The 72,089-nt window shown below is 43.3% G+C and overlaps 1 protein-coding gene across 1 annotated transcript; it reads right to left on the bottom strand.

The window, feature by feature from the left end:
- Positions 1-15,706: 15,706 nt before the first annotated feature.
- LOC306915146 (kelch domain-containing protein 3-like) lies at positions 15,707-22,390 on the bottom strand (the record flags this gene model as incomplete). Its single annotated transcript, XM_079492395.1, has 2 exons — positions 15,707-15,711; positions 21,574-22,390. 2 exons carry the CDS (start codon positions 22,388-22,390, stop codon positions 15,707-15,709), a joined length of 822 nt encoding a protein of 273 aa, XP_079348521.1.
- Between the last annotated feature and the right edge of the window lie 49,699 nt (positions 22,391-72,089).

Below are 72,089 nucleotides of genomic sequence, written 5' to 3'. Positions count from 1 at the left end.
CTCCGTTCTGGGAAGTGACTCATAAAAGTGAGGGTCCGAGACCCCCCCCCCCCCCCCCCCCACACACAGACTTGTCCTCTGTGCACCCCCCCCCCCCCCTCTTCCCATAAAAGGGGGAGGTGCAGTATGTTTTACTTAACCCGTTTAGGCCTGACGTCGAAATTAAAAAAAAAAGTCTTCTGAAAGAATATATATTCAAAGATTTGTGCCGCTTTTTCACGATTTTTCAAAAATAGCAGACCTACAAGCTCTACAAGCTCTAACCTACGAGCTTGTAGATCTGCTATTTTTCAATAGCTAAAGTATAACATAATGCTTAGTTAACTTAAAACACCAAAAGGGGTTCCCGCCCTTAACCTATTTAGGACTTGAGACCAGATTCTAAAAAAATGTCTTCAAAATCATGACGGTTTTCTGAAAAACCTATGTTTATATGTGTCAGTGGTTCTCAACGTTTTTCATGTCAAGGACGCCAAAAATTATATGCATTTGGCCGCCGACCAGCATCTGAAAATATGCCCCCCTGGGACCCCCCCAGAAGCAAGGATTTGAGTACGTTCGCTCTGAAAGAGTATATATTCAAAGATCTGCGGCACATTTTCGGGATTTTTCAAAAATAGCTGACCTACAAGCTCGTAGCGCGGCACACTGTTTTTCAATAGCTAAAGTATGACATAATGCTTAAAAAAAACAAATGTGGTTCCCGTTCTGAATGGGTTAAGTAAAAGTGTCAATACCATTTTGTTGAAATACTCTGTTACAAGTAAATATCACGTGTTCTTCAAAGTACATCAAAATATAATTAAAGTACCAAAACTAAAGGTACTTTAATATTATGCAGAATCTCCCAGTTCACAATTGAATGTAAATGTATGGAAATCATGAGGAAAATAGCCAAAGTTTAAATTGGGCATAGGTGGTTAAAATGTGTGTTTTGTAATACTAATTCAAATCTAATTAAATAACTATAGCAACTAAAGTTTTCAAATAATTGTAGTGGAGTAAAAGGTACGATTTGCCTCTGACATGCAGGAGTAGAAAGAATGCATTGAAAATTGGAAATACTCCAGTGAAGTAAAACTAGACCTGAGGACGATACAATTAAAATAAAACAGTTTCCTGAAAAACCTATATGTTTCTGTCAGTGGTTCTCAAACTATTTCATGTCAAGGACCCCAGGAATCGTATAGTAATTGGTCGCCGACCCCCATCTGAAAATATGTTGAGATTTGAGTTAAAATGTTCGCTCGACAAGCTCGTAGCGCTATGAGCTTGTATAGATCTGCTATTTTTCAATAGCTAAAAGCATAAGATAATGCTTAAAACACCAAAAGGGGCTCCCGTTCAGTGCTTGAGTAAATGTACTTAGTTACTTTCTGCCATTGCCCGTAAAGCGGGGTGAGGACTGGAGGGCCCGGGACCCCCCCCCCCCCCCCCCCCCGTGAATGATCCCAGCGCTGGACAAGACAGGGTGCTAGAAACTCACCACAAATTGGTCAGGCTAAAAAACTGACCTACTTTTGTTTCCTTTCCTTGAATGCCTGCGTGCCTTAATTCAGTCAGTGCTTTGTGTCCAAAGAAAAGTGTCACACATTTCAGAAAGAGTACTTTAAAAAGTGCCCTGAGTAGCATTTTGACGCTTGTCACTTGTAAAAAAATAAAAACATAAAACAACTTACAAAGAGTTTTAGAAGAGTCATCGTTCCCCTGACCCGGGGTGAACTGCATGCATGACTGCGTCTTTCAAAGGGACGCCGTGTTCCCACAACTTGGACGGACATCTTTGTGTTCCGACACCCATTTCCAGAAATTGGAGGGACCACATCATCGTGGAAACCTTACGTCTCTGCTGTCCGCAGGAAACCTCCTAACTCCAAAATGTTTATTTTTCAGGAAATGAAAAATATATTTTTTTAAACGATGCAATACTGCCTCTATTCTCAATTACTTGCATGAGAAGGAGAGAGGTGGTGGAGTTAGCTGTTTTGAGGGTCCAATGGAGTTAAGAGGTTTTCTCCAAAGTTCAATATGTTCGAAACAACACACAGACGTAAAGGGTGTTCAATATCACTGATTTCTGGAGTAAAATCAAAAACCTCAAAAATGGAGTTATGAGGTTTCCTCCGATATGTCCAAAACTGCTACTATAGCAAAATGAACCTGCACGCCGGGTTAATTTGGTTTTATTTTACATTATTGTTAAACATCTGGCATTACTACATTTACAAGAAGTCTACACAATTAGAGAATGTAGAATAATTGTTATTTTGATCAACATTTGCCAACAGTATGGAATTGTGTGTCAACAAACACAAAATTGTCTTTAGTTTTGGGGGCACTGAGAGGCTAACATCTCATCAGATGGTGGTTCCGTGGCTCAAATGCAGAATAAATAATGGGCCTGGGTAATGAATAAGGTGTGATCAAGTATGTTAAAAAACACTAAAAGTTAAAATATGCAGATGAGAGGTTTCTGCCACATAGTACAACTAGAACTGAACTCTGTCGAGTGCCTACTTGCTTGTTGCACACTAGTAGGCCATAAATGGCCTACTAGTGCGCAAGCAGAGCGTGCAAGTACTGTAGACCACTACAAACTTTCAAATCTCAGCCTCTCTGTGAAGGAACGTTTGCAATATTGAATTACTAGGTTTAGCTATTTGCTACGTACCTTGCTTTTGGTGGAGAAAAAGTAGTATTTTGAAGTATGGTAATGATTACTTATGCCTGTTATGGCAGTGGTGTCAGATTACATATACATAGGGGCATTACCTTTAGTCCACCCGACACTGAAACATGTCATCGTTACGTCACCATCGATAACCTATACCCTGGCATTGGTACATATCTTCATCACGTCATGGGACATACGTGGAAAACATACCTGCACGGTCTGCTTCCGTATGTCCCGTGCCAGCATATGACGTCATATATTTTGCTGCTAAGGGACATTGGTACATATCTTCATCACGTCATGGGACATACGCTTCGTAGCATGACGGAAAACATACCTGCACGGTCTGCTTCGTGCCAGCATATGACGTCATATCATATTTTGCTAAGGGACATACGCATCGTAGCACCTGACTGATAACATTACTTGCACGCTCTGCTTGCGCAAGTAATTATATAGAATAAGGTGATGCCTGTCAGAAACGCATGGATGCCTCTCAGGTTATGAAATACCCGGCCCGCTGCACATGTTGTCACAGTACTGTTGTCATAGTAGCCGGGGAGTCAGTCACCTACAATTGGACAGGACCTGCTGTGATGGCATGCCGTACTTTTTATTTGTCATTTGTATTTAGTCATTAAAGGTCAACAGAATGAGAAGCCTGCTCTGCCGGAAACATCGCGAAAAAACAAGTTAAGGACATTTTTGTATACCACACCATAGACAACCAATATAAGGCAACATTTCCCAAATTTCATCATGCTTTAAAGGTATATTCAGTGATTTGACTTAATTCAAATATCACTTGTTTTTTCTTTTTTTCTGGATAATCCTCCCTACTATAGAGTGTGCTGACCATATAAGGAGTTCCTCCCTGTCCCCAGTGAGCCCCTGGGGTCAAAAAACCCTAGTTTCAGTTTTGGTGGCGGGTGGCAAAACCTTCATCCAATCAGGATGAGAGGGGCCTTCCTCCAATCATGATCGAGTGGGGGCGGGCCTTGGTGCACATGCTGTTGGCCTGTTGCACTTCCCCCCACTGTAGAGCGTGCATGTGCACATTTTGTTATACCCGGTGCGGACTGGGTGGTTTTCCAAATCACCCAAATCACTGAATGCTCCTTTAAGTAGCATGTGAGAATTGTGACGTGTCAAACTAGAGGGTTTTCATGATTCTGAATCCATTCCAATCATTAGTTTGGCACGAAAAACACTCCTTGGCCTAAAAACAGCCATAGCCGTCATCACAAATGTGATGAGGTTAGGTCATTTGGGCACATTTTGGCAAGTGGCTATGGCCGAATTTAGGCCAAGGAGTGTTTTTCGTGCAAAACTAATGCTTGGTGTGGTATACAAAAATGACCATAACTTTTTTTCCGCAATGTTTCCGCCAGAGCAGACATCTCATTCTGTGGACCTTAATGACTAAGTGAATAGATAAAACCCAAATAAAAGGTAGGGCATGACATCACAGGTTAAACCCTATATTCCTTGAGCTTTTGGGGCCTGTGGCTCCCCGGCTATAGCAGTGCCCAGTACCCATTATCATAGTCGGAGCAGAGGACAGTCTAGCCTGGCTAATAAGCCAGACCGAGTCAGCCGTTGGCAAAAAAAGAAATTGCCTGCCTGGAGAGGCTCAATTGTACGCCCATTTCCTACACCAGAGAACTGGTGTGGCCAATCGGGACACTGTATGCAATATGGGCGGGCTTTGGTACATTGACGTTCAATGCTTGAGACCTTTGACTGACAGTAGCTCTGACCAATTGCGTCAAAGAGAAAATGTTTGAACCCGCCCCCCGGGAAACAAGATCCATACACAGCATCTCCAGACTCAAATACCACACGACAGTGTGATTTGAGTCTGGCTTATTAGCCAGGCTAAGGACAGTCTACTATTATAATGGCATCATACTGATGACGTCAGGGATCTCCATAAATGGGAATAAAATGCGGACACAGACACGCACACACGCACGCACACACACACACACTCAATCGTGGTCATTAAAACTCTCTAATATTTTATGTGTCAGGTTAGCTAATGTTATTAGAAGGGCTGAGAACCAGGTGCCACGGCCGGGCCCAATATTTCTAACCGCACCCCATGTGTGTGTGTGCGCATCAGCACGTGTATACATGTGTGTGTGTGTGCGTGCGTGCGTGCGTGCGTGCAATTACCCCGGTACAAATTGGCCATCTGGAAACTCTGGGAAATGTTGGCAAGCAAACGCTGCCTGGTCTACGTTCTGTTCCGTTCCTCACTGACAAAATATCGTGTGTTGACAAATCATTTAAAAGCACTTTGGTCCAGCTAGCCATGCAGCGCGGCGTGCTGCTGCAGGTAGCATTAACCAGTGGCTGTTAAGACATTTAGACCTGGGAACGATTCTACAAATTATGTCTTCTAAATCCTGACAGTTTTTCTGAAAAACATCGAGTTTCTATGCCAGTCGTTCTCAAACATTTTCATGTCAAGGAGCCCAAAAATGATATGTAATTGGCCACCGACCCCATCTGAAAATATGTTGTTCCAGGAACCCCTCAGAAGCAAAGATTTGAGTTAAAAATGTTGGCTCTGAAAGAATATATATATTCAATATATATATTTGCACTACATGTTCACGATCTTTCAAAAATAGCAGACCTACAAGCTCGCGAGTGCCACGCTATGAGTTTGTAGATCTGCTATTTTACAGTAGCTAAAGTATAACATAATGCTTGAAACACCAAAAGGGGTTCCCGTACAGAATGGGTTAAGACATGAGAGCCGGGATATCTTCTGTGTCATTCTTACATTTTAGCTGTATATTTAGACCTATATACTGTATATATAGCACACATTGGCTCTCAAAGTTGATTGCGGGGAATACCAGAGAAATAGCAGATCTACAAGCTAATTTGGATGGTCCTTAACATCACATGAAATGTACAGTATACGTTTTTCAGATAACTCTAAGACATTTTGTAGAAGCGGGCGTCATGCAGGTCTTAATGAGTTAATGATGCGTCTGGTTCTGAAGTGATGTATGGGACCCGGCGCTACGCTGCGCCGCATGACGTGCCGTCTCCCCTGCTCGGGGTCAAGTCAACAGACGAGGAGCCATCGAAAACCCTGGACGAGTTCCTTCAGAAATACTCCAGGACTGAAAGGCAGCCTTGAGTTTTTTTAAAAAGTGACTCATTTCTGCCCCCGTTTAAATCTTTTAAAGATGCCTGCAGTAGCCGTATACGTAATATGCACCTGGAACATGTGTGTGTGTGTCACGACTCACGAGGTTATACTTGGAAGGTCAGGAGGATGTGAGCTGAGGTCACTGTCAAATATATTCCTCATGGGAGTCCTGGGAGGAACAAAGACGAAGAAGCAGACAACCAAATTAGAAGAGTATATATTCTTGTAGGTGCAAGGCTAAAAGACGTCCTTTTCACATCTCTAACGAGACAACGGACGCGATTGGCCAGGTGGGCCTTCCTCAGCGTCGTGATTGGTCCTCACTAATGCTAATCGTTTCGGAGTAGACCCGCTGCTTCTTCGCCTGGAATAGAAAGCAGACAGCTTAGGTGGTTCGAGCATCTGGTTAGGATGCCTCCCGAGCGTCTCCCTATAGGGAGGTCCTCGATGCACGTCCCACTGGGAGGAGCCCCCCGGGGCAGACCAAAGGATCAGATGGAGGGATTATATCTACAGAATGGCCTTGGATAGCCTCGGGATCCCCCGGAGTGAAGTCACTAACGTTGCTCTGGAGAGGGGAAGTCTGGAGCTCTCTGGCGGAGCTGTTACCCCCGCGACCCGACTACGGATAAGCGGTCGAAGACGGATGGATGGGTAATGCTCATTATAATAATGGCACCATTTGTATCATGAACGTTAGTGAGAACCAATTATATGAAGACAAGTCGAAAATGGGTGAAGTTGTCTTTTAACATTCTGTATAGCATTGCATGGATTGACTCCTAAATTAATATACTGTAGGCCTATGATACATCATTTTCATCTTCACATAATGTGCACTTTTGTGCACGATGGCCAAGCTGCTATCCAATTATAATATCTGCACTGTTTCTCTCTTCAGGTTAAAGGAGAATTCCATGCTAGAAGGCTTTCTTACCTTTCTTACCTTTCTTTGTAGTCGTTACGTCCCCACCAAAGAGGTCCAGGTGTTTTTTTGTGCAAAAACTCCTTATTGGCTATATCCCCTACCATAAGCCCTCAATGAATTGCATTGAATTGAATGGGAATTGAATGGGGCTATGGGGTGTTGTGCTAATTCGCTTATTTGCATCACAATAAGTAGTAAAGTGTGCCGCTTCGGATATTATTTACATTATGAAGACAGGATATATACAATTTTTTTTTAATTTTAACACCCCATAGCCCCATTCAATTCCCATTCAATTCAATGCAATTCATTTAGGGCTTATGGTAGGGGAAATAGCCAATACGGAGCTTTTGCACAAAATAACACCTGGACCTCTTTGGTGGGGTTGTAACAACTACAAATAAAGGTAAGAAAGCCTTCTAGCATGGAATTCTCCTTTAAGGACAGAGTAGCCTATACTTATTTAATAACATTTAATGTGTACCCACGTATAGTGAAGCACAGAATACAAATATCGTAAGCAAAGCGCACAATACAATCCTCACTGTTAACAGTGACACATGTGCAACTCTGAGATAGCACACGAGCATAAACAAATGGACCCTGCATGTGTAGTCGTGGCCGGTCCATTTGGTCACATTTTGTACAATTAACACCGGGTGATTCACTGCGGTCAGTGTACTGTACGTACGTATAACACTCGACTCGAGGATCGGAAGCACTTCAAAACCGTATAAGCCTCTGTTCATAGGTGGTCTCTCTGTTTAGCTCCCACTGTGGTCGCACAGAACGATATCCCACTTGATGTGGGCTGATCTCCAAGGCCGTCGAGCGAGCAAGCTACAGTCTCTCTCTCTCTCTGCGGTCGTGGAACTGGTGGGGGGGGGAGGGGTCGTTCGTTTTGTGGTCGTAGGTGACCCACAGCTGTGTGGGAGGTTTGGTTATAGCTGGCTTTACTGGTGGTGGGTCTGACTGACTTGATCGGAAATGCAGCACCCCCTCCCCTCCTTCCTTCCTTCCACCCATCCGTCCCACCCCCCTCCTCCCCCTGTAAAAAAAAGCGCCCCAGTTGTTTTGCCTATAATATTTCCTCTAATGAGATACACCTCCGCGGTGGGTTTAAAACTTTAAATACAGGGGGGGCTCTGTGAAACACCTCGGTTGTATTGTATTAACAGGGCCTCCCATTCACGTCACATCCGCGGGGCGACGTGATTACCAATCTGTCCGCTGCAGCTGCACGGTTGAGTTATATGACGTTTTCAGTGGCGATAAAAAGTGCTTTTAAGTAAAATATATCAAAACTGCAATGTAGAAGTATAGGCTATACTCTCTGTTACAAGTACAAGTTCAACATTTTGCTTGAGTAAAAGTACGATGGTATTGGCATCAAAATGTATACTTAAAGTATGGCCTACAAAATGTTTAAAGTAAGTAGATCTGCTATTTTCAAATGGCCGAAATGTATATAGAGCTTACGTGGTTACTATGTTTTGTAATAATAATATTAATCAAAAGTATAATATTTGCCTCTGAGAAAAATGGAGTAGAAGTAAAGTATTGGAAATCTCACCATATGATTTTGGGGAGTCCCCTGATGACATTGAATTAAGTGACAATTTGAGGACTTTAAAGACCTTGAAGGAAAGAAAATACATTAAATTAAATGGAATAAAAGACCATTACTGTTTCAAAATTGTAATCAACAAACTATACGATAAAAAGACTGGTCAAACAATTGTCCAAATTGTCAAATAAATAATATAAGATATGAAAAAAAGCTCACAGCTCACAGCGCCTTGTGTTGCAAGGCGTTGTGAGCTTGTAGATCTGCTATTTTCACGATATTTATCTGTGGAACTGGTGGAACTGAGTCAAACGAGAGTGTGGATGGGAGGAGTCCCGAGTTGTGTTGTAGGCTACATTGTGCAACTCGTATGGAACACAACTGTCAGGATCTGTATTAATTCCTGCATCTTGTTTTGTATAGTGTGTTCTTGTGTTGTTGTTGTTTTTTTGGTATATCTTATTTTGTAGTGGTGTTTTCCTGTTGTCCTTGTTGTTGTGGCCTGTCTTGTCTCATGATCCACCCTGTGATTATTATGGTTCATCTTGTTAACACTTAGGCCGCTATCATTTATTGAAAAATTAGGATCTAATTCACGCCAGCATTTTTTTAATTTTAGCTCTTATTTTGAAAAGCCGCCATTTCCGGTCCATGAGCAGTATGTCTTAAACCTAGGAAACTACATGTAGCGGACAGGCCTTGTTTACCATCTGAAGCCAGACCGGAGCTCTGCAGAGCTACAGATCATCATATCTGTGCCATCAAAGAAACGCTGTTTTGACCAAAATGCCATCTGGGACAAGGAATAGGAGATACAGGCGATTGAAAGAAATGGATAGAATGGATTATTATGGCGACGACGATTTAAGATGGGCGATCCAGTGCTGTGCTAACAACACAGCTAGCTAACCGGCTAACGTGAGTAGCATTATGGCTCGAGCAATCGAACGCGCCATAAAAGCGCAATTGCCGTAGGCCGTCGCCAATGGCGTTAAGCGTCAGTATCAAAATTAGGCTTCAATTGACTTTAATCGTTGGCAATGGCGCGGAAACAGTTAAGTTGTTCACTGTGTCCTGTAACTCCTGTTGATTGTCCTTTGAGTTCTGCTGTGTCCAGGTAATTTGCATTCTATATTATACCAGTTGGTGGGTTTGTGTAGCCTGGTTAATAAACCAGACCGAATCAGCCGTTGGCAAAAAAAAATTGCCTACCAGCGGATTACGGTCTGGCGAGGCTCAGTAGCACGCCTCTTTCCTACAACCGAGAACAGGTCGGGCCAATCGGGACACGGTATGCAATATGGGCGGGCTTTGGTACAGTGACGTTCAATGCTTGAGACCTTTTGACTGACAGTAGCTCTGACCAATTGCGTCAAAGAGACATTGTATGAACCCGCCCCCCGGGAAATGAAATCCAAGTGGAGCCAGCCCAGACTAATATACCGCGACAGTGTTGTGTGATATTAGTCTGGCTTATTAGCCAGGCTAGGGTTTGTGTTGGTGTTTGACATGATCATTTGTTGTTGTTCGTAGTAGTTGTAGGCTAGGCTAACGTGTTGCCTGTTGTTGTTGAGTAGGCCTTCTGAGGTTTAATTGGCCTTGCTCTTCTTGCATGTGGGTCAGACTTACAACACTACTGACAAGAACAGTGGTTTCTCAACTGGTCCATTTGGTTCCATTTGTACACTCTGTCTGTTAAGACACCGGTAAGTGAAGGTCCATTTGGAACATATAGCTCATATGTTGTCTCCCTGCTCTTCTACTGAGACATTTAGATGGTGTCAAAGGTCACGTAGACACATCAGGATCTGACATGAATTATGAACTGATGGTCAAGATTTATCCCCTGAGCAAACAGGGCAGGCTCTATTAGTTCAATGGTAGGCCTAATCTTTTTTTTTTTCCTAATCTTTTTTTTAAAGCACTTGCGCAGGAAACCGGGTTTCAACTCCAGGGTAAAAGACACTCTGGATTGAACAGAGTGTAATTTTACAGTGTAATTTGAAGGCGCACACACACACACACACACACACACACACACACACACACACACACACACACACACACACACACACACACACACACACGGCTTGAAATAGAAGTACAGGTACAGTGTGCAGTACACTGACTTTGTAGTGTGTGTTTCTGTGTGTTCTTCCTTTGTTACAGTGATCTAGATTCCCAAAGTTAAAATTAACCCTGTTTTTCTCCCTTTTTTTCTTTAAGTCCTCTGGGGTATAGATGCATCAGATCTGACACCAACCCAACTCCTGTTGGCTGCAGTCGCGTGTGTTCTGGTGAGGAAATTAAACATTATATATATATATATATATATATATATATATATATATATATATATATATATATATATATATAAATCACACCTGTGTGAAGTGAAGTTATCATCATACATCATCTCATTCCGGCCAATCACAATTTGCGTCCTCATCTTTCCGTCCTTACTTTTCCGTCTTCACTTTTTATCCTCGATATGTACTTTGCTCAGCCAAAGAGCCAATCAAATCATCGCAATGGGGTACGGACAAAGATGGGCATATATAGGCCCCTCAGTAAGATGCCTGCTTTATGTGTGGTACATAATATCCTCCACGACCAGAATATTTGTGGCATGTTCAGTCAGCAGGTTTAAGGGCCTTGCAAACGGGAAGCAAGGAACGCACACGTTGTTGCCTGGATCAACGACAGGTCTGCTACAGGTCTGCTCAAGAGGTGGGCGCGACAATGCAAGTGTAAATAAAAAGCCAAACCGAATCCAGGTCTGTTGAGTCGCGGGTGTGTGCACGAAAAAAAAAGAAGCTATAAAACGTCAAAAAATCCATATTAAATTGCTCCATGTTCGAATGCCCCCGCCCCCTGTGAAAAGTAGCTAAAAATCGCTACAACGAAAGAATGCAGCAAATGAAAAAAACAAAAAAACAAAAAACAAAAAAACTAATAAAACTTGTCCTTTAAAGATGTCATCAAATCAATGTCTATAGGCCTGTACTTATGCGTTTTAATGGCTGAAAATGTACCCAACAAATTCACGGGACCGCGCTCACGTAAATACGCTGAAGAGCAAAACAAAGTTCATTGAAAATGAACTATAGGCGTGTTTTATTGCTCCCCCGTTTGCAAGGCCCCATAATGCACATTTTTCTGTTGACGTTCACCTTAATGTGCCGACGGACTGAGATAATTAGTTCAGGTGATGTTTTTTTTCCAAGCGGTACGAGGCCCCCAGAGGGGATATGGTATAGTAAAATGAGTGGGGGAAAAAAAACGAGGCCAGACATCTCCCAGGAGGAGACTTTATGTATGCCACAACATGCTGGCTGACTTACTTTCCACAGGGAATATGGTGAGTCACATCACACGTCACGCCAGAAACATAACATACAACAATGTCTGTCGAGTCGAGTGCTCGGAGTTTCATACTTTGTTTCATCAGGCTATAGCTTGCTTTATTAGCATTGGAAAATGATGGTTATACATTTTCAGCCATTAAAACGCAAAAGTACAGGCCTATAGAAATTGATTTGATGGCAATTGATTTGATGACCCCCAATATAAATTGACTGCTACAATAACCTTAATAATAGAGACAATACACCATAAATAAATACTGAAACCAGATATAATCATTAGGGAGGTGTTTGCATGTACTATGTGTACTATATGTAAACTCTTCATTTCCATTTTCCAGCCATTAGGTTGCAAAAACAAAAGAAGAAAAAAAACGTTTTTTCTTTTTTTTTCTTTTATTTGGGGACCCCACAAAATAATTTGGCGACCCCCCGAGGGGTCGCGACCCACAGGTTGAGAACCCCTGTACTATACTATGCTATACATATGTACTATGAAGTGCTATGACTACATACAATGCAATTATTGTGCTGTCTACATGACATGCTATAAGTCTGTTTCAAATGCTATCTAAGTCTAAAAAGTGCTATCTAAGGGGGTAGGGTAAGTGCTATGGGACATGATGGAGTCTGAAAAGGTGGGTTTTCAGACTACGGCGGAAGATTGGGAGTGATGCTGCTGAGATAGATGGATGTATACCTTCCCGCGGGGGGGGGGGGGGGGAATAAAAAGTACTGTTGCGTACAGCAAAAAACAAATGCAAAACAAAACAAGAAACACGAGCAATTCAATACAGAGCAACGCTAAACGAAGGTAAAAACAAACACAGTGTCCATTACATTACAGTGCGTCATTAGAGAGCGCACGACCTGTCATGCCCTTCAGCGTCTTTGGAAAATGTCTTTAACCATTATAGCGCTATAACAAACAAAGGAAAATGTCTTTAGCAACTAGCGGTTAGCGCTATAGCAAACAAAGCAGGTTCATTCATCGCAGGGCGGCATGACGTCGGCACAGACGCACGTCGGGTTATCGACATGCACCGAGGCGGAGAGCCGTATCTTTACTCCCGTGAGGCGAATAGTGGTGGAAATGGAAAGTAACTAAATACATAAACTTTTATGTATAAAAGTATACTCTACAATTTTGAGGTATTTATGCTTTACTTGAGTATTTCCCATTTCCAATACTTTTACTTCTACTCCACCACATCTCGAGTCCAAATGTTGTACTTTTACTCCACTACATTTATTTGAAAACTTTAGTCACTATAGTTACTTATTACATTTTGATTATTACTACAAAACATACATTAACCAGGCACTTCAGCCCTATATACATTTCGGCCATTTGAAAATATCCGATCTACAAGCTCACATGTGTCCCGCGACGCATTGTGAGCTTGTAGATCGGCTATTTTCAAAAGATTATTATACATTTGAAAACGTGTTTGTGTCCGTGTAGCTCAGTCGGTAGAGCTAGATCGCCTTTGGACCACGTATCTCCCAGGGATCTAGTGCATTGTAACGGAGACAGACTCCATCTCCCAGGGGTCTATAGCGCATTGTAACAGGGATAGACTCCATCTCCCAGGGGTCTAGCGCATTGTAACGTGGACAGACTCCATCTCCCAGGGGGTCTAGCGCATTGTAACGTGGACAGACTCCATCTCCCAGGGGGTCTAGCGCATTGTAACGGGGACAGACTCCATCTCCCAGGGGTCTAGTGCATTGTAACGTGGACAGACTCCATCTCCCAGGGGTCTAGTGCATTGTAACGTGGACAGACTCCATCTCCCAGGGGGTCTAGTGCATTGCAACGGGGACAGACTCCATCTCCCAGGGGTCTAGTGCATTGTAGCGTGGACAGACTCCATCTCCCAGGGGTCTAGCGCATTGTAACGTGGACAGACTCCATCTCCCAGGAGTCTAGCACATTGTAACGGGGACAGACTCCATCTCCCAGGGGTCTAGCGCATTGTAACGGGGATAGACTCCATCTCCCAGGGGTCTAGCACATTGTAACGGGGACAGACTCCATCTCCCGGGGATCTAGCGCATTGTAACGTGGACAGACTCCATCTCCCAGGGGTCTAGCGCATTGTAACGGGGACAGACTCCATCTCCCAGGGGTCTAGCGTATTGTAATGTGGACAGACTCCATCTCCCAGGGGTCTAGCACATTGTAACGGGGACAGACTCCATCTCCCATGGATCTAGTGCATTGTAACGTGGACAGACGCCATCTCTCAGGGGTCTAGCGCATTATAACGGGGACAGACTCCATCTCCCAGGGGGTCTAGCGCATTCTAACGGGGACAGACTCCATCTCCCAGGGGGTCTAGCGCATTGTAACGGGGACAGACTCCATCTCCCAGGGGTCTAGTGCATTGTAACGTGGACAGACTCCATCTCCCAGGGGTCTAGTGCATTGTAACGTGGACAGACTCCATCTCCCAGGGGGTCTAGTGCATTGCAACGGGGACAGACTCCATCTCCCAGGGGTCTAGTGCATTGTAGCGTGGACAGACTCCATCTCCCAGGGGTCTAGCGCATTGTAACGTGGACAGACTCCATCTCCCAGGAGTCTAGCACATTGTAACGGGGACAGACTCCATCTCCCAGGGGTCTAGCGCATTGTAACGGGGATAGACTCCATCTCCCAGGGGTCTAGCACATTGTAACGGGGACAGACTCCATCTCCCGGGGATCTAGCGCATTGTAACGTGGACAGACTCCATCTCCCAGGGGTCTAGCGCATTGTAACGGGGACAGACTCCATCTCCCAGGGGTCTAGAGTATTGTAATGTGGACAGACTCCATCTCCCAGGGGTCTAGCACATTGTAACGGGGACAGACTCCATCTCCCATGGATCTAGTGCATTGTAACGTGGACAGACGCCATCTCTCAGGGGTCTAGCGCATTATAACGGGGACAGACTCCATCTCCCAGGGGGTCTAGCGCATTCTAACGGGGACAGACTCCATCTCCCAGGGGGTCTAGCGCATTGTAACGGGGACAGACTCCATCTCCCAGGGGTCTATAGCGCATTGTAACAGGGATAGACTCCATCTCCCAGGGGTCTAGCACATTGTAACGTGGACAGACTCCATCTACCAGGGGGTCTGGCGCATTGTAACAGGGACAGACTCCATCTCCCAGGGGTCTAGCACATTATAACGGGGACAGACTCCATCAGGGGTCTAGCCCATTGTAACGGGGACAGACTCCATCTCCCAGGAGTCTAGCACATTGTAACGTGGACAGACTCCATCTCCCAGGGGGTCTAGCGCATTGTAACGGGGACAGACGCACGCATGTTACTGGCTGATACTGACAATAAGCCACTCCCGACCTATACTTATTGATACTTTTACTCGAGTAATAAATGTGAGTACTTTTTCCACCCCTCCCTCCCTCCCTCCCAGGTAGGGACATGCTGCCAGTCTGCGCCTCATCAAAAAGCATCGCTGCAGCGCTGCTACAAGTCTGGATCTGGATAATTGCTCAGCTGGAGAGAGAGAGAGAGAGGGGGGGGGGGGGGGGGGGGGCGCAGCGCAGCGCGGTGAAAGACACACCACAGAGGAAGACAAACAGGATGTGGTGAGTAGGGGGGAGGGAGGAGGGGGAGAGGAGGGGAAGAAAAGTCCCCGTTTTGGCAGGTTGAAGTGGAGTATGTTGTGTTGGCTCGTCGCCAAACCAGCCAGCCGGCTGGCCGGCTTCTCTCCTGAATCCCCCGCCCCGCCACCTGCATTAACCCGTTTAGGACTGACCTCAAAATTAAAAAAAAATCTTCTAAATCCTCCAGTTTTCTGAAATAAATATTTTCACGATTTTTCAAAAATAGCAGACCTACGAGCTCGTAGCGCGCCACTCGGTGGCGCGCTACGAGCTTGTAGAGCTTGTAGATCTGCTATTTTTCAATAGCTAAATTATAACAATGTTTAAAACACCAAAAGGGGTTCCCGCCCAAAATGCGTTAACTCCTGACTAACCCGATTAACCTGTTCATGGACACCGCAGACAGACGCAGACACACGCCGAGGAGGCTTTTGACAGGCTTTGGGGGGGTGGGGGGGGGGGGGGGGGGGGGGATGCCAGCCTGCCTGCCTGCCAAGTTGGCCATGTCTTTGAAGGAAATTATTTGTGGTGATTAACCACTTTCAACCTGGCGCTCCTATTTTTTGGGCACGTCATTATCTAGGCGAGATAATGACTTTCCGTAAATGATCCGACAATTGTGTGAAAGCGGCAGATCTGCGATGCCGTGTGAGAGTCATGCGGTCCAGCCAACACCAACTCGGGACTCGCACACCCTCCTATCCAACATCACATCTACAGTGTTGATAACTACGCTGTCACAGCTACTTGCGCTTCTTGCCTTTCCTGGCTATGTCAGTATCATTTCAGTATCATGGTCATGAAGTATCATGTCAGTATCTGGTCAGTATCATGGTCAGTATCATGGTCAGTATCTGGTCAGTATCATGTCAGTATCATGGTCAGTATCTGGTCAGTATCTGGTCAGTATCTGGTCAGTATCTGGTCAGTATCAAGGTCAGTATCATGGTCAGTATCATGGTCAGTATCATGGTCAGTATCATGGTCAGTATCTGGTCAGTATCATGGTCAGTATCATGGTCAGTATCATGTCAGTATCTGGTCAGTATCATGGTCAGTATCTGGTCAGTATCATGGTCAGTATCTGGTCAGTATCATGGTCAGTATCTGGTCAGTATCATGGTCAGTATCTGGTCAGTATCATGGTCAGTATCATATCGGTATCATGGTCATTATCATTGTCAGTATCATGTCAGTATCATGGTCAGTATCTGGTCAGTATCATGGTCAGTATCTGGTCAGTATCATGGTCAGTATCTGGTCAGTATCATGGTCAGTATCATGTCAGTATCTGGTCAGTATCATGGTCAGTATCTGGTCAGTATCTGGTCAGTATCATGGTCAGTATCTGGTCAGTATCATGGTCAGTATCTGGTCAGTATCATGGCCAGTATCATGGTCAGTATCATGATCAGTATCATATCGGTATCATGGTCATTATCATTGTCAGTATCATGTCAGTATCATGGTCAGTATCTGGTCAGTATCATGGTCAGTATCATATCGGTATCATTGTCAGTATCATGTCAGTATCATGTCAGTATTATGGTCAGTATTATGGTCAGTATCATGGTCAGTATCATGGTCAGTATATGATGTTTGGTATTACGACTAGTGTACACAGTGTCATATCTCTGGTCTGGTGACCATGAGATGTGAACTCTGCATCATGCACACCGTGCTCTTCTCGTTTTCTAATAACCCCCCACCCCCCCCCACCCACAAACCTTCCCTTCCCAACAAACACACGCTTTTCCTCCTCGACCCCCACGATCGACGGCTCATCGCTGCACGGTGGCGGTGTGTCGTATACGCTTGATCCTGTTAGCTTCAAGCGGCTGCAAAGCAATCATGCAACGGCCACCGAACAGGCGTTCGGTGGCCGTTGCAACGGTTGGAAAACACGGCCATGGGGCCTGGGTGGGCGCGTGGGCTGGTCGTCAATAATTCAGGCCGCTGCCCCGCGCCCCTCCGTTTACAACCGACTATATCGAAGCACTCTTCTGATGCAGAGAGACACGCCGGCTCGCTGAGAAGGTTTCACAGTTCACACGCAACCACGTCCCCCTGCGTGTGATGTACTCCTCCTGCACTGTAACCTACTGTAATATGAATGCACTGGCATTCATTCCAGATGAACATACATTTATCGTATTCTAGCAATTGGCTGTATAGCCACGTTTTGACTTTGTTGACTATGAAGAAAAAAATGTTGGTCGACTATCTTTTTTTTGACTACCTTTTGTATGTCTACTCAAACTAAATAAAAATGAAGCTATGATGACTGAGACTGAATACATTGACAATTTCGTTAACAAATACAAACTAGATTAAAATAAAGGATGGACTAGTGGAGAAGAGATCCAGTAGAGTAGAACTAAGAGAGAAGTCATTTTTTGTTTGGTTACACTTGGTTGTTGCACTCGGTTGTTGCACTCTGAAAATGAGAGTTATGCATATTGCGGTCAGTAGGTATGAAATAGAATGGCCGAAAGGTTAATGTATGTTTTGTAATAATAGTAACTAGCAGCTCAAGTTTTCAAACAAATGTAGTGGAGTAAAAGTACAATATTTGGATACGAGATGTAGCAGAGTAGAAGTAAAAGTACAATATTTGGATACGAGATGTAGCAGAGTAGAAGTAAAAGTACAATATTTGGATACGAGATGTAGCAGAGTAGAAGTAAAAGCATTCGAAATTGGAAATAATCCAGTAAAGTAAGAGTACCTCTGAAATGTTCCTTAAGTGCAGTACTTGAGTAAATGTACTTAGTTACTTTCCACCACTTTCCACCACTGCAGACGGGGCGTGCCGGGACCCGTCCCGTATCCCTCCATACGGGCGCACGCACCCACGCACGCACGCACGCACATGCACACACATGACCGGAGGAAATGAGTGCTCAGATTTGGGGAGGAAGTCTCATCATCTGCTGCTGCACGTGAAAACGGAGATTAGCAGACTGACACACACCTGGAGAGGGGGGAGGGGGAGGTGAGAGAGAGAGAGAGAGAGAGAGAGAGAGAGAGAGGGAGAGAGAGTCGTATTGGGTTCTGCTCTGCTCTGAACAACAGTCGATCATTACACCTCACCTGTGTCGCCTTTTATCCAACCGCGAGTCTCGACGCGTTCCGTTTTCTAAAGCCCATTATATGAAAGACAGGAAGGTAGACTTGATTCTAAAGCCCATTATATGAAAGACAGGAACTTATGCTTGATTCGGAATGTATAGAAAAAAAGTTTGAGCCGAACCGCCTTAAAGGGATAGTTCAGATTTTTTTTTAACTTAAGCTGTATGAAATACTTGCCATTAATATTGCAACTGTATTAATTGATTGCCCGAGTCCCGTGGTGGAAGTTCTGCTCTGGTTTTGGTGAAATATTAAGTAGTCCCCGTCATTTTGTGGGGGGCACTGGGGCCATGCATTAAAAGTAAATTAATCCACAAAACTAACGTCATTTGTATTGTTGACCTATTTCTACATATAGTGCAACTTTCGTTCATTTTTGACCTCTCTATAACACGGAACTATGTTTTTTGTGTCCATATCACTACGCCTAAAAAAGAGTTCCATAGAGGTTGAACGAAAGTTGCGCTAATATTTTAGAAATAGGTCAACAATACAAATGACGCTAGTTTTGTGGATTAATTTACTTTTAATGCGTGGCCCCATGAAGTGCCCTCCACAAAATGACGGGAACGAAATATTCACCAACACCAGAGCAGAACTCCCACCACGGGACTCGCATTAATATCAATGAATACAGTTGCAACCACTATATTAATGGCAAGTATTTCATACAACTTACAAAAATGTTGAACTATCCTCTCTAAAATAGGAGTATGAATGGGCCCTAAGGCCTGCTGGTGTTGATGCACCTGCACCAGAGAACTGCCCCTCTGTTTGCCTGTCACCCCGGGGACTCGGGGAGGGATGTTGAGTGGTGTTTATTGTGTGTGTGGTTGTAATTTTGGGGTTTGTGGTTTGAGCGCTGCTGCTGCTGCTCCACATCATCCCAGTCTGCTTCAGGAGGAAGTCTATATATGCGTGTCGGTCATGTTATACTCGTGCCGTTTTTATTTACAAAAACGCAGGCCGTAACGCAATGTCAATGGATACCATGTGTGTTTACGTGTGTGTGTGTGTACTGCGGAGCCACAATTATATTTATATACACACAATGTTGTACACATACATGTGCCATAGCCATGTGCGGCTTCATGCGTTTATACTTATAAATATATGCTATGCTACGCCCCAGCGGTACGTACTTTAATATGCATACTTTGTACGCAGTTGAGCATGTATACTCGGTGTGTGTGTGTGTGTGTGTGTGTGTGTGCGCGCGCGCGCGCGCGGAGTACATATTGTTCCTGCAGTGAACCGTGAGTGTATTTCTCGGCGGTACCGACGGATTAAATGAAGCAAAGTACAGCTCTTGGACAGGAACCAGGGGACTTGGACTGCACGTGTACCCGCTGTCTACACAGACAGACACGGAGATCATCCCCACTTCCTGAGAGGAGACCATGAAGCCTGATGTATCTGTACTCTGTAACGCTAGGGTTTTATGAAACTAGTCGACTAGTAAATCCACTAGTTGACCTTGTTGGTACTATAGTTGACTAGTTGATAAGAAAAAAGGATCAGCTAGAATGCTAGATTATTGTCACCAATGTACAAATATTGTTAAAAAAGAAAAAACTAGTCGACTAGTAAACTAAGCCACTAGTCAATTAGTAAAAATCACTAGAAGTTAAAGCCCTAGTACTTGGTCGTACGGCCTGGTCGTGTGTCAAAACTAGCTTGATGTAGAACAGGGGGTGGGCAACTTTCAAGATGGAGATCGAGGGCTACTATATTTCCACTCTGTCTCCAGAGGGCCACCTTGCATATTTACTGTCGTAGCAAAAAATAGCCGATCTACAAGCTCAAAACGCGTCGCGCTGCGACGCGCTTTGAGCTTGTAGATCAGCTATTTGTGCTATTATTTGAATTGAAATCCTGATTATTTTTTTTTGCTATTTTTTAATTGGAATCCTGAAAAGTAACGTTTTTTATTTAATTTCAAATGCATTTAGTTATAGTTATGTTAACTTTATGAACTAAATACAAATATATTGGACATAAATACAATGAATCAATGACAATGACATTTTAATACTAGTATACTCATATATAGGCCTATCTGATATTAACCTGTGGGCCGCATCAAGTGATGGTGAGGGCCTCATGTGGCCCCCGGGGCCGCCAGTTGCCCATGTATGATGTAGAAGGAGCTCACAGCGTGTATATGACGATGAGACATGTCGTGAGCTTGCAGATCACAACACCGTCATGCCATGGAGTGTGAATTGAATGAAAACGGTCAACTAAAACAACTGAATCCATATGTGTGTGGTCTGCTGGAGCGTTGATTTGAAGGTTTGCTGTGGTGAGGGAGGGGTGTTGTGGACATGTACTGTTTGACTGATGTCTTGTTGCGTTTGGTTTTGTGTCTCCTTTTAAAAACAAAAAATTATAATTAAGATTCTTTTTTGCGTTTTTGCCTTTATTGATATAGGTACGGTAATTAGACAGGAAAGGGGGAGAGAGATGGGGGGGAAGACATGCGGAAAAGGCCGACGGGCTCGGGACTCGAACCCGCGACACACCGTCAGGCTGGGTTACTGGTCTAGGTGCCTGGACCGCTCAGCCGTGGCCGGTTGCCTTATTAGTGTGAGATTTATAGATTTTGGGGCCTAAATAATATATTAGAAGCTTTTTTTTTATCAATAATTGATCAATGTCACCATGGTCCACATACTGTACAGTGTACACTGTATACAAAAAAAATAAAAAAATAAGTTTTTTTTTTCTTTTCAAACAGGCACATTGCCAAAAGGGATTTTGACAATGTGCCCCCTAGTGTCTATCTGTGCACGCCACTGTGTGACTGTCTACCTTACAATGGTCTCATTCTAATCCTCCTCCTTTGTTTGGCACTGCATACATACACTAACTACAGCGGGATGTTTGACCTCTTTTTATTTATTTTTATTTTTTTTCTCATTTGCTGTTGGTAGACATGGCTGCCAGTTCCCACCTGATGTCGTGTGGGAGTTCGGACTGATCCAGATCGTACTGAATAACTGCTAGCTTGCATAACGTCTTAAGAGTAGGACTCAAGTCTAAGACATACAGGTCACTGGGTGTTTCGAATATGATACAATCTCCCACCATGCAACAGCACGTTCTTGCACCTGGGCCTTTCCCCTTGGGCTGAACCTTCTTCCAGGAGAAGTTTTCTGGACTGAATCTCCACAGATCCTCATTGAAGTCCTGGTTATTAATAAAGCCACCAAGTATGTACAGCTCTCCATTGTAGGTGAATGCTGAATGATCCACACGTCCTGATGGAAGAAGTTGTGCAGGAGGTGTGTTCAGCCATTCGTTGGTCTCTGTGTCAAACACTCTGATGTTGGTGTTGTAGTCCAGGCCCCAGCCCCGGCCCCAGCCCCCGCACACAAACATATTTGCCCCGATGATGGTAGCAGAGTGCCATGATGAAGCAGGTGGTGGAGGTCCTCTGGTGTTAATTAATGTCCAGACCATTGCACAGGTGTCCAACTTGTACATGTCATTAGTGCGTCCAGTCAGGTTGACGAATCCTCCATGGACAAACATGACCTTCTCCAAGACGCACGCTGAGTGGTTGTACCTCTCCACTGGAACAGCCCCAGAATGCTGAGGTTTGAACCATCTGTGGTCGTCGACATCAAAGGCATAAAGCAGGTTGTCCTTGTACTGTCCGTTGTCCTTGTCCGTAAAGTGTTCATTCCCACCCCAAATGTAGACGATATCTTCAATCAGCACAGCTGTGTAGCCGTAGCGTGCGGAGGGAACCTCTCTCCCGTGTGTCACCGGGGCCAACTTGCTCCAAATGAAAGTCACTGTGTTGAAAATGTGCACATCAATCTGATCCTTGTTCTCCGTGTTCCTTCCAAAGTAGTACAGCTCGTGTCTCACGGCTACAGCAGCATGACTATCGTCCTTTGGTGAACCTTTCTGAAGCGACATCCAGGAAAACATTTTTTAACACGTTAATTAGTGAAATGAAGTTCCTGCTCCGAAGAAGAGCTCAAGAGCCAAAGAAAAGGCGAGCTAAAGAGGCTCTTAGAATCTTGGTCGAAAGAGTCTTGAAGATGGCGTCTTTTAGAGATCTGCGCTAAAGAGTGGAGACTCGGAGAAGTTGATTCAATCTGCGCTCTCTCTGAGGCTGCAGTGCTTTTTGTCATGCTGGCTGGATTGTTCGTGTCATACTGGTGCGGTCACATTTAAGTATGACATCAGGGACCCCATATTTGGGCAAGGCTGACCTGCTGGGAGTGGATATGGCTGAATCATCAGCTATTTACTTCAAGTTTGATTGTTCGTTAATGGGGAATTGCGAATTAGCGGATTTACCGTCCTTGCGCGCTAGAAATCGCGCAATCTGTTATAGATGAACAGAGTCCTTGGAGTGTTGTTGCTGTTGCTGCAACTCTTCCTGTTCTATGTGAGCTGACGTTAGACCCCGCCTACCCTTTTCTTAAAGGACCAGCGATCTATATCTTTATTATAAAAAAAAAAGAAAAAAGTTAAATATACATAACATCATTTTGTAAAAAAACAACCTCTAGGAAGAAATTCCCCTTTTAATGTAAAGACAAAGAAAATATAAAAGTTTTGGCAGCCTTCAGTTAACTCTATAATTGCGGCTAGCTTAGCATAAACCCCAGTTCCCAGTGCCACCATACGCGTTCGTCACTCTAAAAGACGGAGATGGACACTCGCTACACACACTCGCTACACATTGGAACACGCACACACTGTTTACCTTTCGTCAGAAGCTTCTACATGGCGGCAGCGTCGCAGTACAAAGGCACAAATTAAATCCGGAATGTGGATGGCAGAAGATCCACCAAGGACAGCGATCCTGGAGTCCGACTTATGGAGGTTTGAAAATCCTCATTTCAACTGCTTTGCACTGTGATTATATTTGCAATCCCATAGTTGGAACGCTGGGGCATTGCCATAGGAACCAGACCAAAGCTTCCGTAGGCCTCGACCATTATATAGACAGAGTATACGATGGTCGATGGGGTACGTATATATATACAGACCTGGGATATGACGCCACCTAGCATCGACGTCCGTATATATATATATACGTACCTGGGGGAAAAAATAGTTAATTGCAACTGTAGTCGTACTTTACTATGAAAACCTGCGAAACCTGTCAGTCAGTCCGTCTGTCTGTCACTCCTCGTGACAAGCTCCGGGTTCAAGCTCAAGGTTTTTGGGGGGGATGATGATTGCCTAGAGAGAGTGTGTGTGTGTGTGTGTGTGTGTGTGTGTGTGTGTGTGTGTGTGTGTGTGTGTGTGTGTGTGTGTGTGTGTGTGTGTGTGTGTGTGTGTGTGTGTGTGTGTGTGTGCATATGTACAGTACATGAGTGTTTATGTCGAAACATCACTTGAGAGTGCCAGTTTGAATGTGTCCGCACTCCTCTGACAAGGGTCCCGCGTGGGGAAGTAAGGTGTGTGTGCGTGTGAAAGCCTATGTGTATGCGTCTGTAAGCGTGCATGCGCGTACTGCACGCATACACACACACACACGTGTGCCTGCGTCTGTCTTTTGATGACTGCGCCAGATCCCCCCCCCCCCCCCCACCCCCCGCTGGGAGACACTTAAATTTGGTCAGACACCCAGAGACTGATGGTCATCAATAATGCAGATGGCGCAGAGATCCCACCGGCAGACCTGGCTATCGGGACGGAATGGGGGGGAACGGGGGGGGGGGGGGGGGGGGGGGGCAATTGGCCCATCCTCCCCCATACTGGAAGCCCCCCCTGTCTCCGCAGACGGATGGCTTCAATTTCCTGTCTGACGAGGAGCGCACACACACACACACACAGACGCACACGCACACACACACACTCGCGCACGCACACATCTCCTCCACGATCAGTGGGTGCGGGCCAGACCCCCAGTCCATATGAGCCACTCTCGAGCGCACGACAGAAATAGCTCACAACGCGTCACCACAACCCCCTGATGGACTCTCAAACCGTTACAGGAGAACGTCACCACAACCCCCTGATGGACTCTCAAACCGTTACAGGAGAACGTCACCACAACCCCCTGATGGACTCTCAAACCGTTACAGGAGAACGTCACCACAACCCCCTGATGGACTCTCAAACCGTTACAGGAGAACGTCACCACAACCCCCTGATGGACTCTCAAACCGTTACAGGAGAACGTCACCACAACCCCCTGATGGACTCAAAACCGTTACAGGAGAACGTCACCACAACCCCCTGATGGACTCTCAAACCGTTACAGGAGAACGTCACCACAACCCCCTGATGGACTCTCAAACCGTTACAGGAGAACGTCACCACAACCCCCTGATGGACTCTCAAACCGTTACAGGAGAACGTCACCACAACCCCCTGATGGACTCTCAAACCGTTACAGGAGAACGTCACCACAACCCCCTGATGGACTCTCAAACCGTTACAGGAGAACGTCACCACAACCCCCTGATGGACTCTCAAACCGTTACAGGAGAACGTCACCACAACCCCCTGATGGACTCTCAAACCGTTACAGGAGAACGTCACCACAACCCCCTGATGGACTCTCAAACCGTTACAGGAGAACGTCACCACAACCCCCTGATGGACTCTCAAACCGTTACAGGAGAACGTCACCACAACCCCCTGATGGACTCTCAAACCGTTACAGGAGAACGTCACCACAACCCCCTGATGGACTCTCAAACCGTTACAGGAGAACGTCACCACAACCCCCTGATGGACTCTCAAACCGTTACAGGAGAACGTCACCACAACCCCCTGATGGACTCTCAAACCGTTACAGGAGAACGTCACCACAACCCCCTGATGGACTCTCAAACCGTTACAGGAGAACGTCACCACAACCCCCTGATGGACTCTCAAACCGTTACAGGAGAACGTCACCACAACCCCCTGATGGACTCTCAAACCGTTACAGGAGAACGTCACCACAACCCCCTGATGGACTCTCAAACCGTTACAGGAGAACGTCACCACAACCCCCTGATGGACTCTCAAACCGTTACAGGAGAACGTCACCACAACCCCCTGATGGACTCTCAAACCGTTACAGGAGAACGTCACCACAACCCCCTGATGGACTCTCAAACCGTTACAGGAGAACGTCACCACAACCCCCTGATGGACTCTCAAACCGTTACAGGAGAACGTCACCACAACCCCCTGATGGACTCTCAAACCGTTACAGGAGAACGTCACCACAACCCCCTGATGGACTCTCAAACCGTTACAGGAGAACGTCACCACAACCCCCTGATGGACTCTCAAACCGTTACAGGAGAACGTCACCACAACCCCCTGATGGACTCTCAAACCGTTACAGGAGAACGTCACCACAACCCCCTGATGGACTCTCAAACCGTTACAGGAGAACGTCACCACAACCCCCTGATGGACTCTCAAACCGTTACAGGAGAACGTCACCACAACCCCCTGATGGACTCTCAAACCGTTACAGGAGAACGTCACCACAACCCCCTGATGGACTCTCAAACCGTTACAGGAGAACGTCACCACAACCCCCTGATGGACTCTCAAACCGTTACAGGAGAACGTCACCACAACCCCCTGATGGACTCTCAAACCGTTACAGGAGAACGTCACCACAACCCCCTGATGGACTCTCAAACCGTTACAGGAGAACGTCACCACAACCCCCTGATGGACTCTCAAACCGTTACAGGAGAACGTCACCACAACCCCCTGATGGACTCTCAAACCGTTACAGGAGAACGTCACCACAACCCCCTGATGGACTCTCAAACCGTTACAGGAGAACGTCACCACAACCCCCTGATGGACTCTCAAACCGTTACAGGAGAACGTCACCACAACCCCCTGATGGACTCTCAAACCGTTACAGGGGAACGTCACCACAACCCCCTGATGGACTCTCAAACCGTTACAGGAGAACGTCACCACAACCCCCTGATGGACTCTCAAACCGTTACAGGAGAACCACAACCCCCTGATGGACTCTCAAACCGTTACAGGAGAACGTCACCACAACCCCCTGATGGACTCTCAAACCGTTACAGGAGAACCACAACCCCCTGATGGACTCTCAAACCGTTACAGGAGAACGTCACCACAACCCCCTGATGGACTCTCAAACCGTTACAGGAGAACCACAACCCCCTGATGGACTCTCAAACCGTTACAGGAGAGCGTCACCACAACCCCCTGATGGACTCTCAAACCGTTACAGGAGAACGTCACCACAACCCCCTGATGGACTCTCAAACCGTTACAGGAGAACGTCACCACAACCCCCTGATGGACTCTCAAACCGTTACAGGAGAACGTCACCACAACCCCCTGATGGACTCTCAAACCGTTACAGGAGAACGTCACCACAACCCCCTGATGGACTCTCAAACCGTTACAGGAGAACGTCACCACAACCCCCTGATGGACTCTCAAACCGTTACAGGAGAACGTCACCACAACCCCCTGATGGACTCTCAAACCGTTACAGGAGAACGTCACCACAACCCCCTGATGGACTCTCAAACCGTTACAGGAGAACGTCACCACAACCCCCTGATGGACTCTCAAACCGTTACAGGAGAACGTCACCACAACCCCCTGATGGACTCTCAAACCGTTACAGGAGAACGTCACCACAACCCCCTGATGGACTCTCAAACCGTTACAGGAGAACGTCACCACAACCCCCTGATGGACTCTCAAACCGTTACAGGAGAACGTCACCACAACCCCCTGATGGACTCTCAAACCGTTACAGGAGAGAGCACAATTACGTTAATATTCACACTCACTCTGACATTGCTATACGGAGAGAAGTCACCTATAAACGCAGTGGGTTTTCAACCATGTTCGTATCAATGAAATCTCACATCGATTTGATGAGATATTGGGCTCCATTTTCATCACCGCTAAACCCCTTATCCCTAAACTTATTTGCCTTTTTTACTATTTTGCAAAACATTTTTGAATAGTTAAAATGGCCAGTCTACAAACTCACAACGTGTCAATGTAGATTGGCTAGTTGAACTATTCAAAAATGTTTTTCCAAATAGTAAAAAAAAAAAGGCAAAGAAGTTCAGGGATAAGGGGTTTAGCGGTGACGGAAATGGAGACCTTAGCCTCTCAGACCCAAGACGTAGAATATTTAGTTTGTCGTTGGATAAGGTTTTGTCCACAATGCCATGCTGTATCGATGTCGGTACCATTTAGGAGAGATAACAGGCAAACGATGATCAAAACAACAATTCCTGTACATTCTCTAGACTTCTTCTAACTTCGGTAATGCAGATGTTTAATGACAATTTAACTCTTCAAGAATTAAAGATGTATAAGGGTCCATTCGGTTACCATTAGCAACTCCATCATGTCGCTGGGGACCACCTGGAATCCCTTCCAGGACCACTGGTGGTCCCCGGACCACTTGTTGAGAACCACTGACCCAACATCACGATGATGTGCATGAGCTTTAAATATGGTCGTCTATATTTGGTCATGTGACACCGGAGCATAAAGTAGGCTCCATCGTCCCGTTGCAATGTGTGATTATGAACATATTACTTTGTGTGTGTGCGTGTGCGCGTACATGTGCGCGCGCCGCTATAGAAATAGGTCTCCGTCCGTAATGGTTAAAACATTCACTTACAGATGAGGCGATTGCTCATGTTTAGTCAACGGGGGGGCGAGTCCCAGCTGTTTGCATGATAATGTGTATGAGGGAGAGAGAGGCGAGGTGTGTGTGTGTGTGTGTGTGTGTGTGTGTGTGTGTGTGTGTGTGTGTGTGTGTGTGCGTGCATGCATGCGTTATATTGTATTGGCCTACTATCTACGACTATGTATGACTAAAGATACAGAACCTTGCCATGGAAAAAGGTCCGTTTTAGTAGGAGTGTTGTTCCCTCAGCCATCGCGGCATTAGACAAACTGCCCCACCGATAGGATGGTTCTGTATACTGTGAGGACCTCATGTTTTTGTATTGTCTTGGTGTTATAGTGCTATGTGTTGTTTTTGAACAGACTGTGAAGATGAATATCCTTCAGGACAATAAAGATTATTATTATGTGGGCGCAAGATGTTCTCTCAAGGATAGTAAAAACCAGACACATGTAAGTTATGGGGTTCATTTTCTGGTGCCCTTGAGAGAAAGGGTCATTTTTTTATGTGGGTAAGAAATGATTTTAGAACTAAGATCAGGTTGGAGTCCCACACATCTGCCAGACTGCCACAGGGGATAAAATAAAAATAGCGTCGTACGAAGCCAACTCGAGTCGTGACAAATCATGACCACAAACACAATATTATTTTGGACCAAACAAATAATAACAAATAAGAAAAACAACCCAAAAAGCGTTGTAACCTGCCGTTTTTTTCTACTTTCTAATTCTAGTACGTAACGTATAATGGAATATATTTGGTTGAAACGCGCTGACATTGTTTTCTTTTCTTTCGACTTTATTTATTTATTTTGCGCTCTCTTACGCCTTAACTACATTCATAATTATAGTAGGCTATCACAATGACAATCACTTGGATTGGTAGGAGTTGAGGCGTTACATTTCGTTATAATAACTACTTGTGAAAATAGCAGATCTACAAGCTCACAACGCCTCATAAGCTGTAACCTGTGTCAGACTTTCAGTTGTACATACGTTCTGTTTTGATTGTATTGGTCTGTTTTGATCGTATTTGTGTGTGTGTGTGTGTGTGTGTGTGTGTGTGTGTGTGTGTGTGTGTGTGTGTGTGTGTGTGTGTGTGTGTGTGCGTGTGCGTGTGCGTGTGCGTGCGTGTGCGTTGGGAAAACTACAACATGACGTCATGCTGCGGTGATACCGCGACTCACCGCTCACCCCCAACACATCTCTCTTTTGTTTTTTATTTTCTAACCACCAAAAAGATGAGTAGCTATATCGCCTTAAAAACTGAGTGTGAATAGGGCTTGAGGCAGAGAAAGTAAGAATGATCTGGTGTTGTGTAGTGTGTCTGGTTGTCGGTGGTGGAGGAGAGGACGTGACAGCAGCGTCCATATTTCAGCAGATCATTTATTTAACTCTAATGGTTGTCATTCATCAGACACGCTGAGAGCTGTATGCATATACCGACTGGGTGGAAGAGGAAAGGGAGAGAGAGCTCTACCTTCTGTGTGAAAGAGGAGAGAGAAAGAGAGAGAGAGAGACATCATGGAAACGTTTGGCCGTCAGACCGTAGGGATTCTTCCTTTGAGGTTTCTAAGCTGTGCCCCTGTGCTTAATTTATCACACACACCACCAGTCAAATCCTTGGTGGTAACTTAACTCAAGGCAATGGTGTACAAAATGTACTCTCAAAGTTGAATGAACACTGAGGTTTTTGACAGTGTGCGCGTGCGTGTGTGCGTGCGTGCGTGCGTGCGTGCGTGCGTGCGTGCGTGCGTGCGTGCGTGCGTGCTATTACCTAACCGTAACCACTGTCTCTTCCTGGAGGAAAGCATTTAAGGCTGCACTTCATCCTAGTTTAGGTGATGTCAGAGATGAGGGGGGGGGGGGGGTGGAGAGAGAGAGAGAGAGAGAGAGGGGGAGAGGGGGAGAGGGGGAGGGGGAGAGAGAGGGGGAGAGAGAAGGGGGAGAGAGAGAGAGAGAGAGGGGGAGAGAGAAGGACGAGAGAGAGAGAGAGGGGGAGAGAGAAGGACGAGAGAGAGAGAGGGGGAGAGGGAGAGGGGGAGAGGGGGAGAGGGGGGGGGAGAGAGAGAGGGGGAGAGAGAAGGGGGAGAGAGAGAGAGAGAGGGGGAGAGAGAAGGACGAGAGAGAGCGAGAGGGGGAGAGAGAAGGACTTCAATAGAATAGCAGTGCCCACAAACCGTGTTGCCATGCTCGCTTATTATAAGTGACTTTGGGCATGTTTTTTTTTTCCTCTGAAGTTGCTTTTAAATATTGGTCGTGGCAATGTGTGTACACATCGGCTATTTTCAAATGTACACGTATATAGTATACGTTCACTTCTTTTGGGCCTTGTATATTCATAGACCCAAGAAACCAAGAATAAATGACTTATACTGGATCTCTTGTAAGTCCCTTCCTATAACATCTTGGTCTAATTTGTATTTGTTGATGAAATCGTGACTATATTTAGTCTTAGTTTTAGTCAGCATAGCTTGGTTTTCATTTAGTTTCCATTTCGTTTTCGTCAGTGAAAAAAGGTATAATCGACTCGACGGACATGTTTTTGTCACAGTTTACCCCCCCTCCACCTACTGTACTGCCGGGGGGACTCGGTCAGACGTGTGTGTGTGTGTGGGTGTGTGTGCGCGCGTGCGCGCGTGCGTGCGTGCGTGCGTGCGCGGTTGGGCATGGGGGGGAAAGAATAGAGACGTCTATTTTTCCTTCATACATCCATCCACACATTCCCCCCTCCTCTCATTTAATCCAGTCAGACCGTGAATGCATCGGTGTCATTTTGGATTGTAGCTATATAAAAAAAGCATACTTTTAGAAGATCTGCTGTTTTGGGGAAAATAATCGTGAAAATTCGAGCAAATGTTTGAATAGGTATATTATTTTCAAGCGAAACATGTTAACTCAAATCTTTGCTTCTGGAGGTCCCTTATGGCAGAGGTTCCCAAAGTGGGGTCCTCGGACCCCCAGGGGCCCTTGAGGGAGTTCCAGGGGGTCCCCAGCTAAATGATAGTTTGGAACCAAATGGACCCTCATGGGTCTGTAACTTTGAGAGTGTACAGATGGAACCAAACGGACCCTATCGTGTCCCTTTGGTTCCATTTGTACACTCTCAGAGTTACATTAACATTGATTTTTACAAATTGGGGGTCCCAGAGATAGAAATTGACATTAAATGGGGGTCCGTATAGACTAATGCATTTCAAACTGGGGGTCCTTGAAAGGAAAATGGTTGACAATCACTGCTAGAGCCGTAAACAGCTTCTCTTATGGGTGGGTCCCTGGCATATATTTTCAAATGGGGGTCCACGGGCTGATTAGTGTCAATTTGAAAAAAGTTTGGGGAACCACTGACCTTATGGGACAAAATGTTTTGAGATGGGATGGATGGACCGTTCCACGACCCAAATACACAATCATTTTATATAGCGTTCCTCCTTGACATGGAAAGGTTTAAGCAAAAACACAGTTTGTTTGTTTTCCAGAAAGAGAAAACGGTTTAGGATTTAGAAGACGTCTCATATAGGTCTCAATGGGTTAACCCATTCAGGCGTGACGTCGAAATTTAAAAAAAAAAGTTTTCTAAATCATGACAATTTTCGGAAAGATTTGAGGCACATTTTAACGATTTTTCAAAAATAGCAGACCTACAAGTTCATAGCGCGCCACCGAGTGGCGCACTATGAGCTTGTAGATCTGCTATTTTTCAATAGCTAAATTATAACAATGTTTAAAACACCAAAACGGGTTCCCGCCCAAAATGGGTTAATGGTTAATGTGGTTAAACGCTAACGTGACATGGATGCGTTCCAGGTCTCAATGGATTAATGGCTGTTATGCGTTACACGTTTGGCGCCTAGTTGTTTGAACGTCACTTACAGTTTGTGTGAGGTCAGTGCATTAGTGTAATACATTTATTCATAGCCCCCCTCCTCAGTTCCGCTCGGAGGGGGAGGGGGGGTGTTCGTCTCCCCGCCGCCCGGCCCCGTCCTCTTTAATAAGCCGCCGACATCTGTCTGAGGAGATTGCCCCACACCGAGCATCATCTCTCTGCAAATGGGGGGCAGAGACCCCTCATGTGTGTGTGTGTGTGTCTGTGTGTCTGTTTTGTGGGTGTGTAACTGCATGTTTGTCATCATCGACCCCTCCCTCCCCCCAGACACACACACACACACACACACACACGCACACGCACACGCGGACCGAGACGCATGCTAATATTTGGCGGCGTGCCATCCTCGACACACGCTATAAATGTAGGTAAGAAATGAGCACATTAGCTGGAGTCGCTGCTCGCCATATGCTTCCTGGATTTAACCCTTTAACACCTGGCTTATGAGGCCGATTCCATAATACAAATGCCTTCTATAAATCAGTAGGCTATAGTTCTGAAAAGGTTCTGTGCCAGGATCCCATATCTGAAAATATATGTGTTCAAATAAAAATGAAAAAATGTATTCAACCTTCTTTAAAAATGTTCCAAATTTTTCAAAAATAGCAGATGTATACAAGCTCGCAGCATGGCAGGAAGTGACGCACTGTGAGCTTGTAGATCTGCTTATTTTTTTAGATTTGCTGTTCTAATCTAAACCACTTGCCTAAATCCAAAGAGTTAAAAAATAATAAAAACGTATATATATAAGTCGCTACAATCTAAAATGACACAGATGCTTTCCCGGTTGTAATGGGTTAAGCCTAAATGTTATATTTAGTCGCTCGTCAGTGTCGTTCGCCGGGAAAAATAGCAGATCTATAAGATCACAATGCACATCGAAAGGCTTTGTGCACGCTTCCTGGCTTTAATCTGTATATCTGGTGTCCGTACAACTGCCTGACACTGTGTGTGTGCCGCGCGCACGTGCGAGCGTGTGTGTGTGTGTGTGTGTGTGTGTGTGCGTGTGTGTGTGTGTGTGTGTGTGTGCGCGTGTGCGCACACAATCTGACCGTGGTATTGAATACTAATGGTATATATAACCTCCCCCTCACATCCCGCCCCCCCTTTATTTCCTCTCGCTCCGGCAGGCACATATGTAACATGTCATCAACTAGTCATAATGTAACACGCTATCGCCTTATTACACGCTACGATTTCTCTCCTCCGCTCTCGTTCGCGTCCCCCCATTTTTCCACTGCCCCCCCGCTCCACGGATTGGATTCACATTTGCATTGGAAGCAGTGGTGGAAAGTAACTAAATACAATTTACTTAAGTACATAATTTACTTAAAGGGGAAAACCACACATTTTCAACATTTTACCATGTAATTAATATACCTTAGAGCTGTTGTGTGGAAATAATAAAAAAGTCCCCCCATTCTGTGTTTCCTAGAACTGTAATTATGGAAAAATCACACCCGTGTGAACTGAGTGGTGTAAGGTTTTATATAGCATGATCAGCTGTGGTCTGACGTAATGTCTGACGTTAAAGATCTTTGGCTAGGTAGACTCGTCTTCTGATGTGATGATTTGTGACCATGAAGTTGATTCAGCTGGAGTTTTTGTCCGATGTGAGGTATTATATAGCCTGATCAGCTCTGATCTGACGTAATGAAATCACACCTGGATGTGATTTCACAACTGGCTTTTTTTGTGCAGAGAAAATGACCATGGTTGCTACGGTCATCCAGTTCACCCGGGTGTGATTTAATTACGTCAGAAATTATTTTGAACATAGCAACCATGCTCATTTTTTTCTGCACACAAAAGCCAGTTGTAGGAGTGGTTTACACCACTCAAAAATCATTAACATGGTGAAACACATCTTGATGATGTCATCAAGATGTGTTTCACCATGTTAACATTTAGACCGCTATCATTTATTGAAAAATTAGGATCTAATTCACGCCAGCATTTTTTTAATTTGAGCTCTTATTTTGAAAAGGCGCCATTTCCGGTCCACAACCGGTAGTCCTACGTTAGGAGTTTTCACACAGCTGTGTGGGCCTTGTTTACAATGTGAATCCAGGCCGGAGCTCCGGAGAGCTCTAGATTGTCAGCTCTGTGCCGTCAAAGAAACGCTGTTTTGACCAAAAATGCCATCTGGGACAAGGAATAGGAGTTACAGGCGATTGAAAGAAATGGATAGAATGGATGCTTATGGCGACAACGATCTAAGATGGGCGATCCAGCGCTGTGCTAACAACACAGCTAGCTAACCGGCTAACGTGAGTAGCATTTTGGCTCGAGCAATCGAACGCGCTATAAAAGCTCAATTGCCGAAGGCCGTCGGCAATGGCGTTAAGCGCCAGTATCAAAATTAAGCTTCAATTGACTTTAATCGTCGGCAATGGCGCGGAGGGTGTGTTAATGATTCTTTTCAGACCTCTAGTTCTAACACAGAATGGGGGAACTTTTTTATTATTTCCTCACAACAGCTCTAAGGTACATTAATGACATAGTAAAATGTTGAAAATGAGTGGAATGCCCCCCACTACAATATTGAGGTATTTGTACTTTACTTGAGAATTTCCAATACCTTTACTTCTACTCCACTACATCTCGGATCCAAATATTCCTACTTTTACTTCACTACATTTATTTGAAAACTTTAATTACTAGAAGTTACTTTGTAGTGTTGGTTTCTTTTTTTTTTTTTTTTTTTACAAAACATACATATCTACAGATCTACAAAGCTCATGGTGAGCTTTGTATATCTGCTGTATATTTATTTTCTTAATATTGTTATTAGACAGAACTATAGAATTCTGTGACATTTGGGCTTCTTTCTTTAGATTTAATTTAGCTATTGAAAAATACTGAATATATAGTATTACAGAGTGAAAATTTTAACTCAAACATTTGCTTCTGGGGAGGTCCCTGGAACAACATATTTTCAGATGTGGGCAGAGGAATATTACATTTTTGGGGGTCCTTGACATGACATATTGAGCACCACTGATACAGAAACATAAGGTTTTTCAGAAAACTGTCTGACTGTTTTGAAGACATTTTTAAAAATTTCGACGTCAGGCCTAAATGGGTTAACCCGGTCAATGCCAAACTTTGCACACACACTCCCTGGATGCCAACGATGAACCTCTGCCCCACATTTTCCAGAACGGCCTGTTATAGCGCCACCATGAGGCAGCTTTTCACATTTTTTACCTAAAACTGCACCGATCTGCGTGAAACGTTGCATGCACACTCCCTAGAGGCCAAGGACAAACCTGCATTTTCCGCACCTGCCTTTTATAGCGCCACCAGGAGGCCGACTTTTGTCACAAATCGTTACACAGTATCTCTATGGTCATGTGCTCAAGTCGGATCTGTCCGATATTTCATATTCTATCCTAATTGGCTATAATTAGCTTTCACAGTTTGCAAGATTGCCCCGTTTTGAACAAAAGCCTCAAATCATGAACGCAGCATGCAATTTACCTGAAATCTTTCACACATTTTCTTACTAGGCTGAGGAATATATCCCACCCTTTTCACATTGGCCTGTTATAGCGCCACCAACAGGTTGATTTTTGCAAAACACATTTTTAGAACAAAATGCCTCAAAAACATGTTTATATTAATCCTAAACATTTTGCCAAACATCTCACACAGTCCTATCCTCCTGGTGGAGACCTGTGCCCAGAAGGGCACTTTTTCTAGTTTGTATATATAATTTAAATATTTGTATGCATTTGAAAACTTGAAATGAGACATTCAGCATAAAGAGTGTACTTTCTACTTGTGGTACTTTAACTTAAGCACATTTTGATGCCAAGTCTTTTGTACTTTTTTTATACTTGTAACAGAGTAGTTCTATTTTCACACACACAGGACACGGAGGGGGAAAAGTGTACATTTATTAACCATATTGAAGTCGAGGTTACAGGAACGGCATACACATTTAAATGGGGAAAGGATATAAGACATCAAGGTGGCCACAACAACAAACCAAAGACCACACTAAATAATAAATAAACACACCAACCTGCACCCAGATACATTACAATTCTAGTCTCCCTGACTAACAGAGAAATGAGAGAAAACCAAATAAAGAGCAGCACACCCCAACCAGAAGCTTCCCACGTCTGTACTTAAACACTTTTTTGCTGTGTTTTACGGATCCGAAAGCAGTAGGCTATCACTAGCTGTCAGCCTGTCACCAACACCCCACTAGACAGTAGAAAGCAGTAGGCTATCACTAGCTGTCAGCCTGTCACCAACACCCCACTAGACAGTAGAAAGCAGTAGGCTATCACTAGCTGTCAGCCTGTCACCAACACCCCACTAGACAGTAGAAAGCAGTAGGCTATCACTAGCTGTCAGCCTGTCACCAACACCCCACTAGACAGTAGAAAGCAGTAGGCTATCACTAGCTGTCAGCCTGTCACCAACACCCCACTAGACAGTAGAAAGCAGTAGGCTATCACTAGCTGTCAGCCTGTCACCAACACCCCACTAGACAGTAGAAAGCAGTAGGCTATCACTAGCTGTCGGCCTGTCACCAACACCCCACTAGACAGTAGAAAGCAGTAGGCTATCACTAGCTGTCAGCCTGTCACCAACGCCCCACTAGACAGTAGAAAGCAGTAGGCTATCACTAGCTGTCAGCCTGTCACCAACACCCCACTAGACAGTAGAAAGTATAGTAGGCTATCACTAGCTGTCAGCCTGTCACCAACACCCCACTAGACAGTAGAAAGTATAGTAGGCTATCACTAGCTGTCAGCCTGTCACCAACACCCCACTAGACAGTAGAAAGCAGTAGGCTATCACTAGCTGTCAGCCTGTCACCAACACCCCACTAGACAGTAGAAAGTAGTAGACTATCACTAGCTGTCAGCCTGTCACCAACACCCCACTAGACAGTAGAAAGCAGTAGGCTATCACTAGCTGTCAGCCTGTCACCAACACCCCACTAGACAGTAGAAAGCAGTAGGCTATCACTAGCTGTCAGCCTGTCACCAACACCCCACTAGACAGTAGAAAGCAGTAGGCTATCACTAGCTGTCAGCCTGTCACCAACACCCCACTAGACAGTAGAAAGCAGTAGGCTATCACTAGCTGTCAGCCTGTCACCAACACCCCACTAGACAGTAGAAAGCAGTAGGCTATCACTAGCTGTCAGCCTGTCACCAACACCCCACTAGACAGTAGAAAGCAGTAGGCTATCACTAGCTGTCAGCCTGTCACCAACACCCCACTAGACAGTAGAAAGCAGTAGGCTATCACTAGCTGTCAGCCTGTCACCAACACCCCACTAGACAGTAGAAGGCAGTAGGCTATCACTAGCTGTCAGCCTGTCACCAACACCCCACTAGACAGTAGAAAGCAGTAGGCTATCACTAGCTGTCAGCCTGTCACCAACACCCCACTAGACAGTAGAAGGCAGTAGGCTATCACTAGCTGTCAGCCTGTCACCAACACCCCACTAGACAGTAGAAAGCAGTAGGCTATCACTAGCTGTCAGCCTGTCACCAACACCCCACTAGACAGTAGAAAGCAGTAGGCTATCACTAGCTGTCAGCCTGTCACCAACGCCCCACTAGACAGTAGAAAGTAGTAGGCTATCACTAGCTGTCAGCCTGTCACCAACACCCCACTAGACAGTAGAAAGTAGTAGGCTATCACTAGCTGTCAGCCTGTCACCAACGCCCCACTAGACGGTAGAACGCAGTAGGCTATCACTAGCTGTCAGCCTGTCACCAACACCCCACTAGACAGTAGAAGGCAGTAGGCTATCACTAGCTGTCAGCCTGTCACCAACACCCCACTAGACAGTAGAAGGCAGTAGGCTATCACTAGCTGTCAGCCTGTCACCAACACCCCACTAGACAGTAGAAGGCAGTAGGCTATCACTAGCTGTCAGCCTGTCACCAACACCCCACTAGACAGTAGAAGGCAGTAGGCTATCACTAGCTGTCAGCCTGTCACCAACACCCCACTAGACAGTAGAAGGCAGTAGGCTATCACTAGCTGTCAGCCTGTCACCAACACCCCACTAGACAGTAGAAAGTAGTAGGCTATCACTAGCTGTCAGCCTGTCACCAACGCCCCACTAGACGGTAGAACGCAGTAGGCTATCACTAGCTGTCAGCCTGTCACCAACACCCCACTAGACAGTAGAAAGTAGTAGGCTATCACTAGCTGTCAGCCTGTCACCAACACCCCACTAGACAGTAGAAAGCAGTAGGCTATCACTAGCTGTCAGCCTGTCACCAACACCCCACTACTAGACAGTAGAAAGCAGTAGGCTATCACTAGCTGTCAGCCTGTCACCAACACCCCACTAGACAGTAGAAAGTAGTAGGCTATCACTAGCTGTCAGCCTGTCACCAACACCCCACTAGACAGTAGAAAGCAGTAGGCTATCACTAGCTGTCAGCCTGTCACCAACACCCCACTAGACAGTAGAAAGTAGTAGGCTATCACTAGCTGTCAGCCTGTCACCAACACCCCACTAGACAGTAGAAAGTAGTAGACTATCACTAGCTGTCAGCCTGTCACCAACACCCCACTAGACAGTAGAAAGTATAGTAGGCTATCACTAGCTGTCAGCCTGTCACCAACACCCCACTAGACAGTAGAAAGTATAGTAGGCTATCACTAGCTGTCAGCCTGTCACCAACACCCCACTAGACGGTAGAAAGCAGTAGGCTATCACTAGCTGTCAGCCTGTCACCAACACCCCACTAGACAGTAGAAAGTAGTAGGCTATCACTAGCTGTCAGCCTGTCACCAACACCCCACTAGACAGTAGAAAGTAGTAGGCTATCACTATAGCTGTCAGCCTGTCACCAAGACCCCACTAGACAGTAGAAAGCAGTAGGCTATCACTATAGCTGTCAGCCTGTCACCAACGCCCCACTAGACGGTAGAAAGCAGTAGGCTATCACTAGCTGTCAGCCTGTCACCAACACCCCACTAGACAGTAGAAAGTAGTAGACTATCACTAGCTGTCAGCCTGTCACCAACACCCCACTAGACAGTAGAAAGCAGTAGGCTATCACTAGCTGTCAGCCTGTCACCAACGCCCCTAGACCTTTCTGGCCTAGATGGGAGGGCCGCGGCTCAGATTTACGCACCCCCACCATTGGTTCACCGATCTGTCCGTCAGCCCCGGTCTCTCCTCCCCCCCCCCCAGTGCAGCACTGTTATTGTGTCGACCAGAAGCAGAAACCACTGGTTGCTGGAGTATACCATTCTAACGGACTGTCAAAGTTATTTCCAGTCGGCACACGTTGGTTTTTTTCTTAGACGGTGTGGTGGGTTCTTTAGCCATTCTCCTCATTTTCCTCGCATAGCCTCGTTTGAAATTCCACTGGTAATGATTTCCTCACGGTGTTATTTTGACGGATGCACACCGCTCAGAGCCCTGACGTCACATCATTTGAAGCGACGCCTACGCGGAAGGGTTGACTCCCACGTTTAGGCCAGTGCAGCCCATGCGTAAATCCAGGCTTTCATTTTTCGCGCAGACGAAATAAAAGCTTGAAATGAGACATTCAGGCGATTCAGCATAAATAGTATACTTTCTACTTTTGATACTTTAAGCACATTTTGAGTCTTTTGTACTTTTACTCAAGTGCATTTTGAATTCCAGATCTTTTTTACTTGTAACAGAGTAGTTCTATTTTCACACACACAGGAAACGGAGGGGGAAAAGTGTACATTTATTAACAATATTGAAGTCGAGGTTACAGGAACGGCATACACATTTAAATGCATGGGGAAAGGATATAAGACATCAAGGTGGCCACAACAACAAACCAAAGACCACACTAAATAATAAATAAACACACCAACCTGCACCCAGATACATTACAATTCTAGTCTCCCTGACTAACAGAGAAACGGGAGAAAATAATGAAATCCAAATTAGAGCAATGCACTCTACAGCGTATATGTGCTCTGTGTGCACTAAGACCCCGCTAGACGGCTGCAGAAGACCCCGGTCTGAAAAAACTTTATACAGATGAAATATTCGGATACAGTGTGATTGAATGGTGCAGGTTGATTATTTTTTTTACGCCCTCCGAAATTCGAAACGATATCTGGCCAAAACAAGAAGAAAGGGAAAAAATAAATAAAATGCAACTGTGTGCAAACACCTTTATGCTACTTTAAAGGTGCAGTGCAACGGAAATGGTGGACTTTTTATTTTGAAGTTTCAAACGGTTTCAAGTTGAAACACCGGTCTGAAGTTTTCTGAACCAATCAGAGCGTCGCATCCCTTCAGGCGATGGGACGGTAGCTAGGGACGGTTGCTATGCTATACGCAGCAGCATGCTGTGTGTTTGTTTACAAATCAGATAGACGGCCAGCTGTACCAGTTTACTGTTATGTGTCTTATTTCTACCCTATAATGTTTTCAGATACATATTTTAGCGTGATGATTAAGTTGAAACCGAGTAATACACTGCCTGGATGTTATCTTGAATGGGAATAAAAACGGAGGATTTCTGTAATCAATAGCAGCTGTGCTGCATGGATGCGCACATATGGGGAATTAAACGGTGAGCTTCATTTTTATTGGCTTTTATCGATGTGGGCCTCGACACGTCATCACGCAGCACGTTTTCGTTTTCAGGAAGTAATAAAAAATATATTTTAATGGACTTTTGATATAAAACACATACAAATGAGAATTTGCCCATTTTGTTGGCATTCATTGTTAGGTATGCCCATATGATGACCACGGATATGGTCTAAAAATTTCACTACACCTTTAAACCCTCAAACAAAATAAGGCACACTGCCTGCAGACAGATATGTGACCATATTTGACTGAGAGCCTGCCATCTGCCAGCTTTTCACCAGACAAAAACGTATTTTTTCCCCCAAAATGAGTTAATAGCACAGGCAGACTCTTCACATACTAGAGCATGTCTGAAATAAGTGTCTGAGCTGAAATCGACATGTAAATATGAAATAAATGCTTAAACATGTAGCGAGGTGTAATGTTAGAGAACACAGAAGTGAATCTTTCAACCTTTCATGTTTTCTCAACTCGCTGTTTCTCTGCAAGACATTACTCTATAAGCCATATCTCCAAAACGGGTGGGTCAAACTGAACAACCAATGCGTCAATTTGAAGCTATGATTCCCTGCTTTCATACGACATGAAAAAACGAAATACAAAAAAATCCAATGGCAGTCCCTCAGTCAAATTTGGTCACATATGTCAGTGAGCATGTAGGGTACCTCAACAACAACAACAACAACAAAGGGATTGACTGATTGGTGATGACGACCAGGTGCTGTCACTGAGCCTCCGATCACCTCGGCACTGCAGGGAAAAGGAATGATGACTCTACTATAGGGTCGTAACAGGGTCTTAATGGGTTAAATACATTTATGAGATGAACCCATTTTGGCCTGACGTCAAAATTTAAAAAATGTCTTCTAAATCCTGACAGTTTTCTGAAAAACCTATGTTTCTATGTCAGTGGTGCTCAATATTTCATGTATATGCATGTAATTGGCCACCGACCCCCAAAGATTTTAGTTAACAACGTTCGCTCTGAAATAATATATATTCAAAGATTTGCGCTACATTTTCAGGATTTTTCAAAAATAGCAGACCTACAAGCCATTTCTATATTTATAAACGACCTTAACGGCCCTGATCGAAAGACACACATATTATCTGATGGTTAAAATTTATCCACCAATCATTTCATAAAGAGGTGTCAAATCACCTGCTAGATCATTTCAGCTTCTGTGCAATATTACAATAATTAATAGATGCACATGCATTTAGCCTGAGAAACAATGTTTTTCCATTTAAACAAATCTACTTATGCTGAATAATGTAATTATTACAGTGTAATTGTCAAAATACTGTTTTCTCTACCATGATGAGTAATTCGATAAACAAAACATATCAATTAGCTGAATAATTGAAGTAGGTTTCTCTGACACAGTGGGAGATTTGGAATAGATTTGTTTATGGATTAGAGGCTAATATCACACACAGGTCTGGTAAGAAATCTATCCTGCTTTCAGAGCCACTTTAGTCAGGGAATATTATCAAAACAATGTCCAATCTGTGAACAAATTCCTTGCCAAGACATGTCTCCACCAATGTGTTTGTAAAGATGAATGTCCGTTTATACAAGGAGTGTTTTTAGTGCAAAACAAATGCTTGCAATGAATTCAGAATCATGAAAAAAAAACCTATAGTTTGACCCCTCACATGCTACTTAAAGCAGAACAATGTTTGGGATTTTCGATTCCTGCATAAGGTCATTATATGATACCCCAAACTGTCACAGATTCCCCTGTGGAAACTGAATTTCAATCTGAGATTGAAGACACCTTTACAAACACATTGGTGAAGAAATGTATTGGTAAGGAATTCTTTAACAGATTATTATTATTATTATTATTATTATTATTATTATTATTATTATTATTATTATTATTATTATTATTATTATTATATTCTGTGACTACTTGAAGCATGGCAGTTTCCCAGCTTTGTGAAGGTAGAGCAAAGGATGAACAAACACTGAAATCAAGGCTATTGCAGATGCGATGGTATTAGCAACTGTGATGGAATAATTCAGTAGTGCAAACAGAGTAGGGGGAATATAGCTCATTATAGTCACTGACATTACTACCAAGCTGATCAGAATGATTCTAAAAGCTCTTCTCTTCAGGCCGTTTCCCTCCCCACTGTCCCTCTGTCCTTCTCCTGGTCCAGGCTGTTTCAGAGCTCTGAGGACCGAGAGGCAGCAGAAACACACCACAGAAATGCACACCACCCAAAAGCCCAGCAGGAAGTATAGAGGATAGAACGTACCGGATAGAACAAATAACAAGCTGAATGCAAGCCCCGTCAGCCAGACAGGGCAGCAACAGGCCACCCTGTACTGAAGAGCTTTGTACCTGAGAAACACCACAGGGTGAACCACCGCTATGTAACGCTCCACACAGATACAACACTGGAACGATGGGATGGAGAAGAAGATAAACAAAACAAAAATAAAGTTAGCAACCTTGGACAAAATGAAGTTGTATGTGAAGAGAAATGCAGAGTAAAACACATCGGCCAAGGTAGAGAGGATCACAGATACGATCAGGTTGAGATAGAAAAACTCGGAGGCGATCGTCCCACCAGCTCCACTCAGTATCAGCCACAGAACGTAGCTGTTGATGGGCAGACCCAGGGTGAGCTTGATGGAGCTGAAGGTAATCGGTAGGGCCAGATCTGAGAATGTGAAGGAGGAGTTGGTGCCAATCGCCAGTGTGTCGTTCATCTTCAGGCTCTGTGTGTGTCCTGTAACCGGTACAGAAGACAGATTTGAACACAGTTGACCTGATATAACAATGACACAAGTAAACATTTTTAACAACTCTTCTCAATGTTCTTCTGAAAACAACAACTATTCTAATGGACAATGAACACAAGGTTAAAGGGATCTCACCTTTTGATGCCAGCAGAGTGTCTCAGATCTCTGAGTTGGTGTTTTGGTGAAGTCTCTTCGTCCGATGGTCACTTTCTTCCTGATGAGAGCAGATCCTCCAAATGATGAACTCTGTGCTTTGCCTTCTCTAACTATTCCTTTCCCTGCTCCTCCTTCCACTAATGTTTGTTTGTTGCACACCTGCACTTAAAAGCATTTTCATATTGCATTGGATTCATGGAAATGTATATCCTTTATGCAAACTTTGTCCATAAGCTCGGGCAACTCTCTTCCCACAATTTGTTTTTCAACAACCCATGATCCTGGTTGTAACTATTGTAGGTAGGTAGCTATAGGTAGGTGGCCTCGGTTGAAAAAATAAATCTCCACCCAAGTTCCCAATGATGTGTCTCGCCGCAGGGGCTGGGGGGGCATTTCGTCACCCTTGGGGGATGGCCCGGCCTCAATGGGACCCAACACCGACCCGGCCACAGCCTCCTTTGCTGGAAAAACAGGTGCCCCCCCGTTACGTTTTACTCACTTGTACTGGTTATACGGTAACAGTTGTCATTTAGTTTTAGTCATATTTTAGTCATTTGAAAAGTTTTTGCTTTATTACTTTTGTACTTACTTTTGAGAACTCTAGTTGTCGCCGGCTGCCGGGCTAATAACTGCACTAATAACTTTGGGGCAGGCACGTCTAGAGTTTAAATGGACAGTTATCAGTCAAAAGGGAGACATCGATATAAACATATTTTTGTACAGTGAACATTTCAAACTCAAATGTTTGCTTCTGGACATCCCTGGGACAAAATATTTTGAGATGAAGGTCCGCTTATAGAGAGATGACTTCCGCACACCCGGTAGGTTTGGAGCAGGTGCGATGATGACGAGGCATATACAATGTTGAAGGAGGGACACCCGCACACTGCCACTTACTGGTTTCAGAGATTTTTATTAAAGCAAAGCAACGTTTCGGTCTTGCGACCTTCCTCAGGCTTAATTCAAGAATGGGCTGACATTGTCACTAAATACATTTCAGACAGTCTAAACAACCAATCAAAATGCATGTAATTATCTCAACAATTAACAGCTGTGAAAAACCTTGTCATGTGACTTAAGGTGCAGTGTTACTGTGAACATTCCTCATATATCATTGTCAATAGCAGAAAACAATAATACAGGGAAAGAGAATTATACATAAATGTCATGCCAGATAACATACAAGGAAGACATAGTTAGATAAGCAATTGAATGTCACATATAAGATCCTACTCTGTAAGAGTGGAAAAGAATAAAATAATTAAAAACATAGCAACTGAAGTGCCTATAATACCGACTGGTCAAGAAGTTCAGATCAACAGCTTTTATAGCATAACATTTAATAGGAGTTCATCATTAAGCCCTTTAGGGTGTAAGGTTTGTAGAGTGTGGATCCAGTAGGCCTCACGTTGTTTTAACAGGGTATCGTGGTTACCACCTCTTCTTGGAAGTTTGACTTGTTCTATACCAACAAAGCGAAAAGTGGAGATGTCATGTTTAAGATCATTGAAATGCACTGCAACAGGGTATTCACGGTAATTTCTTCTGATCGAACTCTTATGTTCACTCATTCTCTGTTTTAACTGTCTAGTAGTTTTGCCTATGTACGCTAAACCACAGGGACATTTGATCATATACACCACATGGGTTGACACACAAGTAATAATACTGTTGATCTTGAACTTCTTGCCAGTATGAGGATGATTAAAAAAGGAGATCTTGTGAGTATTACCACACTGGGCACAATGACCACATGGATAGTTTCCCTGTGGGAGAGGACTTAACAGGGTCTGTCTTAGTGAGACCTGGGGAGATTGAAAGTCAGAGTGTACAAGCTGATCCTTTAGATTCCTACCCCGTTTAAAGGAAAATAGGGGTGGGTATTTAAATAGTGTAGCCAATTCAGGGTCAGAGGTTAAAATATGCCAATACTGTTTAAAGATAGCCTTTATCCTATTTGAATAAGGAGAATATGTAGTAACACATGTAACCGAAAACTTCTTCTCTTTTTTCTGAGTAGTTTTCAAAAGCTCAGAACGAGGCTTATTTAAAGCTAATGTGTACGCTTTGTCAATACATTCAAGTGAATGACCTCTTTGGACAAACTTGGCTTTCATCGCAGATGATTTATCAATAAAATCCTCATTAGAGGAACAAACTCTTCTCAGTCTGTAAAACTGACTAATGGGTAAAGACTTGATGAGAGCGGGGGGGTGGTTACTGGTGGCCAGTAATAAAGTATTAGGATCTGTTTCTTTCTGATAGAGGGTTGTAGACAGGTTACCTTCATCCACTATTATCCACATATCTAGGAAGTGTACTCTTGATTGGCTACATTCTATAGTGAATTTGAGATTAGAGTCAAAGCCATTCAATAATGTCAAAAAATGTTGAATTTCGTCTGAGCCACCTTTAAAGACACAGCATATGTCATCAATGTATCTAAACCATTTAACAATGTTTTGTTTGTACATGTTTTTTTCAGAATTATAGACATATTTCTCTTCAAAATGTCCCATGAACAGATTGGCAAAATTGGGTGCAAAGATAGAACCCATGGATGTACCAGATACTTGTAAATAAAAATCATTGTCAAAACTAAAGTAGTTATATTTCAACACATAAGAGGCTAAGTCGATAATAAATTGATTGGGTGGTGTGGTTGTGTTGTCTCGACTGGCGAAATAGTATGTAAGAGCATCAAGACCAGCATCATGTGCTATGTTAGTATATAGGCTAGTGACATCTAAAGTGAGTAACCAAGTATCCTCAGGTAGATCGGAAATATCAGAGATCTTGTTAATAAAGTCAGTAGAATCCCTTATATAGGAAGGCAATTTATGAACAAAAGGTTTAATAAAATAGTCTACATATTCAGACAGAGGTGACAAAAGAGAATTGATCTGTGCCACAATAGGTCGTCCGGGTGGATCAGTCATAGTTTTATGAGATGAAGGTCCTTGACATGAACATTTTTCATACGTTTCTCTTTTTTTTTTAACTGTTAGGATTTAGAATTTTAAGGATTGTAGAATCAGCATCAGGTCTGTTACGACCTTATATGCTAAGGAGTAACACATACACAGGTAACGGGAAAAGAAGTGTACATTTATTAACAATGTTTAAGTCGAGGTTACAGGAACTGCATACACATATAAACAGGGAAAGCATAAAACAACAAACCAAAGACCACACTAAATAATAAATTAACACACCAATCTGCACCCAGATAGATTACAATTCTAGTCTCTCTGACTAACAGAGAAACAGGAGAAAGGTTCAATCAAAATAAAATAGGCGCATAATCATTAGAGCCTTGTATCACACACAGGTCTGGTAAGAGATCTATCCTGCTTTCAGAGCCCCTTTAGTCAGGGAATATTATCAAAACAATGTCCAATCTGTGAATACATTCCTTGCCAAGACATGTCTTCACCAATGTGTTTGTAAAGATGATGACCTGGAAAAGTGGCTATGGCTGTTTATAGCCCAAGGAGTGCTTTTAGTGCAAAACAAATGCTTGCAATGAATTCCTGGGGAAACTGAATTTCTTTCAATCTGATTTTTAAGACACCTTTACAAACCCATTGGTGAATACATTTCTTGGTAAGGAATTTATTAACAGATTATTATTATTATTTTAATATTCTGTGACTACTTGAAGCATGGCAGTTTCCCAGCTTTGTGAAGGTAGAGCAAAGGATGAACAAACACTGTCATCAAGGCTATTGCAGATGCGATGGTATTAGCAACTGAGTTGGAATAAGTCAGACTCATTAGTGGAAACAGAACAGGAGGAATACAGCTCATTATAGTCAGTGACATTACCACCAAGCTGATCAGAATGATTCTAAAAGCTCTTCTCTTCAGGTCGTTTCCCTCCCCACTGTCCCTCTGTCCTTCTCCTGGTCCAGGCTGTTTCAGAGCTCTGAGGACCGAGAGGCAGCAGAAACACACTACAGAAATGCACACCACCCAAAAGACCAGCAGGAAGTAGTGATGATACAAAGTATCGAATATACCAACTAACATGCCCAATGCAAGCCCCGTCAGCCAGACAGGGCAGCAACAGGCCACCCTGTAGCGAAGAGCTTTGTACCTGAGAAACACCACGGGGTGAACCACCGCTATGTAACGCTCCACACAGATACAACACTGGAACGATGGGATGGAGAAGAAGATAAACATAAAAAAAGCACATTTAGTAACCCTTAGAAAAATTGAGTTGTATGTGAAGAGCCATGCAGAGTAAAATACATCGGCCAAGGTAGAGAGGATCACAGATACGATCAGGTTGAGATAGAAGAACTCGGAGGCGAACGTCCCACCAGCTCCACTCAGTATCAGCCACAGAACGTAGCTGTTGATGGGCAGACCCAGGAGCTTGATAGAGTCGAGAGTAATCTGTAGGGCCAGACCGGAGGAGACGGAGGAGTTGGTGCCATTCGCCAGTGTGTCGTTCATCTTCAGGCTCTGTGTGTGTCCTGTAACTGGTACAGACGATGGATTTGAGCACAGTTGACCTGATTAAACAATGACACAAGTAAACATGTTTACTCTTCTCAATGTTCTTCTGAAAAATATATTCTAATGAACAGTGGGCCTCATGCGCCAATAAGTTCCTAACTTTTCCTCTTACATTTCTTCCTAAGTGAATTCCTAAGAGAAGTCCAGTCAGATTCATGAAACGTTCTTAAGTAGGCAGAATTGTTCGTAAGCATGTTCTTATGATGATGAATCCAAATCCTTGTAACTTGAAGGGGTGTGCCAGTTCATTCAAATGATCATAGGTAGACGCCCCACATATCCTAATTAGCATCCTAATTACCATAGGGAACCGCCCCACCAATCCCATATAAGGCATTGGGAATTCACTTTCCTACCTGTGTTCACCCAGGTGGGTGTGGTTTTGCGTGACTCCATGGCCTTGCCTGCAGTCACACATGTGTGTGATTGCAGCACACAGAAATCACAGGACCTCACACATAGAAATAAAGTTGAGTGAGGTCAAGAATACCTAAACTAAAGTCTAAATATGGTGGAACACCAGACTCCAAACATTAAAAAATCAATAATACTGTGGAGGTACTGAAGTGAACAGAAATTTTCAATATTTCAATATTTCAATACTTTCAATATTCATGAATGTATTTTATTATTTATCTCACAATAGTCAACTTGGGGGGGGGGGGGGGGGGGGGTGATGGCGGGTGCATGGGGTGGGGGTTATGTGGTGGGTATGGTGCGTTTGTTTGGGTTGGGTTGGGTTGTGAACTCTAAACCAGTGGTTCTCAAACATTTTCATGTCAAGGACCCCCAAATTGACATGCATTCTGCAGACCCCCATATGAAAATATTTTCTGATAGGGAAATGTTTTGAAGATTTATCAAAATGTAGCTGATCTACAAGCTCAAAATGGGCAGTAATGGGACGCGTTTGTGAGCTTGTGGATTGGCTATTTTCAAAGTATAAAATGGGATTAAAGTGGTAAAATGTTCCATATTTTGCTGTGGACTGCCTGGAACTTCCTCAAGGACCCCTTGAGGTCCTCAGACCAAACTTTGAGCATCATACAGATGGCGCTGTTTTTCCTTTATGTTTTCAGATTGCACTTAAGAACGAAAAAGGCACCCTAAGAGTGCTCCACAGTGTGCGTAGATTCTGTTCTTACCTACGAACAAATCACAGCTAAGAAAAGATTGAGGGATCCCAAAACCCTCTTAAAAACTTCCTAAGTGGGTCTAAGAACAAATTTCCTCTTAAGAACTTCTTAAGAACGGTTGGCGCATGAGGCCCAATGAACACAAGGTTAAAGGGATCTCACCTTTTGATGCCAGCAGAGTGTCTCAGATCTCTGAGTTGGTGTTTTGGTGAAGTCTCTTCGTCCGATGGTCACTTTCTTCCTGATGAGAGCAGATCCTCCGAATGATGAACTCTGTGCTTTGCCTTCTCTAACTATTCCTTTCCCTGCTCCTCCTTCCACTAATGTTTGTTTGTTGCACACCTGCACTTAAAGCATTTTCATATTGCATTGGATACATGGAAATGTATATCCTTTATGCAAACTTTGTCCATAAGCTCTGGCAACTCTGTTCCCACAATTTGTTTTTCAACAACCCATGATCCTGGTTGTAACTATTGGAGGTAGGTAGCTATAGGTAGATGGCCCGGCCTCAATGGGGCCCAACGCCGACCCGGCCACAGCCTCCTGTGTCGGAAAAACAGGTGCCCCTCCGTTACTTTTTACTCACTTGTACTGGTTACGGTAACAGATGTCATTTAGTTTTAGTCATATTTTAGTCATCTGAAAGGTTTTTGCTTTATTACTTTTGTACTTTTACTTTTAAGTAGGCCTACATTTTAAATACCATACTTTTACTTGTATTTCTACATTTAAGTACTGATACTTTTACTTGAATACTTTTTTCCACCGTCTGGGTGGCAGCAGACTTCTGGGCGAGCGCTGGCGCTTTGGAATGGGGGGGTCAGATCAACATATGGAATGAATTCTGTATTGGCCATATGTGGAGTGTGTCTTAAGTGTACACTGTACAGGGTGTGATGAGGTCAGATCAACATAATTATGGAATGCAGAACAGGACAGCTCCATATATGGAGATCTAAGGGTGGCAGCGGGGGCAGTGTTGAGTGTACAGGGTTTGATGAGGGCCCAGGTAGGGCCGGGCCTTAATTTTCAGGCCTGTTGAGGGCATCGCTTCACTCCCGCTTTACCTTTTGATCATTAGTTATTGAAATATTTGTATGCATTTGAAAACTTGAAATGAGACATTCAGGCGATTCAGCATAAATAGTATACTTTCTACTTTTGATACTTTAAGCACATTTTGATGCCAAGTCTTTTGTACTTTTACTCGAGTGCATTTTGAATTCCAGATCTTTTTTTACTTGTAACAGAGTAGTTCTATTTTCACACACACAGGAAACGGAGGGGGAAAAGTGTACATTTATTAACAATATTGAAGTCGAGGTTACAGGAACGGCATACACATTTAAATGGGGAAAGGATATAAGACATCAAGGTGGCCACAACAACAAACCAAAGACCACACTAAATAATAAATAAACACACCAACCTGCACCCAGATACATTACAATTCTAGTCTCCCTGACTAACAGAGAAATGGGAGAAAATAATGAAATCCAAATTAGAGCAATGCACTCTACAGCGTATATGTGCTCTGTGTGCACTAAGACCCCGCTAGACGGCTGCAGAAGACCCCGGTCTGAAAAAACTTTATACAGATGAAATATTCGGATACAGTGTGATTGAATGGTGCAGGTTGATTATTTTTTTTACGCCCTCCGAAATTCGCAACGATATCTGGCCAAAACAATAAAATGCAACCGTGTGCAAACACCTTTATGCTACTTTAAAGGTGCAGTGCAACGGAAATGGTGGACTTTTTATTTTGAAGTTTCAAACGGTTTCAAGTTGAAACACCGGTCTGAAGTTTTCTGAACCAATCAGAGCGGCGCATCCCTTCAGGCGATGGGACGGTAGCTAGGGACGGTTGCTATGCTATACGCAGCAGCATGCTGTGTGTTTGTTTACAAATCAGATAGACGGCCAGCTGTACCAGTTTACTGTTATGTGTCTTATTTCTACCCTATAATGTTTTCAGATACATATTTTAGCGTGATGATTAAGTTGAAACCGAGTAATACACTGCCTGGATGTTATCTTGAATGGGAATAAAAACTGAGGATTTCTGTAATCAATAGCAGCTGTGCTGCATGGATGCGCACATATGGGGAATTAAACGGTGAGCTTCATTTTTATTGGCTTTTATCGATGTGGGCCTCGACACGTCATCACGCAGCACGTTTTCGTTTTCAGGAAGTAATACAAAATATATTTTTATGGACTTTTGATATAAAACACATACAAATGAGAATTTGCCCATTTTTTTGGCATTCATTGTTAGGTATGCCCATATGATGACCACGGATATGGTCTAAAAGTGTGAAAAACGTATTTTTAATTTCACTACACCTTTAAACCCTCAAACAAAATAAGGCACACTGCCTGCAGACAGATATGTGACCATATTTGACTGAGAGCCTGCCATCGCACAAATTCCAGCTTTTCACCAGACAAAAACTTATTGTTTTCCCCAAAATTAGTTAATAGCACAGGCAGACTCTTCACATACTAGAGCATGTCTGAAATAAGTGTCTGAGCTGAAATCGACATGTAAATATGAAATAAATGCTTAAACATGTAGCGAGGTGTAATGTTAGAGAACACAGAAGTGAATCTTTCAACCTTTCATGTTTTCTCAACTCGCTGTTTCTCTGCAAGACATTACTCTATAAGCCATATCTCCAAAACGGGTGGGTCAAACTGAACAACCAATGCGTCAATTTGAAGCTATGATTCCCTGCTTTCATACGACATGAAAAAACGAAATAAAAAAAAATCCAATGGCAGTCCCTCAGTCAAATTTGGTCACATATGTCAGTGAGCATGTAGGGTACCTCAACAACAACAACAACAAAGGGATTGGCTGATTGGTGATGACGACCAGGTGCTGTCACTGAGCCTCCGATCACCTCGGCACTGCAGGGAAAAGGAATGATGACTCTACTATAGGGTCGTAACAGGGTCTTAATGGGTTAAATACATTTATGAGATGAACCCATTTTGGCCTGACGTCAAAATTTAAAAAATGTCTTCTAAATCCTGACAGTTTTCTGAAAAACCTATGTTTCTATGTCAGTGGTGCTCAATATTTCATGTATATGCATGTAATTGGCCACCGACCCCCAAAGATTTTAGTTAACAACGTTCGCTCTGAAATAATATATATTCAAAGATTTGCGCTACATTTTCAGGATTTTTCAAAAATAGCAGACCTACAAGCCATTTCTATATTTATAAACGACATTAACGGCCCTGATCGAAAGACACACATATTATCTGATGGTTCAAATTTCTCCACCAATCATTTCATAAAGAGGTGTCAAATCACCTGCTAGATCATTTCAGCTTCTGTGCAATATTACAATAATGAATAGATGCACATGCATTTAGCCTGAGAAACAATGTTTTTCCATTTAAACAAATCTACTTATGCTGAATAATGTAATTATTACAGTGTAATTGTCAAAATACTGTTTTCTCTACCATGATGAGTAATTCGATAAACAAAACATATCAATTAGCTGAATAATTGAAGTAGGTTTCTCTGACACAGTGGGAGATTTGGAATAGATTTGTTTATGGATTAGAGGCTAATATCACACACAGGTCTGGTAAGAAATCTATCCTGCTTTCAGAGCCACTTTAGTCAGGGAATATTATCAAAACAATGTCCAATCTGTGAACAAATTCCTTGCCAAGACATGTCTCCACCAATGTGTTTGTAAAGATGAATGTCCGTTTATACAAGGAGTGTTTTTAGTGCAAAACAAATGCTTGCAATGAATTCAGAATCATGAAAAAAAAACCTATAGTTTGACCCCTCACATGCTACTTAAAGCAGAACAATGTTTGGGATTTTCGATTCCTGCATAAGGTCATTATATGATACCCCAAACTGTCACAGATTCCCCTGTGGAAACTGAATTTCAATCTGATATTGAAGACACCTTTACAAACACATTGGTGAAGAAATGTATTGGTAAGGAATTCTTTAACAGATTATTATTATTATTATTATTATTATTATTATTATTATTATTATTATTATTATTATTATTATTATTATATTCTGTGACTACTTGAAGCATGGCAGTTTCCCAGCTTTGTGAAGGTAGAGCAAAGGATGAACAAACACTGAAATCAAGGCTATTGCAGATGCGATGGTATTAGCAACTGTGATGGAATAATTCAGTAGTGCAAACAGAGTAGGGGGAATATAGCTCATTATAGTCACTGACATTACTACCAAGCTGATCAGAATGATTCTAAAAGCTCTTCTCTTCAGGCCGTTTCCCTCCCCACTGTCCCTCTGTCCTTCTCCTGGTCCAGGCTGTTTCAGAGCTCTGAGGACCGAGAGGCAGCAGAAACACACCACAGAAATGCACACCACCCAAAAGCCCAGCAGGAAGTATAGAGGATAGAACGTACCGGATAGAACAAATAACAAGCTGAATGCAAGCCCCGTCAGCCAGACAGGGCAGCAACAGGCCACCCTGTACCGAAGAGCTTTGTACCTGAGAAACACCACGGGGTGAACCACCGCTATGTAACGCTCCACACAGATACAACACTGGAACGATGGGATGGAGAAGAAGATAAACAAAACAAAAATAAAGTTAGCAACCTTGGACAAAATGAAGTTGTATGTGAAGAGAAATGCAGAGTAAAACACATCGGCCAAGGTAGAGAGGATCACAGATACGATCAGGTTGAGATAGAAAAACTCGGAGGCGATCGTCCCACCAGCTCCACTCAGTATCAGCCACAGAACGTAGCTGTTGATGGGCAGACCCAGGGTGAGCTTGATGGAGCTGAAGGTAATCGGTAGGGCCAGATCTGAGAATGTGAAGGAGGAGTTGGTGCCAATCGCCAGTGTGTCGTTCATCTTCAGGCTCTGTGTGTGTCCTGTAACCGGTACAGAAGACAGATTTGAACACAGTTGACCTGATATAACAATGACACAAGTAAACATTTTTAACAACTCTTCTCAATGTTCTTCTGAAAACAACAACTATTCTAATGGACAATGAACACAAGGTTAAAGGGATCTCACCTTTTGATGCCAGCAGAGTGTCTCAGATCTCTGAGTTGGTGTTTTGGTGAAGTCTCTTCGTCCGATGGTCACTTTCTTCCTGATGAGAGCAGATCCTCCAAATGATGAACTCTGTGCTTTGCCTTCTCTAACTATTCCTTTCCCTGCTCCTCCTTCCACTAATGTTTGTTTGTTGCACACCTGCACTTAAAAGCATTTTCATATTGCATTGGATTCATGGAAATGTATATCCTTTATGCAAACTTTGTCCATAAGCTCGGGCAACTCTCTTCCCACAATTTGTTTTTCAACAACCCATGATCCTGGTTGTAACTATTGTAGGTAGGTAGCTATAGGTAGGTGGCCCCGGTTGAAAAAATAAATCTCCACCCAAGTTCCCAATGATGTGTCTCACCGCAGGGGCTGGGGGGGCATTTCGTCACCCTTGGGGGATGGCCCGGCCTCAATGGGACCCAACACCGACCCGGCCACAGCCTCCTTTGCTGGAAAAACAGGTGCCCCCCCGTTACGTTTTACTCACTTGTACTGGTTATACGGTAACAGTTGTCATTTAGTTTTAGTCATATTTTAGTCATTTGAAAAGTTTTTGCTTTATTACTTTTGTACTTACTTTTGAGAACTCTAGTTGTCGCCGGCTGCCGGGCTAATAACTGCACTAATAACTTTGGGGCAGGCACGTCTAGAGTTTAAATGGACAGTTATCAGTCAAAAGGGAGACATCGATATAAACATATTTTTGTACAGTGAACATTTCAAACTCAAATGTTTGCTTCTGGACATCCCTGGGACAAAATATTTTGAGATGAAGGTCCTTATAGAGAGATGACTTCCGCACACCCGGTAGGTTTGGAGCAGGTGCGATGATGACGAGGCATATACAATGTGAAAGGAGGGACACCCGCACACTGCCACTTACTGGTTTCAGAGATTTTTATTAAAGCAAAGCAACGTTTCGGTCTTGCGACCTTCCTCAGGCTTAATTCAAGAATGGGCTGACATTGTCACTAAATACATTTCAGACAGTCTAAACAACCAATCAAAATGCATGTAATTATCTCAACAATTAACAGCTGTGAAAAACCTTGTCATGTGACTTAAGGTGCAGTGTTACTGTGAACATTCCTCATATATCATTGTCAATAGCAGAAAACAATAATACAGGGAAAGAGAATTATACATAAATGTCATGCCAGATAACATACAAGGAAGACATAGTTAGATAAGCAATTGAATGTCACATATAAGATCCTACTCTGTAAGAGTGGAAAAGAATAAAATAATTAAAAACATAGCAACTGAAGTGCCTATAATACCGACTGGTCAAGAAGTTCAGATCAACAGCTTTTATAGCATAACATTTAATAGGAGTTCATCATTAAGCCCTTTAGGGTGTAAGGTTTGTAGAGTGTGGATCCAGTAGGCCTCACGTTGTTTTAACAGGGTATCGTGGTTACCACCTTTTCTTGGAAGTTTGACTTGTTCTATACCAACAAAGCGAAAAGTGGAGATGTCATGTTTAAGATCATTGAAATGCACTGCAACAGGGTATTCACGGTCATTTCTTCTGATCGAACTCTTATGTTCACTCATTCTCTGTTTTAACTGTCTAGTAGTTTTGCCTATGTACGCTAAACCACAGGGACATTTGATCATATACACCACATGGGTTGACACACAAGTAATAATACTGTTGATCTTGAACTTCTTGCCAGTATGAGGATGATTAAAAAAGGAGATCTTGTGAGTATTACCACACTGGGCACAATGACCACATGGATAGTTTCCCTGTGGGAGAGGACTTAACAGGGTCTGTCTTAGTGAGACCTGGGGAGATTGAAAGTCAGAGTGTACAAGCTGATCCTTTAGATTCCTACCCCGTTTAAAGGAAAATAGGGGTGGGTATTTAAATAGTGTAGCCAATTCAGGGTCAGAGGTTAAAATATGCCAATACTGTTTAAAGATAGCCTTTATCCTATTTGAATAAGGAGAATATGTAGTAACACATGTAACCGAAAACTTCTTCTCTTTTTTCTGAGTAGTTTTCAAAAGCTCAGAACGAGGCTTATTTAAAGCTAATGTGTACGCTTTGTCAATACATTCAAGTGAATGACCTCTTTGGACAAACTTGGCTTTCATCGCAGATGATTTATCAATAAAATCCTCATTAGAGGAACAAACTCTTCTCAGTCTGTAAAACTGACTAATGGGTAAAGACTTGATGAGAGCGGGGGGGTGGTTACTGGTGGCCAGTAATAAAGTATTAGGATCTGTTTCTTTCTGATAGAGGGTTGTAGACAGGTTACCTTCATCCACTATTATCCACATATCTAGGAAGTGTACTCTTGATTGGCTACATTCTATAGTGAATTTGAGATTAGAGTCAAAGCCATTCAATAATGTCAAAAAATGTTGAATTTCGTCTGAGCCACCTTTAAAGACACAGCATATGTCATCAATGTATCTAAACCATTTAACAATGTTTTGTTTGTACATGTTTTTTTCAGAATTATAGACATATTTCTCTTCAAAATGTCCCATGAACAGATTGGCAAAATTGGGTGCAAAGATAGAACCCATGGATGTACCAGATACTTGTAAATAAAAATCATTGTCAAAACTAAAGTAGTTATATTTCAACACATAAGAGGCTAAGTCGATAATAAATTGATTGGGTGGTGTGGTTGTGTTGTCTCGACTGGCGAAATAGTATGTAAGAGCATCAAGACCAGCATCATGTGCTATGTTAGTATATAGGCTAGTGACATCTAAAGTGAGTAACCAAGTATCCTCAGGTAGATCGGAAATATCAGAGATCTTGTTAATAAAGTCAATAGAATCCCTTATATAGGAAGGCAATTTATGAACAAAAGGTTTAATAAAATACTCTACATATTCAGACAGAGGTGACAAAAGAGAATTGATCTGTGCCACAATAGGTCGTCCGGGTGGATCAGTCATAGTTTTATGAGATGAAGGTCCTTGACATGAACATTTTTCATACGTTTCTCTTTTTTTTTTAACTGTTAGGATTTAGAATTTTAAGGATTGTAGAATCAGCATCAGGTCTGTTACGACCTTATATGCTAAGGAGTAACACATACACAGGTAACGGGAAAAGAAGTGTACATTTATTAACAATGTTTAAGTCGAGGTTACAGGAACTGCATACACATATAAACAGGGAAACCATAAAACAACAAACCAAAGACCACACTAAATAATAAATTAACACACCAATCTGCACCCAGATAGATTACAATTCTAGTCTCTCTGACTAACAGAGAAACAGGAGAAAGGTTCAATCAAAATAAAATAGGCGCATAATCATTAGAGCCTTGTATCACACACAGGTCTGGTAAGAGATCTATCCTGCTTTCAGAGCCCCTTTAGTCAGGGAATATTATCAAAACAATGTCCAATCTGTGAATACATTCCTTGCCAAGACATGTCTTCACCAATGTGTTTGTAAAGATGATGACCTGGAAAAGTGGCTATGGCTGTTTATAGCCCAAGGAGTGCTTTTAGTGCAAAACAAATGCTTGCAATGAATTCCTGGGGAAACTGAATTTCTTTCAATCTGATTTTTAAGACACCTTTACAAACCCATTGGTGAATACATTTCTTGGTAAGGAATTTATTAACAGATTATTATTATTATTTTAATATTCTGTGACTACTTGAAGCATGGCAGTTTCCCAGCTTTGTGAAGGTAGAGCAAAGGATGAACAAACACTGTCATCAAGGCTATTGCAGATGCGATGGTATTAGCAACTGAGTTGGAATAAGTCAGACTCAGTAGTGGAAACAGAACAGGAGGAAAACAGCTCATTATAGTCACTGACATTACCACCAAGCTGATCAGAATGATTCTAAAAGCTCTTCTCTTCAGGTCGTTTCCCTCCCCACTGTCCCTCTGTCCTTCTCCTGGTCCAGGCTGTTTCAGAGCCCTGAGGACCGAGAGGCAGCAGAAACACACTACAGAAATGCACACCACCCAAAAGACCAGCAGGAAGTAGTGATGATACAAAGTATCGAATATACCAACTAACACGCCCAATGCAAGCCCCGTCAGCCAGACAGGGCAGCAACAGGCCACCCTGTAGCGAAGAGCTTTGTACCTGAGAAACACCACGGGGTGAACCACCGCTATGTAACGCTCCACACAGATACAACACTGGAACGATGGGATGGAGAAGAAGATAAACATAAAAAAAGCACATTTAGTAACCCTTAGAAAAATTGAGTTGTATGTGAAGAGCCATGCAGAGTAAAAGACATCGGCCAAGGTAGAGAGGATCACAGATACGATCAGGTTGAGATAGAAGAACTCGGAGGCGAACGTCCCACCAGCTCCACTCAGTATCAGCCACAGAACGTAGCTGTTGATGGGCAGACCCAGGAGCTTGATAGAGTCGAGAGTAATCTGTAGGGCCAGACCGGAGGAGACGGAGGAGTTGGTGCCATTCGCCAGTGTGTCGTTCATCTTCAGGCTCTGTGTGTGTCCTGTAACTGGTACAGAAGATGGATTGGAGCACAGTTGACCTGATTAAACAATGACACAAGTAAACATGTTTAACAACTCTTCTCAATGTTCTTCTGAAAAATATATTCTAATGAACAATGAACACAAGGTTAAAGGGATCTCACCTTTTGATGCCAGCAGAGTGTCTCAGATCTCTGAGTTGGTGTTTTGGTGAAGTCTCTTCGTCCGATGGTCACTTTCTTCCTGATGAGAGCAGATCCTCCGAATGATGAACTCTGTGCTTTGCCTTCTCTAGCTATTCCTTTCCCTGCTCCTCCTTCCACTAATGTTTGTTTGTTGCACACCTGCACTTAAAGCATTTTCATATTGCATCGGATGCATGGAAATGTATATCCTTTATGCAAACTTTGTCCATAAGCTCGGGCAACTCTGTTCCCACAATTTGTTTTTCAACAACCCATGATCCTGGTTGTAACTATTGTAGGTAGGTAGCTATAGGTAGATGGCCCGGCCTAAATGGGGCCCAACACTGACCCGGCCACAGCCTCCTGTGCCAGAAAAACAGGTGCCCCTCCGTTACTTTTTACTCACTTGTACTGGTTACGGTAACAGATGTCATTTAGTTTTAGTCATATTTTAGTCATCTGAAAAGTTTTTGCTTTATTACTTTTGTACTTTTACTTTTAAGTAGGTCTACATTTTAAATACCAGACTTTTACTTGTATTTCTACATTTAAGTACTGATACTTTTACTTGAATACTTTTTTCCACCACTAATTAGAGAAGCTTGTATTTGGCCGCGGCAAGCATCCGTCTGGGTGGCAGCAGACTTCTGGGCGAGCGCTGGCGCTTTGGAATGGGGGGGTCAGATCAACATATGGAATGAATTCTGTATTGGCCATATGTGGAGTGTGTCTTAAGTGTACACTGTACAGGGTGTGATGAGGTCAGATCAACATAATTATGTAATGCAGAACAGGACAGCTCCATATATGGAGATCTAAGGGTGGCGGCGGGGGCAGTGTTGAGTGTACAGGGTTTGATGAGGGCCCAGGTAGGGCCGGGCCTTAATTTTCAGGCCTGTTGAGGGCATCGCTTCACTCCCGCTTTACCTTTTGATCATTAGTTATTGAAATATTTGTATGCATTTGAAAACTTGAAATGAGACATTCAGGTGATTCAGCATAAATAGTATACTTTCTACTTTTGATACTTTAAGCACATTTTGATGCCAAGTCTTTTGTACTTTTACTCGAGTGCATTTTGAATTCCAGATCTTTTTTTACTTGTAACGGAGTAGTTCTATTTTCACACACACAGGAAACGGAGGGGGAAAAGTGTACATTTATTAACAATATTGAAGTCGAGGTTACAGGAACGGCATACACATTTAAATGGGGAAAGGATATAAGACATCAAGGTGGCCACAACAACAAACCGAAGACCACACTAAATAATAAATAAACACACCAACCTGCACCCAGATACAGTACAATTATAGTCTCCCTGACTAACAGAGAAATGGGAGAAAATAATGAAATCCAAATTAGAGCAATGCACTCTACAGCGTATATGTGCTCTGTGTGCACTAAGACCCCGCTAGACGGCTGCAGAAGACCCCGGTCTGAAAAAACTTTATACAGATGAAATATTCGGAGACAGTGTGATTGAATGGTGCAGGTTGATTATTTGTTTACGCCCTCCGAAATTCGCATACGATATCTGGCCAAAAAAAGAAGAAAAGGAAAAAATAAATAAAATGCAACCATGTGCAAACACCTTTATGCTACTTTAAACCCTCAAACAAAATAAGGCACACTGCCTGCAGACAGATATGTGACCAGAGTTGACTGAGAGCCTGCCATCGCGCAAATTCCAGCTTTTCACCAGACAAAAACTTATTTTTTCCCCAAAATGAGGCAGACTCTTCACATACTAGAGCATGTCTGAAATAAGTGTCAGAGCTGAAATCGACATGTAAATATGAAATAAATGCTTAAACATGTAGCGAGGTGTAATGTTAGAGAACACAGAAGTGAATCTTTCAACCTTTCATGTTTTCTCAACTCGCTGTTTCTCTGCAAGACATTACTCTATAAGCCATATCTCCAAAACGGGTGGGTCAAACTGAACAAACAATGCGTCAATTTGGAGCTATCATTCCCTGCTTTCATATGACATGAAAAAACAAAATACAAAAAAATCCAATGGCAGTCCCTCAGTCAAATTTGGTCACATATGTCAGTGTCAGTGTCAGTGTCAGTAGGTTACCTCAACAACAACAAAGGGATTGGCTGATTGGTGATGACGACCAGGTGCTGTCACTCAGCCTCCGATCACCTTGGCACTGCAGGGAAAAGGAATGATGACTCTACTATAGGGTCGTAACAGGGTCTTAATGGGTTAAATAAAGTTATGAGATGAACCCATTTTGGCCTGACGTCAAAATTAAAAGAAATTCTTCTATGTCAGTGGTGCTCAATATTTCATGTATATGCATGTAATTGGCCACCGACCCCCATCTGAAAATATGTTGTTCCAGGGACCCCCCAGAAGCAAAGATTTTAGTTAACAACGTTCGCTCTGAAATAATATATATTCAAAGATTTGCGCTACATTTTCAGGATTTTTCAAAAATAGCAGACCTACAAGCCATGTCTATATTTATAAACGACCTTAACGGCCCTGATCGAAAGACACACATATTATCTGATGGTTAAAATTTCTCCACCAATCATTTCATAAAGAGGTGTCAAATCACCTGCTAGATCATTTCAGCTTCTGTGCAATATTACAATAATTAATAGATGCACATGCATTTAGCCTGAGAAACAATGTTTTTCCATTTAAACAAATCTACTTATGCTGAATAATGTAATTATTACAGTGTAATTGTCAAAATACTGTTTTCTCTACCATGATGAGTAATTCGATAAACAAAACATATCAATTAGCTGAATAATTGAAGTAGGTTTCTCTGACACAGTGGGAGATTTGGAATAGATTTGTTTATGGATTAGAGGCTAATATCACACACAGGTCTGGTAAGAAATCTATCCTGCTTTCAGAGGCACTTTAGTCAGGGAATATTATCAAAACAATGTCCAATCTGTGAACAAATTCCTTGCCAAGACATGTCTGTTTATACAAGGAGTGTTTTTAGTGCAAAACAAATGCTTGCAATGAATTCAGAATCATGAAAAAAAAACCTATAGTTTGACCCCTCACATGCTACTTAAAGCAGAACAACGTTTGGGATTTTCGATTCCTGCATACGGTCATTAATGATACCCCAAACTGTCACAGATTCCCCTGTGGAAACTGAATTTCAATCTGAGATTGAAGAGACCTTTACAAACACATTGGTGAAGAAATATATTGGTAAGGAATTCTTTAACAGATTATTATTATTATTTATTTATTGTTATTGTTATTGTTATTGTTATTGTTATTGTTATTGTTATTGTTATTGTTATTGTTATTGTTATTGTTATTATTATTATTATATTCTGTGACTACTTGAAGCATGGCAGTTTCCCAGCTTTGTGAACGTAGAGCAAAGGATGAACAAACACTGAAATCAAGGTGACTGTAAATGCGATGGTATTAGCAACTGTTGTGTTGGAATACTTCAGTAGTGTAACCAGAGTAGGGGGAATATAGCTCATTATAGTCACTGACATTACTACCAAGCTGATCAGAATGATTCTAAAAGCTCTTCTCTTCAGGCCGTTTCCCTCCCCACTGTCCCTTTGTCCTTCTCCTGGTCCAGGCTGTTTCAGAGCTCTGAGGACCGAGAGGCAGCAGAAACACACCACAGAAATGCACACCACCCAAAAGCCCAGCAGGAAGTAGTAAGGATACACCGTATCAGATATAACAGTTAACAAGCTGAATGCAAGCCCCGTCAGCCAGACAGGGCAGCAACAGGCCACCCTGTACCGAAGAGCTTTGTACCTGAGAAACACCACGGGGTGAACCACCGCTATGTAACGCTCCACACAGATACAACACTGGAACGATGGGATGGAGAATAAGAAAAACAAATTAAAAAAAAAGTTAGTAACCCTTAGCAAAATTAAGTTGTATGTGAAGAGCCAGGCAGAGTAAAAGACATCGGCGAAGGTAGAGAGGATCACAGATACGATCAGGTTGAGATAGAAGAACTCGGAGGCGATCGTCCCACCAGCTCCACTCAGTATCAGCCACAGAACGTAGCTGTTGATGGGCAGACCCAGGGTGAGCTTGATGGAGTTGAAGGTAATCGGTAGGGCCAGATCTGAGAATGTGAAGGAGGAGGAGTTGGTGCCATTCGCCAGTGTGTCGTTCATCTTCAGGCTCTGTGTGTGTCCTGTAACCGGTACAGAAGACAGATTTGAACACAGTTGACCTGATATAACAATGACACAAGTAAACATTTTTAACAACTCTTCTCAATGTTCTTCTGAAAACAACAACTATTCTAATGGACAATGAACACAAGGTTAAAGGGATCTCACCTTTTGATGCCAGCAGAGTGTCTCAGATCTCTGAGTTGGTGTTTTGGTGAAGTCTCTTCGTCCGATGGTCACTTTCTTCCTGATGAGAGCAGATCCTCCAAATGATGAACTCTGTGCTTTGCCTTCTCTAACTATTCCTTTCCCTGCTCCTCCTTCCACTAATGTTTGTTTGTTGCACACCTGCACTTAAAAGCATTTTCATATTGCATTGGATTCATGGAAATGTATATCCTTTATGCAAACTTTGTCCATAAGCTCGGGCAACTCTGTTCCCACAATTTGTTTTTCAACAACCCATGATCCTGGTTGTAACTATTGGAGGTAGGTAGCTATAGGTAGATGGCCCGGCCTCAATGGGGCCCAAGTTAAGGGCAGCACGGGTCCATAAAATTGGACCCGGTCCGAAACGGACCCGGTGATATCAGAACAGAACCGATCCGGATCCGAAAACATTCTAATTGGCCACACCCGGCCCGGACCCGGCCCCGAAAGTTTTGGATCCGGTCTGAAACGGACCCGTTAAAAACAGGATCCGATCCGAAATAAACCTACCCGTTCCGAAAGACCCGTTACACCCGTGGTGTGTCCAATCCTATATTATGCTTATTTTCACCGTGACTGTGATTATGAGCATCACCCCCGCCTCTACAAAGGAGCGCTGAAAATAGCCGATCTACAAGCTCGCAATGCGTCGCAAATCCTTGGCGCACACTTTAATGCAGTCATCAAGAATGACAGCTTTTCTTTTGGATGGAATTGCTTTCCGAATAGCAACAAAAGACGTGATGGCACTTTGTTTTTGTGGTTGTTGACCCTCGCCGGCACTCTCTTTTTTCTTACACGCCTTCCCAGTCATGTGTTTTTTCAGTGAAGATGTCCCCGTCTTCTGCATGTCGTAGGTAAGCAGTGAGTCACACTTTGTGCATTTAGCAGCACCAACATTTTTACCGTCCACGTCGACAATGATAACAAAACTGTCCCAGACATCCGACTTCCCCTTAGGAGATTGCGTGCTGTAATCGTTTGATTGTAGTTTGCGTTTCACCTCGCTCAAGAAGGGGGCCGCCATGGTGATGATAGCTACTGTTCGTGTTGTGTGTGACTGTGCGCGCGCTGCGCACACACTGTGACACACCCACCACCAGTGGATACGTTCCATTTCCAAATCCTCGAGGCGTGTATTTTAGAACATAATCATTACAACGCAGTTGAACGCACGCATACCATAATGTCTATTTTCAAAACCTATTTTTAAAGTTGAAAGGTTTAATATATAATAAAAATCGGGTCCTGCACAGGCATTTCGGGTATTCTGCATTGCAGATGCCCGAAACGAGGCCTGCAGCTTTGAAATGGAACCGACCCGTTCCCCGACGGCATGTCAATATTTTGCACCCGACCCGGCTCGGTTCTCGGTTCGGATCTCGGGTATTCGGGTCCGGGGGGACCCGTGCTGCCCTCTAGGCCCAACACCGACCCGGCCACAGCCTCCTGTGTCGGAAAAACAGGTGCCCCTCTGTTAATTTTTACTCACTTTTACTGGTTACGGTAACAGATGTAATTTAGTTTTAGTCATATTTTAGTCATCTGAAAAGTTTTTGCTTTATTACTTTTGTACTTTTACTTTTAAGTAGGCCTACATTTTAAATACCAGACTTGTACTTGTATTTCTACATTTAAGTACTGATACTTTTACTTGAATACTTTTTTCCACCACTAATTAGAGAAGCTTGTATTTGGCCGCGGCAGGCATCCGTCTGGGTGGCAGCAGACTTCCGGGCGAGCGCTGGCGCTTTGGAATGGGGGGGGTCAGATCAACATATGGAATGAATTCTGTATTGGCCATATGTGGAGTGTGTCTTAAGTGTACACTGTACAGGGTGTGATGAGGTCAGATCAACATAATTATGGAATGCAGAACAGGACAGCTCCATATATGGAGATCTAAGGGTGGCAGCGGGGGCAGTGTTGAGTGTACAGGGTTTGATGAGGGCCCAGGTAGGGCCGGGCCTTAATTTTCAGGCCTGTTGAGGGCATCGCTTCACTCCCGCTTTACCTTTTGATCATTAGTTATTGAAATATTTGTATGCATTTGAAAACTTGAAATGAGACATTTAGGTGATTCAGCATAAATAGTATACTTTCTACTTTTGATACTTTAAGCACATTTTGATGCCAAGTCTTTTGTACTTTTACTCGAGTGCATTTTGAATTCCAGATCTTTTTTTACTTGTAACAGAGTAGTTCTATTTTCACACACACAGGAAACGGAGGGGGAAAAGTGTACATTTATTAACAATATTGAAGTCGAGGTTACAGGAACGGCATACACATTTAAATGGGGAAAGGATATAAGACATCAAGGTGGCCACAACAACAAACCAAAGACCACACAAAATAATAAATAAACACACCAACCTGCACCCAGATACATTACAATTCTAGTCTCCCTGACTAACAGAGAAACGGGAGAAAATAATGAAATCCAAATTAGAGCAATGCACTCTACAGCGCCGTATATGTGCTCTGTGTGCACTAAGACACCGCTAGACGGCTGCAGAAGACCCCGGTCTGAAAAAACTTTATACAGATGAAATATTCGGATACAGTGTGATTGAATGGTGCAGGTTGATTATTTTTTTTACGCCCTCCGAAATTCGAAACGATATCTGGCCAAAACAAGAAGAAAGGGAAAAAATAAATAAAATGCAACCGTGTGCAAACACCGTTATGCTACTTTAAAGGTGCAGTGCAACGGAAATGGTGGACCTTTTATTTTGAAGTTTCAAACGGTTTCAAGTTGAAACACCGGTCTGAAGTTTTCTGAACCAATCAGAGCGTCGCATCCCTTCAGGCGATGGGACGGTAGCTAGGGACGGTTGCTATGCTATACGCAGCAGCATGCTGTGTGTTTGTTTACAAATCAGATAGACGGCCAGCTGTACCCGTTTACTGTTATGTGGCTTATTTCTACCCTATAATGTTTTCAGATACATATTTTAGCGTGATGATTAAGTTGAAACCGAGTAATACACTGCCTGGATGTTATCTTGAATGGGAATAAAAACGGAGGATTTCTGTAATCAATAGCAGCTGTGCTGCATGGATGCGCACATATGGGGAATTAAACGGTGAGCTTCATTTTTATTGGCTTTTATCGATGTGGGCCTCGACACGTCATCACGCAGCACGTTTTCGTTTTCAGGAAGTAATACAAAATGTATTTTTATGGACTTTTGATATAAAACACATACAAATGAGAATTTGCCCATTTTTTTGGCATTAATTGTTAGGTATGCCCATATGATGACCACGGATATGGTCTAAAAGTGTGAAAAACGTATTTTTCATTTCACTACACCTTTAAACCCTCAAACAAAATAAGGCACACTGCCTGCAGACAGATATGTGACCATATTTGACTGAGAGCCTGCCATCACGCAAATTCCAGCTTTTCACCAGACAAAAACTTATTTTTTTCCCCAAAATGAGTTAATAGCACGGGCAGACTCTTCACATACTAGAGCATGTCTGAAATAAGTGTCTGAGCTGAAATCGACATGTAAATATGAAATCAATGCTTAAACATGTAGCGAGGTGTAATGTTAGAGAACACAGAAGTGAATATTTCAACCTTTCATGTTTTCTCAACTCGCTGTTTCTCTGCAAGACATTACTCTATAAGCCATATCTCCAAAACGGGTGGGTCAAACTGAACAACCAATGCGTAAATTTGAAGCTATGATTCCCTGCTTTCATACGACATGACAAAACGAAATACAAAAAAATCCAATGGCAGTCCCTCAGTCAAATTTGGTCACATATGTCAGTGAGCATGTAGGGTACCTCAACAACAACAACAACAAAGGGATTGGCTGATTGGTGATGACGACCAGGTGCTGTCACTGAGCCTCTGATCACCTCGGCACTGCAGGGAAAAGGAATGATGACTCTACTATAGGGTCGTAACAGGGTCTTAATGGGTTAAATAAAGTTATGAGATGAACCCATTTTGTCCTGACGTCAAAATTTAAAAAAAAATCTTCTAAATCCTGACAGTTTTCTGAAAAACCTATGTTTCTATGTCAGTGGTGCTCAATATTTCATGTATATGCATGTAATTGGCCACCGACCCCCATCTGAAAATATGTTGTCCCCCCCCCCCCCCCCCCCCAGAAGCAAAGATTTTAGTTAACAACGTTCGCTCTGAAATAATATATATTCAAAGATTTGCGATACATTTTCAGGATTTTTCAAAAATAGCAGACCTACAAGCCATGTCTATATTTATAAACGACCTTAACGGCCCTGATCGAAAGACACACATATTATCTGATGGTTAAAATTTCTCCACCAATAATTAATAGATGCACATGCATTTAGCCTGAGAAACAATGTTTTTCCATTTAAACAAATCTACTTATGCTGAATAATGTAATTATTACAGTGTAATTGTCAAAATACTGTTTTCTCTACCATGATGAGTAATTCGATAAACAAAACATATCAATTAGCTGAATAATTGAAGTAGGTTTCTCTGACACAGTGGGAGATTTGGAATAGATTTGTTTATGGATTAAAGCAGGGGTTCTCAACGTTTTTGGCCGGGGACCCCCGGAAATGCTTTGGCAATGTCTCGGGACCCCCGCCCCGCCCCCTCCCGACCCCCAATATAAATTGACTGCTACAATAACCTTAAACCATTTTGGGCGGGAACCCCTTTTGGTGTTTTAAGCATTGTTATAATTTAGCTATTGAAAAATAGCAGATCTACAAGCTCATAGCGCGCCACCGAGTGGCGCGCTACGAGCTTGTAGGTCTGCTATTTTTGAAAAATCGTGAACAAATTTTGGGGACCCCCTAAAATAATTTGGCGACCCCCCGAGGGGTCGCGAACCACGGGTTGAGAACCCCTGGATTAGAGGCTAATATCACACACAAGTCTGGTAAGAAATCTATCCTGCTTTCAGAGGCACTTTAGTCAGGGAATATTATCAAAACAATGTCCAATCTGTGAACAAATTCCTTGTGTTTGTAAAGATGAAATTGTCTGTTTATAGCCCAAGGAGTGTTTTTAGTGCAAAACAAATGCTTGCAATGAATTCAGAATCATGAAAAAAAAACCTATAGTTTGACCCCTCACATGCTACTTAAAGCAGAACAATGTTTGGGATTTTCGATTCCTGCATACGGTCATTATATGATACCCCAAACTGTCACAGATTCCCCTGTGGAAACTGAATTTCAATCTGAGATTGAAGACACCTTTACAAACACATTGGTGAAGAAATGTATTGGTAAGGAATTCTTTAACAGATTATTATTAATATTAATATTAATATTAATATTAATATTAATATTAATATTAATATTAATATTAATATTATTATTAATATTAATATTAATATATTCTGTGACTACTTGAAGCATGGCAGTTTCCCAGCTTTGTGAAGGTAGAGCAAAGGATGAACAAACACTGAAATCAAGGCGACTGTAAATGCGATGGTACTAACAACTGTGATGGAATAATACAGTAGTGTAAACAGAGTAGTGGGAAAACAGCTCATTATAGTCACTGACATTACAACCAAGCTGATCAGAATGATTCTAAAAGCTCTTCTCTTCAGGCCGTTTCCCTCCCCACTGTCCCTCTGTCCTTCTCCTGGTCCAGGCTGTTTCAGAGCTCTGAGGACCGAGAGGCAGCAGAAACACACCACAGAAATGCACACCACCCAAAAGCCCAGCAGGAAGTAGTGAGGATACACCGTACCGGATAGAACAATTAACAAGCTGAATGCAAGCCCCGTCAGCCAGACAGGACAGCAACAGGCCACCCTGTACCGAAGAGCTTTGTACCTGAGAAACACCACAGGGTGAACCACCGCTATGTAACGCTCCACACAGATACAACACTGGAACGATGGGATGGAGAATAAGATAAACAAATCAAAAATAACGTGAGCAACCTTGAACAAAATTAAGTTGTATGTGAAGAGCCATGCAGAGTAAAAGACATCGGCCAAGGTAGAGATGATCACAGATACGATCAGGTTGAGATAGAAAAACTCGGAGGCGATCGTCCCACCAGCTCCACTCAGTATCAGCCACAGAACGTAGCTGTTGATGGGCAGACCCAGGGTGAGCTTGATGAAGCTGAAGGTAATCGGTAGGGCCAGATCTGAGAATGTGAAGGGGAAGGAGGAGTTGGTGCCATTCGCCAGTGTGTCGTTCATCTTCAGGCTCTGTGTGTGTCCTGTAACCGGTACAGAAGACAGATTTGAACACAGTTGACCTGATATAACAATGACACAAGTAAACATTTTTAACAACTCTTCTCAATGTTCTTCTGAAAACAACAACTATTCTAATGGACAATGAACACAAGGTTAAAGGGATCTCACCTTTTGATGCCAGCAGAGTGTCTCAGATCTCTGAGTTGGTGTTTTGGTGAAGTCTCTTCGTCCGATGGTCACTTTCTTCCTGATGAGAGCAGATCCTCCAAATGATGAACTCTGTGCTTTGCCTTCTCTAACTATTCCTTTCCCTGCTCCTCCTTCCACTAATGTTTGTTTGTTGCACACCTGCACTTAAAAGCATTTTCATATTGCATTGGATTCATGGAAATGTATATCCTTTATGCAAACTTTGTCCATAAGCTCGGGCAACTCTGTTCCCACAATTTGTTTTTCAACAACCCATGATCCTGGTTGTAACTATTGGAGGTAGGTAGCTATAGGTAGATGGCCCGGCCTCAATGGGGCCCAAGTTAAGGGCAGCACGGGTCCATAAAATTGGACCCGGTCCGAAACGGACCCGGTGATATCAGAACAGAACCGATCCGGATCCGAAAACATTCTAATTGGCCACACCCGGCCCGGACCCGGCCCCGAAAGTTTTGGATCCGGTCTGAAACGGACCCGTTAAAAACAGGATCCGATCCGAAATAAACCTACCCGTTCCGAAAGACCCGTTACACCCGTGGTGTGTCCAATCCTATATTATGCTTATTTTCACCGTGACTGTGATTATGAGACTGAAGTGAACACTGTGACTGAACGTCAGCATCACCCCCGCCTCTACAAAGGAGCGCTGAAAATAGCCGATCTACAAGCTCGCAATGCGTCGCAAATCCTTGGCGCACACTTTAATGCAGTCATCAAGAATGACAGCTTTTCTTTTGGATGGAATTGCTTTCCGAATAGCAACAAAAGACGTGATGGCACTTTGTTTTTGTGGTTGTTGACCCTCGCCGGCACTCTCTTTTTTCTTACACGCCTTCTTCCCAGTCATGTGTTTTTTCAGTGAAGATGTCCCCGTCTTCTGCATGTCGTAGGTAAGCAGTGAGTCACACTTTGTGCATTTAGCAGCACCAACATTTTTACCGTCCGCGTCGACAATGATAACAAAACTGTCCCAGACATCCGACTTCCCCTTAGGAGATTGCGTGCTGTAATCGTTTGATTGTAGTTTGCGTTTCACCTCGCTCAAGAAGGGGGCCGCCATGGTGATGATAGCTACTGTTCGTGTTGTGTGTGACTGTGCGCGCGCTGCGCACACACTGTGACACACCCACCACCAGTGGATACGTTCCATTTCCAAATCCTCGAGGCGTGTATTTTAGAACATAATCATTACAACGCAGTTGAACGCACGCATACCATAATGTCTATTTTCAAAACCTATTTTTAAAGTTGAAAGGTTTAATATATAATAAAAATCGGGTCCTGCACGGGCATTTCGGGTATTCTGCATTGCAGATGCCCGAAACGAGGCCTGCAGCTTTGAAATGGAACCGACCCGTTCCCCGACGGCATGTCAATATTTTGCACCCGACCCGGCTCGGTTCTCGGTTCGGATCTCGGGTATTCGGGTCCGGGTGGACCCGTGCTGCCCTCTAGGCCCAACACCGACCTGGCCACAGCCTCCTGTGTCGGAAAAACAGGTGCCCCTCTGTTAATTTTTACTCACTTTTACTGGTTACGGTAACAGATGTAATTTAGTTTTAGTCATATTTTAGTCATCTGAAAAGTTTTTGCTTTATTACTTTTGTACTTTTACTTTTAAGTAGGCCTACATTTTAAATACCAGACTTGTACTTGTATTTCTACATTTAAGTACTGATACTTTTACTTGAATACTTTTTTCCACCACTAATTAGAGAAGCTTGTATTTGGCCGCGGCAGGCATCCGTCTGGGTGGCAGCAGACTTCTGGGCGAGCGCTGGCGCTTTGGAATGGGGGGGGTCAGATCAACATATGGATTGAATTCTGTATTGGCCATATGTGGAGTGTGTCTTAAGTGTACACTGTACAGGGTGTGATGAGGTCAGATCAACATAATTATGGAATGCAGAACAGGACAGCTCCATATATGGAGATCTAAGGGTGGCGGCGGGGGCAGTGTTGAGTGTACAGGGTTTGATGAGGGCCCAGGTAGGGCCGGGCCTTAATTTTCGGGTCTGTTGAGGGCATCGCTTCACTCCCGCTTTACCTTTTGATCATTAGTTATTGAAATATTTGTATGCATTTGAAAACTTGAAATGAGACATTTAGGTGATTCAGCATAAATAGTATACTTTCTACTTTTGATACTTTAAGCACATTTTGATGCCAAGTCTTTTGTACTTTTACTCGAGTGCATTTTGAATTCCAGATCTTTTTTTACTTGTAACAGAGTAGTTCTATTTTCACACACACAGGAAACGGAGGGGGAAAAGTGTACATTTATTAACAATATTGAAGTCGAGGTTACAGGAACGGCATACACATTTAAATGGGGAAAGGATATAAGACATCAAGGTGGCCACAACAACAAACCAAAGACCACACTAAATAATAAATAAACACACCAACCTGCACCCAGATACATTACAATTCTAGTCTCCCTGACTAACAGAGAAATGGGAGAAAAT

This window comes from Electrona antarctica (assembly GCF_951216825.1).
Source record: "Electrona antarctica genome assembly, chromosome: 22".
NCBI classification, from domain to species: Eukaryota; Metazoa; Chordata; class Actinopteri; order Myctophiformes; family Myctophidae; genus Electrona; species Electrona antarctica.
Note: the sequence above shows the minus strand (reverse complement) of the source record. Positions and strands in the feature narration are given on the sequence as shown.